Consider the following 72,089-nt stretch of genomic DNA (forward strand, 5'->3'; position numbering starts at 1 on the left):
GGGTAGGTAGGTCAGCCACAAAATCTTGGGCTTATTTGATCACAACCTAAATATTTATCTTACTTTACCAGCTTTTCCCTTCCAACAACTTTGTGTCATTTTGTCCCCATGTAACATTAGTAAACATTTTGGAGCTTACTATGCATCAGGCACTCTTTAAACTCTTGAGGTGTATCCATTCATTTCATATTTGCATTACTCTACAAGGCAGATACTATTATTATCTCTACTTCATTGATAAGGGAATGGGGCCCAGAGAGGTTACTTTACTTGCCCAAGGTCACAGAGCTAATAAATAGTAGAGCTGGGATTCAAACCCAGGCAGTCTGGCTCCAGGGTCTATATCTGTAACTACTATACATGCTGCCAGATGGCTTGGCAGTGACAAGACTGGTATTCCATGTAGGTACTCATCGTGCAACTTCAGGTTTTCTCCTGAGCCACACCACTCTTCGGAAATGTGCTCCTTAAAGATCCCTTATTCCTAGAAGCATTAGCAGCAACAATTTAAGTTTGGATTCTTTTCATCTGATAGCTCAGTCTTTCACTTACATTTCTTTGATTAGTCCCTCCTTAATTACTTGCTATGAAGTCAGAAGCATACCCATCTAATGGAGCTGTAATGCAGTAGGAAATTACTCCCAAATCAAGGCTTTGGGAAAATACAGGTGTCTAGGTGTTGGGAGTTGCTAAGGCTTGGCAGTCTAATGCCTGGAGCAGGTATTTTCTTGCCCTCTTTCCTAGGGCGGATGGGTGTGGTTCTCACAGTGCTGGCTGATTTTGTGCATGCGTACTCCAAAGTTTCACACGCCCAGAGAGTCTGCTCTCCCTTTGGGAAAAGGTAATTCCAGCCCTGACTTCCCTGACAATTGTGCACTTTGTTGCTGAGGCGTCTCCACAAGCCTGAGCTAAGTATGAACAAATGAAGTGGAAGGGAGGGAGCTGGTTTGAATGTGATAGTATCTCTAGTTCCCCGGGGCCAACTTTCTCACAAGAGAAAACCAGTAAAAGCTTTGCTCCAACATTCACTAGTGCCCCAAAGGAAATCTCTAGCTGAGTGCAGACTTTTATAAAATCTCCTAGCCAAAATCAAAACTAGAGGGCATTAGAATTTGTGATAATGGCCACAAAGCAGGAATATGACTCCCACTTTCAGTTCTGAATGGCAATTTTTTGTCCTCATTTGCAAACTGACTCTGTAAGCAGGCATTGGGTAACACAAAACAAGTAAAACAATGCTTCAGCTGAGAAACCGCAAAAGGAAGCTATTAGAAGGGGAAGAACAAAATGGTTTGGGTTATAGTAATCATTAGTCATATTTACTTAATTATTTGGCTACTGTCTATTTTCCTAGGTTGGATTTCTCCAGAAGCAGACCCCAAGGCAAGGAATTTGGGTGCAAATAGTTTATTGCGGAGATGATTCCAGGAAGAACCAGTAGGGAATGAAGAAGTGAGACAGGGAAGGGAAGGAAACCAGTTCAGAGTATCCAAAGATGTTGCTGCTTTGGGCAACTGAGGCTCAATCCTGCTGGGGACCTCAGGAAGATGGTGTGGATCATGCCTCAAAGTCCAATCTGAAGGACAAGGAAGCTGGGAGATTTATCCACCAACTCCTGTCAATCACTGGTTTAAGATTGATCCTCTGTTAATTATTTGGCATTGTGGCCTCTCCCACCTATGGGCTGATCATTCTCCTGAAGTCAGAGAAATTCCTCATGTAGAGAGTCTCATTTGCTTATGGTAAGAAGGCATCAGGCTACATGGTGACAGTGAGTGCCAAAGGGATATGAGAAGGGCACTGACATCATCTGCTACTGTCTACTCAAGAGCCAACCCAGTTTATGGAGGAGGAAGTTGTAAGGGAAAACAATAGATAGTAATTAGGATTGTTTCAGTTGCAAGTGACAAAATCGCAACTCAGCTTAAGCAAAAAAAAAAAAAAAGGAATTCATGTGAGTTATATCACTGAAATGTCCAGGGGTAAGTGGCCTCAGGCACAGCTAGCTCCAGGTGCTCAAACAATGCCACTGGGGCTCTGTGTTTTGTCCATATCTTGGTTCTGCACTCCTAAGTTGAGAGAGTGGAAAAGATGGAAGTTCTAAGCTTACCTGATCCTTTTTTTGCTCTTGATCTCAGAGGAGAAGAACATTTTTCTTAATAGCTCTGGTAAAAATTTTGGGGGAAGGCTTTGACTGGCCTATTGTGGGTCATGTGCCCATACCCTATACCAATTGTTGTGGCCAACACTATGACTGGCCAGAGGCAAGCCACGTATTGGGCTGGGAGGGTAGTGTTATCCCACCCAAACAGCAGGGGCCAAGCAGAATGGCTTGGACCTGGGGGAGGAGTGGTTCTGGTGGCGTGCTGATAAACCAGCTTTCAAACAAAGAAACAAACAAACAAACAAAAAAAGCCCTACTTTATAGTGTTTGCTGATTTCCATGGTATAGATACTCCCATGTGACTAATTTCAAGCTATCAACATGCCCTCACAGCACATGGAGTGAGCTGGTATCACAGAACATGGAGTGAGCTAGCGCTAGCACACCACTGCATGATTTCCCCATAAAGAGACCTCTTGGGCAGATGGTGTGGCCACTACAGCTGTAAAACAGAAGGTCAAGGCCTATCTTATAGAGTCCTGGTAGCCATGAAGGTCCACATTAAGAAAGAGCTGGCAGTTTAGCTTGCTTTGTTTGATGTGCATGATATTTGAGATAGACTGATAAATTAAAACAAGTGGACTTCTTCCTCTACCCTTCTCATCTTGCAAGCACCTCCAGGGAATACTACCTGGCAAGTTCAAGCAAATAAAACAATATTTAGCACCATTTATTCCACTACTGTGTAAGCTCCATGAGGACAGGGATCTTTACCCGGTTGGTTCAGTGAGTGCTCAGGAAAACACATAGACACTTAATATTTGCTGCACGAATGCATGATAGCATGCCAGTTCTATTCGCTAAGGTGATTAGAGACATTATTTGCACATTCTCCAGCTTATAGCTTCTTGCCTAACAGTTGTCACATAGACAACCGTGTCCCCAAAACAATCCATGGAGCTAGATGCATTCTTCAACACCACAAACCCATCTTGTGGTACCTATCCCTTTGCTTGTGATGCCAAAGATGTGCAGACCTTACCTTGCACCTCACGGCTGTCATATCAAGCCCCCCATCTCTCCTTCCTAACAGTGGGAAGGACCACAGTTGGTGGCTGATGCCTTCAATCCACCATGCCACATGACTTCCCAGCGTGAGGAAGATGCAGCTGTGGCCCTTTATCTTGTCACTGCCGCTTTGTTCTCCTTGCTCCTCAACTTCTCTAACCACGTATTGGTGGCTGTATTAGGTCAGGAAGGGCGGCTCTCCCTGCCTGCCTTGGAGCTCAGCCCTTCCCAGGCAGGGACAGACCACGATGGCGCCTCCTCATTAAGTCACCAGAGCCTGCTGGGGCTTGTCTGATTACAGTCTCCTTACACATCGGTACAGAGAAATTTCTGCCTTTGCGGTTCTTTTGTTTCAAAATAAAAAGCATAGCTAGGGAGCTGCAAGGCTGGAAAGTTGTTAAACACACAAACACATCACACCAAACCCGATTTGCTGATAACAGGAGAACGGGAAGGCCTGAAGCTGAGGGAGCTTTTCAAGGTCACAGGCAAGGAGGGGCCTGCGGTGGTGGTGATGGAAAAAGATGAATAGACAACAGTTGAATGCATTATTTAGTGTGTTCCACATTGCAAAGCCAAGAATGGTTCCCTCGCACCAGAAGATTTGATGTATCAGGCTGGCTGTCTCCTCAGAGGACCCCCCGGGTCTCCTCTTGAGTTCATGGAGACATGGTTGTCTAGGTGACAACTGTCAGGCAAAAAGCTGCAAGCTGAGGAATAAAATCGCCTTAGCTAATAGACCGGCGTGCTATTATGTACCTGAAGGTTTAACTGCTATATTACCCTGAAAGTATCATTTGGAGAAGAGGAAGGAGCTTGCTTTTCCCTGGGCTACAACAGTGAATTCAATTTTTATTGAAGAGAGACTAGCATTTTAAAAACCACTGTGTGTGGAGCTTCGAGTCCTTTTCTCCTTTTGGTGAGAAATGATTTAATAATGAATTTACAACTGCAGGGCCTCCATTCAGCCCCCTGGAGCCTTGGAAGAAGGAAGGGGTGGTGTGGAGGGGCCAGGGGCTGGCGGGCTCCATCCTGTTCTGTTCCCGCTCAGGCCCAGGTTCTGTGACTGAGGTTACCCCAGAGCAACTTGGTTCAGACGCACATAGTCTGAGTGATAATTTTCCTCCCTCACAAGATTGCCGGGTGCCTCTAATTAACGGTTGTGAATTCCTTAGATGGGGTTGTTATTAGATGGAAAGGGGCTAATTGTACTGGTCACAATAGTTAACCTCTTCCATAAGGAAGGGTGTGTGTGTGTGTGTGTGTGCGCACACACGCACGCATGTGTGCCTTGGTTCTTTTTGCAACTGAAGCAGAAAAGCCTGAGAATTATTGAAATTCTTTGGCATTGAGATGCAAGTAAATGAAAGATTGTTTTCACTGAGACTTTTTTCGCCAAGCAAAGAAGGACCAACATTTACTGGACTCTTTCTATGTGCCTGTGACAGTGCTACGTGCTTTACTAGCTTGATCATGTTTAACTCTCAACATTCTCAAGTCTTCACTGTGATAATTATCCTTAGTCTCCAGATGGTGAAACCAAGGTTTAGTGAGTTTAGGAGACTTGTCCAAGGCCCCACCCATGCCAACAACAAGTGAGGGCCTTTTACATTCAGAAGATCCCATCAGAGGCCCAGAGCTGAGCAGGAGAACTTGAGCTTCCCTGAGTATGAGGCAGGCAAGCAGAAACCCTCAGGCAAGGATCTGGCCAACTTTGCCAGGGCTGTTTCACCAGGCCTACAGCTCTGGGCATCTGGAAAACCTCTTGCTTTTCCTTCTGCTCCAGTCCTGGCTCGGCCCTGTGTTTTTTTTGTCCCCTTTCTTGGACTACAAACAATATCTCTGTTTTATCCCCCTGTAACTCAAGCACCTGGTCTTGAAATTGCCTACAACCCCTAGAGGCAACTCTGGTAAGACATATATGTCAGTCACCTGCCATGTGCTGGGTGACAATGGGCAGCTGAAGGGACAAAGATAAATGGCATCACAACCTGGAGAGGGAATGAGACATGAAACCCCAAAATCAATACAGCATGGTCAGAATAATGATAATAACAACAACTGCTTTGGATCTTGTGCCAGTTTGAATGTATTATGTCCCCCAAAATGCCATTATCTTTGATGCAATCTTGTGGGGCAGACTGATTAATCTTTTTGATTAGGTTCTGACCTTATGATTGGATGTTTCCATGGAGATGTGACCCACCCAACTGTAGGTGAGAACTCTGATTAGATAATTTCCATGGAGGTGTGGTCTCGCCCATTCAGCGTGGGCCTTGATTAGTTCACTGGAGCCCTATGAAACCTCAGATAGAAGGAGCGAGCTTGCTACAGCCAGGAGGGACACTTTGAAGAATACATGCAAGCTGAGAGAGGAGCTGAAGCTTACAGAGACATTTTGGAGGTGTCCTTTAAAAGCAGATTTTTGCTCCGGAGAAGCTAAGAGAGGACAAACCCCCCAAGAGCAACTGAGAGTGACATTTTGGAGAAAAGCTGAAGCCTAGAGAGGAACGTCCTGGGAGAAAGCCATTTTGAAACCAGAACTCCGGAGCAGAACCAGCCACATGCCTTCCCAGCTAACAGAGGTTTTCCGGACACCATTGGCCATCCTCCAGTGAAGGTACCCGATGCTGATTTGTTACCTTGGACACTTTATGGTCTTAAGACTGTAACTGTGTGACCAAATAAACCCTCTTTTATAAAAGCCAATCCATTTCTGGTGTTCTGCATTCCGGCAGCATTAGCAAACTAGAACAGATGGCTTCCTATGTGCCAGGCCTTGTGTTAAGCACTAGAAACAAGGCTATGAAGTAGATACTATTATTATTTCCACTTTTTAGGTGAGAAAATTAAGGCATATAGAGGTTAGATCACTTCCCCAAGGTCACAAAGGTAGTAAATGGCAGAGCAGGGATTTGAACTAAGGCTCTCAGTCTCCAGAGCTGATGCTATTAGCCACTATGCTGCATTGCACATATGTAGACCAGTATAGACGCATGTATACATTATAAAGGGAGCCCAGATGAAGGGACATTAATTCCTTCCTAGATAGAGTAGTTCACAGGAAGCAATAGAGAAAAGGGACTAATAAGAGAAAGGGAAAGATCATGTGTTCAGAACATTAAAGACACAGATCAAACACTGGGTCCCAGTTTTGGGCCTTATGCCCTCTATCTGAGGTTGCCTAACAAATCACTCCAGAGCTTAGTGGCTTAAAAGAACAATAAGTATTTACTATTGCTCATGGCTTCTGTGGGTCAGGAATTTAACAGTGGCTTGGTTGGGTGGTTTGTGGCTTAGGATCTCTAATGAAGTTGCACTTATATGTCAGCTGGGGCTGGGGTCCTCCAATATGGCTCACTTATATGGGCTGGTAAGTTGGTGCTGGCTGTTGGCTGTAGGCCTCAGTTCTTTTCCACATGGTTCTTTCCACAGGGATGCTTGGGTATCCTCACAACATGGTGGCTGGCTTCCCCCAGAGTGAGGATCCAAGAGACCAAGGTAAAAGTTCTAATGCCTTTTATGACTTTACATGGAACTTGCACAGTGTCACTTTTGTTGTATTCTATCAACCATACACACCAGCTCTGATTCAATGTGGGAGAGGACTACAAAATGACACCGATACCAGGAGGTACAAATCATCTTGTAGTTCACCACTTGAGTTTAAAGTTCCCATGTGTTAAATGCAAAAAACTATTCAGCCCCCCACCTACTTACCTTATGTTTGCTGTTCCAGGATAAGCCTTTTGGAGCAGGAAGCCAAGTATTTTATGAGAAGATGATATGTTTGATATCTTAGAAGCCCTATGGTCCTAGACAAAATGGTGGCTTTGATGAGGAAGGAGGAGGTGAAAACAAGGCTGATAGGGAAGCCAGGAAGGAGGGCTAGCAGTGAAGAGCAACTGAAGGTATCTTGATAACTAAACTAGGGTGACGAGCACCCTGAAGGTCTAACATCACTTAGATTGTCGGCCAGGCCCAAGTTCTGGGTACAGAACCTATTCAACCAGATTCTCATGCTTCCAGGTTGGATATCTGCTTACTGACCACATGCAGAAAGAAGCTACCTGCAAGAATTTGAATACTTTTTTATTCCTTCTACCTCAGTGATTTGCACATACCAAGGGTATTTGTATATAAGAGTAGCAAAGCCACTGATGAATAAATGGCTACCCAATGATAAGTCAAACTATGTTATTAGACACAAACATCATTTTAATATACTCAATAGTTTATGGCATCCTTCTGTGGACTGGGCCAGATACCGTGCTAGATCCTGGGGGAAAGCAGTAAGAATAAAAGACAAGGTCCCTGCTCTTATTGTGCTTGTGAGACACATATATTAACCAAATAACAATACAGATAAATATGTAATTACAAACCTAGGTAAGTACCATGAAGGAAAGGACATGGCATTGGGAGATTTAAAACAGAAAACACTGAGGAAATGGGGGGAAATGGGAATAGGGTGAATAGGGGAAAAATGGGAAGAATAGGTGGAAAATGGGAAGAAGGGAATTCCAGGCAGAGGGAACAGCATGCACAAAATGTGTTCACAGAACCAAAGGGACGCCTAGTGTGGCTGAAGCAGAGCGAGTAAGGGGAAGTATGGGGTAAGATGAGGGTGGAAAAGTCATCAGGGCCAGGTCATGCAGAACTTTCTAGCCGTGTTAGGGATGTTGGTCATTATCCTAAGCAGTGGGTAGCCGCTGTCATGTTTTAAGCAGTACAGTGCCATGACCAGATTTGGGCTTTGAAAATATCACTGTCTGCCATGTGGAGACTGGATTCAAGAGGGCAAGAATGGAGACAGGAAGACCAGTTAGGGCCTATGTCCACAAGAAAGATGTTGGTGGTTTGTGCCAGGATGTTGGTAGTGAAGTTAGTGGAGAGTGAAGAGAGAGTGGAATTGAACTAAATAATTGTGACCTGGAAGGCAAAAGCAAATAAGGCAAGGGCATAACGGGAGATTGGGAAGTCAGAATGGAGGTTTAAAAAGATAAGAGGAAGAGGGAGTTGCTCAGATGTGGCCCTCTCTCTCTAGCTAAGCCAACCTGGCAGGTGAAATCACTGCCCTCCCCGCTACATGGGATCAGACACCCAAGGGAGTGAATCTCCCTGGCAACGTGGAATATGACTCCCGGGGAGGAATGTAGACCTGGCATCGTGGGACGGAGAACATCTTCTTGACCAAAAGGGGGATGTGAAAGGAAATGAAATAAGCTTCAGTGGCAGAGAGATTCCAAAAGGAGCCGAGAGGTCACTCTGGTGGGCACTCTTACGCACAATATAGACAACCTTTTCAGGTTCTAATAACTTGGAATAGCTAGCAGTAAATACCTGAAACTATCAAACTACAACCCAGAACCCATGAATCTTGAAGACAATTGTATAAAAATGTAGCTTATGAGGGGTGACAAGGGGATTGGGAAAGCCATAAGGACCACACTCCACTTTGTCTAGTTTATGGATGGATGTGTAGAAAAGTAGGGGAAGGAGACAAACAGACAAAGGTACCCAGTGTTCTTTTTTACTTCAATTGCTCTTTTTCACTCTAATTATTATTCTTGTTATTTTTGTGTGTGTGCTAATGAAGGTGTCAGGGATTGATTTAGGTGATGAATGTACAACTATGTAATGGTACTGTGAACAATCGAATGTACGATTTGTTTTGTATGACTGCATGGTATGTGAATATATCTCAATAAAATGAATATTAAAAAAAGAGGAAGAGGGAGACATGTTAAAGACAGTTTGGTTACAGCAATTTAGGACTTAGTCTGCAGAAGGAGGGCTGTGTAGTTCCTGGGGTGTTTGAGCAGTGGACTTTGTTGCTAAGAGGCATTGGCCATTGCTATGTAGGGTTCTGGTGTGTAAGTGCCTGTGGAGCTGTAAGTGATAAATCTGTAATGATCAATATTACTATTCTATTAAGTGCTCCCTGAGGCCTTCATGGAGCAGGGCAATTCTTGCGGTTTTTTTTTATTGCATAGTTTGTAAAACAGGGTAGGGTGTGTCAAAGGTGCATTTTCAGGTGGTAGCTTTAAGAGTGGCCAGTCCTCAAGAGTGACTTTTAGACTGCACCTCTGAAATAATAACTGATTTTAATTTAAAAATATAGATAGGTACATAAATAGGAGGATCCAAGACCAGTGGTATGGATTGGAAAGTCTAGAGATAGAAACAAATGCACATAGGTATTTAGCATATAGTATATTATAAAGGCAGCATCTCAAACCAGTGTGGGAAAAGATGGACTGATAATAAACAGTGTTGGGACAACTGGATAGCCATCTGGAAAAAACAGAAATGAATCCAGCCCTCATAACACATACCAGGACAAATTCCAAATTTGATAAAAAAATTCAAATGCAAAAAAATGAAATCATAAAAAATTATTACAGGAAAATATGAGGGGATTCTTGTATAACCTTGGAGTAAGCAAGGCCTTTCTAACTACAAACTTAAATTCCAGAATCCAAAAACAAGGACAATAAATTTATGTTAAAATCAGACTAAAATCTCTGCATAGCAAAAAGTACAATAAACAAAATAAAAGAAAAATGATAAACTAGATGAAAAGTTGCCACCCATATTACAAAGTACAAATGTCCCTGGAAAAATCAATGAGGACAACAACCTAATAGAAAAATGGGCAAAGAATATAAACATATAGTTCACAGAAATGTAAATACAAATGGCTCTAAAAGTTATGAAAAGATGTTCAGCTGCAGTCATAATATGAGAAATATAGAATAAAATGTACTAAGAAGCTTTTTACCTATCATTTATATATGATATTTTTACCTATCATTTATATATAGGTATATATGATGTATCTATCTATCTATCTATACCTCTACCAACTACCTGTTGGCAAAGCTGTGAGGAACAGGTATACTCATATCTTGATTATGGGAGGATAAATTGATACAACCCTCTATGGCAAACAATTAAGCAATTTCCATCAAAATTACAAATGCCTATTCTATTTTACCCATTCTCTTTTACTGAGCTCTTCAATTTGGGGACTTTATCCCATAGAAATACTTGCCACCTTGTGAAATGAGGTACATGCAAGTCTATTCATTGCAGCATTATTTGAAATATACAAGATTGGACACAACTCCAACAATAGAGGACTGGCTAAATAAATTATATCACATTTATTTAATAGAACAGTATACAACTGGAAAAATAAATGGGGGATCTCTATGCACTGATAGAGTAAGATCTCCAAGATACACTTTAAAGTAAATAGGAACAGAACATTATATATTCTTTGTAATCATTACAGTGTAGGACTGATATCAATGCTCATATTTGCTTGCACATTCACAAAGAAATTAGGAAATATACACAGAAATAATGCCATAGTTTATTGAGTCTAAGGTACGCATTTTTTCACATTTCAACATCTGTGAAATGGGAATGTGTCTTCCCATTAAATGATAATTTAGAATAACAATCATATTATTTTCTTTCTTGGTGGTACATAAAATAATGGTGCATCTTAAAATTGATGGGGTCTTAGGTATGGTGAAAGGAGACTGGAGAAAGGGGTGAGGAAACATTCCATTTATCTGCTTTTTAATGGGTTTTATTTGAGCCGTGTGAATTTATCTCCTACTCAAAATTGAATATATAATAATAATAAAAATAGATAACTGGAACTTACATATGTGTCATATATATTAGTCATATATGTCATTGTTGTATTGATTAGTCATATATATTATGACATGTATATATGTATATATATGACATATATATGTTCTTGGGGTCTACATCCTTCTGTAGTGATGGTCTAAGTAAGAGACCTAGTTCTAAGGTATTAAAATTGGACACAAACCAACCCACTCCTTGGGGCATGCTTGGTGATGACAACAAAAGAGCTGTGTGCTGTGCTGACCTGCGTCTACCTGGAAAGCTATCAGCTCTTCAGCCTCACACCTGGTTTGGCCAGTAGACAGGGATTGATATTTTTCTAGGTAAGACTAATGCAACTTTAGTTTGATAGCCAGAAAGACATTGTCTCATCACAAAGCCCTGTGAGCGTTGGAGGAACACTGTTAAGAACTCTCAGAGAAAACACAGCCAACAGAACCAGGATCTTGCTTTTACTTTTTTCTCTCTGCAAAAGATTAGATATGCTCTGAATTAGATAGCTTTTTTCCTTCCCAGCATTTATTTTAGTGATGAGAGCAATTGCTTCTCTTCCCTGCCTCCCTACTCCCACCCACTGATATCAGCCTCTTCTGGGCACGTTGTCTCAGATACCCAGTGGGCTAAAGGAGTGTGTTTATAGGTTCAGCATGGCCTATCCCTTACGTTCTGGACCTGCTACGCAGAGATAGCTGTTTGAGGGAAGTTCAGTTTCTACAAGGGTTAAGGAGATGGGAAGCATTGTGAGAAAGCCTTTGTGGACATACGAAAGAAGAAGGAACGTGCTGTCTGCAATGGTGGATGTACAGCTCTTTCATAAAGGACTGGAACAGTAAACCTGGGTCAAAGCTAGTGGGCAACAGCCAGGACAAGAAGCCAAGGCAAGGGGGAAACATATCCCCAAAACATTACCAGGCTCCACACCCTTGAATATGGAATATTCCAGATCAGAATCAGAACCCAAAGTCAGGGTCACTAAGTATAAATAAGGACCACCCAGGAAAGGGTAGCAATTCCATTCCAAATACTGTGTCAGTGTGGACAGGCTGAGGTCATGGCAATGATCTAAGGCACATTGGATTAGAGATTCCATGCATTGGTAACATAATAACTGTCCTGTAAAAATGATTGTAGTGTGGGCTCACAGGAGTTCCAGAATGCCAGTGTTGTTATGTAGGTAATTCTGTAAAAGCGTAGGAAAAAAATGTGTGTAACCTTGGTCTACTTGGTAACCGCTATAGTTACGAATATGGGAAAGGATTGCCAATTGTAAACACAGAACTGCTTAGGAGCAGAGCTGATTGCATAATCAAGTGCCACATTCTGTTCAGCAAGAACCGAGTGCCCACAAACACACACAAGGGCAGGTCAGTAGAAGATAGCCGCATGGTGCAAGCTAAATAAGTGGACTAAGGAAGATCTTGATTAAATAGGGTTTGGAGGTAGCCCTCTGAAAGTGGAGCTCTAACCTCAGCTGTCCTCACCACAGGTCAATTTCATCATCTGGCTTCCCCTTGGGATGTGGGGCTCTGAGTAAAACAGAGAGAATGTGTGTGTGGTAAAATGAAATCCTGAATAAATTGCTATGCTGAAAATCAATCTACTTTGTCTTTGGCATTTGTCTAGGCCAGTTGGACATGATTGCATACCTGTGGGCGTTGTATTCTGTAATAAGCGCTGGGGGTAAAAAATGAATAAGCATAGCCACTTCCTTTTGGAGCCTTCTTGCCTAATGGAGGATACAAACCCATAAACAGATAAATTTGATATAATTTACTAAGGGCCAGAGTGCTAAAGGAGCACAGAGGAGAACCACATAGCTCAGCCCAGGATGCCATGGAAGCTTCTAGAAAGAGAGGATGCCTGACTTCCTAATGGGGTCAGTAATGGAATAGTCAGTGAGGCAGGAGGAGAACCAGGGGACATAGAGACAAAGGGAATGGAGAGATTCAAGAAGTAGTGAAAGGCAACTGTGTCGAATACAAAAGATACGGATAAAAAGTTTCCATGGAATTTGGAAACATGGCAGTCATTGGTGACCTTAAATATAGCATGTATCAGGGCAGTGAGGAGAGAGGGAGGCAAGAGCCAGTGTTGAGGAACGAATGGAATTGAGGAAGTGGAGACAGCCAGTACAAGACTGCTCTCTGAAGGGCTGTGACTTACAAGAGGAGATCAATGGAAGGTGGTTGGAGGATGTTAAAGGGAGGGGTGTGTGCATGCGTGTGTGTGTGTGTGTGTGTGTGTGTGTGTGTGTGTGTGTGTGTGTGTGTTGTTTTGGGTGAGTTTAAAAAAATTTGGACTGGAATGATTTTTTTCAAGTCTAGAGTCTGAGAAAGTGAGTAGAAAGGATTCAATAACAGAGGAAAGAAGAGGGACTGATAGGGCTCTGAGGGAGAGGCTCGCCTTGAACAAGAAGGCTAACCTGATCCTCTGAGAGGAGGAGTGGATATCATGGAGTTAAGTCAGTAGGTGGGAAATGGTGGTAGTGGTGGGGGAAGCCTCTGTAATCAGTTTTCTCAGTTTGTTAGAGGCATCATCATCCCCAAAGAGTCTGGGCCGTGGAGGCTGGGCAAGGAGCCTGAGGAAAGCACAGAGTCAGGCCTGAAGAGTGTCTGAGGGGAATGGGGGAGGTGCTGAGCAGGGACCAGCTACAGGGAGGTTAGAGCTTGCTGGGGTCCCACCCACCCATGGTGTGGAGTTGGCACTGCTTTGCGTTTTTCCCTCTCTGCCAAGGTCTCCGTTATGACAAATAGCTCTGCTGTTTTGGGCCATGAGTTTGACCTTTTACTGTCATAGGTCCTGAGTCTTCGTGTGGAAGGATAGCACCCCTGAGGCCTTGGGATAATCCGAGGCCAACTAGTTGGGCAGAAGGTAGCACTGGAGAAATATCCTGACTTCCTGTCACCAAGGGTTGGCACCTGAAGGCCCAGACTGATCCCTCCTGCCATTCCAGAGAATGACTCTGCCCTTCCCTTTATCCTTTAGGCCATGAGCCCAGGGCACAGAGTAGAGGCCTCTACTGCAGCCATTGTCCCCCACTGCGGCTCAAGCACACCTCTCCTCTCAGCTTTGCAGCCCACTTGAAACGAACCCCATCTTCTCTGCCCACCCTTGAATGCCGGGACACTGTCCATGCAAATTTCACATCCTGCCCCCCCATGACTTTAGGCCCGTTGACCTCTTGACCCCTCTACCCTTCCCCTCTGCCAAACCTCTAATGCACTTCAATTCAATATAATTACGACCACCTTCTGTTTTTACCTCTCTCTTGGCATTTATTATCAACTGCATTTTTGTTGCTAGTTTTTTCGTGTTAGTGTATCGTATTTCTCCCACCACAAAACAGTGAGTGACTTTCTTGAGGGCAGGCATGGAATCTTGCACATTCGGTTTTGGTGTCCCTCAGCACCAACCCATAATTACTGCTAAATAAATCCTGCTGGTGATTTCTTTGGCTGACTGGACTGATGGTTAAAGCAGGCATGTGCGCTCTGCCTTGGGGCAGGCTGAGTCTTTTCTGACCCATGGACTACCAGGGTTTTGAGGGCAGCTTCCCTCTCTGGTTGGAGCCAGGGAGAAAATTGCCCATCAACGTGACTTTTTCACTGAAAGTGTGTGGCTGGTGATTAACAGCTACCTGCTAGTGTCTGGAAGACAACGTTGCAGGACAGCAGGCATTTGGAGAAGAAGGGTGTGGAGCAGAAACCTGTACCCTCTGGGGCTCCCAGTTCCCTTGCAGCAACCCCAACCAACCCATCCTCCCCCATCCTGCCCTTGTTTCCAAACTTACTCATTTCGGCAGGCACCTGTCAAAGAAGTTGCCCCATCAAGCAGAGGGTGTGGTCACCCAGTACACTTCTGCTTGAAGGTGACTGGTCCTGCTGCAAAGGTGAAACAAGACTTTCTTTTGTCCATCTAATTTATGAACCCCAGTGATAACTACTATTTCTTCTTGGGCTTTTTTGGAGAGTTTTCAAGATTTGTGCATTGCAAATCTGGGCTTCACCTGCTGGGTCAGTTGCGGTTGGTAACAGGGCAGAACCATGGGGAACTGGGAGGCTAAATTCTCTTTAAATGTTGGTGTAACAAAAGCCCTTCCTGAGATTTTCAGAGGTGGAATATTATTGAATGAGTAATAGTTTTGAGCATCTGTATTAGATAAGATGTTTGGATTTGGTCTTAAAACTGGAACAAATCAAAAAGCCATTTCATTGCTGCTTGTGGCTAGATGTGAATTAAAATCATGGATTTTCTAATTCACTGAAGGCCAGAATATCCTTCACTTTAAGCCTTGATGTTTTTGCATTCATCTTGGGTTCTTGAGTTGTTTCTCACACTAAAAAAGAACAATGTAACACCTGGGCAGCGCAAAAATGGTTTCAAGGCATTTAATTATAAAACCTAAAATTCCCTTTGTTCTTCCTAGCTCCATTCCAGGCTACTTATGCCACCTCTTCTAAAATGCCGCCAAATGCCATCATTGTGGAGCAAAGGGTCACATATTTAAAACAAAAATAAAGGAACACATAAAGGTTAGGAGTAACAATGTGCTTATGTTAACCACCCTTATTGCTCAATCCTTGAACATTGAACTGATGGTTTCCGGAGTATTGGTTGACTCCTGTGATGTTTGATCCCAAGGAACAAACTGACTTCCCTGTCCTCTCACACCCCATCAGGTTCTGATTTGTAAGTTCTCTTTATTTCAGGCTAAACTCATCTTTCTGATTCAGCAAGGAATCTCTTGGATAGCAATTTTTGGCCTTTCTGTGACCACAGGAATGTATTTTACAGATAGGACAGTCTTAATGCCAAATATTCTGCCCTATTGTCCACATAAATTCATTCATACTTGTCAACCCATGTGTCCCATATTTGGATTGCAATATATGGCCACTGATAACATGACAGCAACAAGCAGCATTTTGTCAACTGTAATGTATAGCAGTGCTTCTCAAATTCTAACACACCTGTGAACCACCTGGGGATCTTATTAAAAGGCAAATTCTGATTCAGTAGGTCAGGGATAAGGCTTGAGATTCTGCATTTCTAACAAGAGCCCAGGTGATGGATGCCACACATAAATCCAATTGCCCTTAAGATAAGTACACATTTAAAACCAGAGACTCGAAATACGTATTTTAAATTTGGCAGAACCAAACCATCTGAAGACATTTGGCTTCTGATTTAGTCTCATAGGCCCTTCTCCTTCACTCTCAGTTCACCTGTTTCTGATCCTAGAAGATTTGAGATTTTCAATTCCAAGAGACGGGAACCTTTGGGATCCGCCTATTATTAGTGCTTTAGGAATGTTATTTGTTCTTCTTGAAACTGACTATGAGTGCCTTTTGACACTGTGAGTGTCTTTTGATTTAAGTTCTAAATCAGTCTTGCAAATATAGCAGCATCCCCTCCCCTCCCAAGAACTTTCATCAGTCCACACTGTTTACCTGGCTTTAGATATAGCTGGAATCCATATATGCTAAAGCCTCATTCTATAATTCAGAACAGTTTCCCCAATTAATCCAAGGTAGAATCATACCAATTCAAGACCAAAAGGGATTTCACAGGTCACAGCCGATATAGAACTCTTGTAGATCATTCTTGAGCTTCCTTTGTACTTCTTTGGGTGACTGAGAGTGCCCCTACCTCATAAAGCAGCCCATTCCATAGTTGTGCAGCTCTGATTGAGAGCTGATTCTTCAATATATCTCAACTACACTTTAGTGCTTGGTAATTTCTGCTGTGGTTTTGCCCTCTAAAACTAGCCCCTCTTCTACAATATGGGTCTTCGGCCAATCCAAAACAACTCTGTGGCTCCCTGATTCTTTTCTCCAGGCACAAATGTCCCATTTCTTTAACTATGTATTACATCTAAAGGTTGCCAGATCTCTCATCCTCCCAGTCATCAGGACTTGACATGTTGCAGTTTGGCATTGTCCTTCTCCAAGCCCTCTCTGATATGGCCTGACTAGGCCTGGTTCTGAACATTCTATGTAGGCAGCCACGTTTTGCCATTGACTCACGCCAAGAAAAATCCCCAGGGGGGTTTTAAAGGGAGCTGTTTTCCCTAACCTGTGCCACTGACTATTTGAATCCAGTGTGGATGTTTACATTTTATCTTTATTAGATTTCATCTTGTTTCTTTCCATCATTTCTCCCCTCCAGTTGAGATCTTGAGTCCTGATTCTATCATCTGCTGTATTAGGGCTTCCTCCTAGCTTTGGCCTCCACAGATTTGCTAGCTACAGTCCTTATCACTGGGGATAAACCTTGAAAAGGGCAACACTGAGTGCTGAGTCCTATGATCTTTTACTCAATCCATTTGCCCACTCATGTATTCATCCACTTGATCATCCTTCCAACAAACCTTGGCTAAGAGCTACTGTGTTCCAAGTACAGTGCTAGCTGCTAGAGACCCTAAAGCAAATAAAACATGGTTTCTATGCTTGAAGGGCTTGGCTTGCAGCATAATCTTCTTATCACCAAGATACCCACATCCTGCTGGACCTTTCTGATCCTATCTATCACCTGCCAGTCCTGAGTCCCATTTCCCTTAACTCCTGCTTTTCTTAGAAAGTGAGGACCAAGACCCTGGGATTTGGAGGCAAAGGGTCCAAGACTGAGAATATCAAATGCAGTGGTCTCTACGGTGAGGGGTAGGAAGGGAAGAGGAGAGAGATAAAGAGAAGTGGAAAGCGGAAGGAAAGCCCATGCAGGAGAGGCTGGGAGGAAAGGGGGCCCTTTGGCCTCTTGGCTGGTTAGAACTCCAGGAGGCCGTTGAATGTGGTTGAATGTAAGTGTGAGGTGAACGTGCATAAATCAGGGCATGCCTGTGTAAATAGTGGGCCAACCAAGTATGGCAGCTGATGTGAACAAAGTGGGACTTGATCGTTTGACTTTTTTCAGGGAGGGTAATCTTCCCCCAAACCCAAAAGCATTGTTAGGTAATAGATTGCTATTTATGGTCACTTCAAGTTATGATTGCACAATTAGAATGCCCCATCCGTGATGTAAAACGTCCAAACACCAAGCTTGACTTAGGATTAAATCTTTTCCCTGCCAGGCTTAGGTCTCTTTCAGCCTGAAAAGCTACAGTGGGGAAGAAGGGTGGGGATGTGGAACTTTTCTCTCCCTCCTCACCTCCTTCTCCATATGTCAGCTGCTATTTTGCTGTAGCCACAGTTGAAGCTGGGAGAAGGAGGGGAGGCCAGGGAGCAGACAGCTCTGATTTGACAGACTGGCATCACTCTTTCTGAGCCTTGTTTTTGGATGGTTAAACTGGGTCCCCAGCTAGCATCCCTGGATAGGCATGGAAAATGAATAAAGCCAACTCTTTCTCTCACAAGGTGTTCTTCTAGGCCTCTCAGATGTTCCCAAGCCTGGAGACCTTTCTCCTACAGTTCTCTTGACCTCTGGCCCATGTGTCTCCACAAAGGGTGGTGGCTTAGGATTGATCCTCAGTTTGATATCTGGCAGGACACTGCTGAGATTGCCTTGCACCACTGCTCAGGACCCATGCCAACTCCATACCAGCCCTCCTCCATGGCCACTTCTGATCTATGGGCAACCGTCTCGGGTCTCTTTCCCCAACACACTCTGGGAGTCCAGGCTCACCCCAAGGCGGCAGCCTCTCCTGACTTGGCCACCAGAGCAAATAACAGCCCTTCTTTCCCCCCTAGGTGGCCCCGAGTAGGAGGCAAGCCCTGACCCACAGTCTACTTTAGCTTTCATGGGTGGGAATGAGGTGTATTGCAAAGCTGGCTGTGTGGTCACCTTGAAAGCCCCCTCACTGCATTTGGGGTTAAAGGGTAACACCATCAATATCTGCCTTAAGAAGGGGAGAAGGAATTCACCACAAAGACACAGTTTTACACCAATCTCCTCATATACAATCATCTCTGACCCTTTTTTATAATCTCAAAGTGGAAGATGGGGATCAAGAGTCCTCGAGGGCGGTCACTTAGGAGAGTAGTTTGGCATTATCTACTAAAGTTGAGCATTCACACACCTATGTATGTGCCCAAAGGAAACCCTGGCATATCCAATAGGAGACATGTACAGGAATGTTCATAGCAGCTCTGTTCCCAACCTAAGTTTGCCAGATAAAATGCAGAATACTCAGTTAAATTTGAATTTCAGATGAAGAAGGAAATTTTTTTAGTATGTCTCCAAAATTTCATGGGACATACTTATACCAAAAAAAATTTACCTTCTTTATCTGAAATTCAAATTTAACTGGGTGCCCTTATTTTTGCTTGCTAAATCTGATAATCCTATCCCAATCAAAATGACCATCAAAGGGTGAGTGGAAGAATAAACTGTGGCATATACCCACAGTGAAAAATTACACACAAGTCAAAATGAATGGAAAACAGCAAAATATGGATGAATATTAGTGATATAAAATCTACCAAAAAAATAAGACTCCAAAAGATTACATACAGACTGATGCCCTTTTTTCATTTATACAACTATAAACAACTAAAAATAAAATGTGTATTTTAAAAGAAATGTATGTAGCTGCACTAAAACTATATAAAGAGTAAAGAAAGAGAATGGTGAACATGGGATTCAAGATGATGCTAAACCATCTCAGATGGAGAAGCAGAGGTGTAGGTTGATGAAGATAAGAGGTATAGGCCATGGTCAAGGTCCTGACTTTTGTCTTAGGTTGTGCCTTTGATAGTGCTTATGGGGTATGCATGGACCAGTGATGGGAGTATGTCATGAACTGGTAATTATGAGTAATTCAATAATATGCACCTGCTATCCAAAAATTAAATCAAATGAAATTTAAAGAGAAAGGAAAGGAAAAAAGCTGAGGTAGGCAGAGTTCCATTAAAGAAGCCTACAGTGTTTCCCCTGGTGAGAGGGGAAGAGACACTGGCTGGGAAAATCCCTCTGAGGAGGCAACAGCTGGAATGGGCCTTGAAGGATGAATAGATGGTCACCAGATGGTGGAGGGAAAAGCATTCCAGGTATGTGGAAAGCAGAGCAGCTCAACAGAGCTGGGTCTGCTCACAGAACAGTGGTGGAGCAGAGTGGTCACAACCAGAGTTGGGTGAAAGTGGCAAAAACAAAAACAGAAGTGGGAGAGGTGGGGAGGAGAGCCTGTTTTGGAAGACCTTATGACTTGCCAAGGGGTGTGGACCTTTCCCTTGGGCCTAGGGTGGGAAATGGCAGAGGGCTTACACAGAAATCTGTTATTATGAGCCCCTAGAAAACTCTTGTACCAGAATAGGGAGTCCCTCTGCTTCACAACTGCAAACTGTTGATAAGGCTGTTGTATATGGTGGGGGGTAGAGAGGGCTGGCAAGGCAAGTGCTAAAAAGACAAAATCTCATGGTGCCTCATGGGCTTTGTGGATGCTGAGTAAAAGTAGGCAAGTGGTGGATTATAATTCTGGTACAAAATCATAGATATAGGATGACTGACAACTCTGAGAATAGAGATAGTTATTGATTTGGTAGGAAATGGGGGTGTCTTCGTTTCCTATCTGCTAAAGCAAATACCACACAAGGGAATTTATTGGTTCACGGTTTTGAGGTTAGGAGAAGTCCAAAATCCATGGGTCTGCAAGGTGATCTTTTCTCCCTGAAAACATGATGTTCTGGGGCTGTCTGCTGGCGATCTTGGTTTGGCTTTTCCATCATATGGCAATGTCTTTGGTAGTGTCTTCTCCTTCTCTTCTAGGTTCTGTTGACTTCTGGCTTCTGGCTGTTCCCATGGCATCTCCTTCTGTCTCCAATTTCCTTTGCTTATAAGGACTTCCATCATATTGGATGAAGGCTCACCCTCATTCAGTTTGGCCACACCTTAACTAATGACATCTTCAAAGTTCCTATTTACAATGGGTTCACACCCACAGGACCAAGAAATGGGACCTGAACATGCCTTTTGTGGGAGACATGATTCAATCTCCAACAGGGAGATAGCAGTAAAGTTTGGATAATTCTCCAAAGGCGATCCCAAGAAAAGTAAAAAACCATTAACAAAGAAATATCAGTAGATCCCTTTGATGGTGCTTCTGGAGTTCTTATGTCTTGACTGCATCAGCTCCTCCTCTTCCTCTCCCCTCCACACCCATAGAATTTGTTCATCCAATTCACTCTTTTTTTAGCAAAATATACTGCACATCTGCTACCACATGTCAGGTAGTATGCTGGAGGTTGGAAACATCAAGCTGAATAAATAATAGCTCATGTCCTTATTGAGGTTACAGCCTAGCAGGAATGCATACCATCAGCAAACATCTGTAATAATGTGTAGCAAGTGCTGGAATAGAGTTATGTACAAGTTACTGCAAGAATATCGAAGAGGGGGCAATTGATACTGCCTGGAATGGGAGTGTCAGACATGGACTGGCGTTTGAGCTGGATCTTAAAGGTTGAGCAGAAACCGGACAAGCAGATGAAGAGGGGGAGGGCCTGCAAAGCCGAAGGAACACCAAGAGCACAGGCCTGAAGGTGAGGCTGCCAAGAGTTGGCTGGAGCTAGCTAGGTCAGGAAAAGCCTTCTGGATCTTTCTGAGGAGTTTGGACATTGTTTGGCAGGCCATGGTTTTTAAGAAGGGTGGTGCCAGGAGTAGATCTGGGTCTTTGGAACAAGCCTCCTGGCCACGTGTGAAGGATGGAATGGAGAAGGTCGAGGCTGAGGTCACAGAGAACAGCGAGGAGGCAGCTGCAAGACTTCCCATGTCTGTGGGTCTGGAGAGCCAGTGAAAAGGCTCGGGTTTTTCCTGAGGTAGATCCTTCCCCTCCCTGCGAGCTGCATGGGGTGGGATCTGTGTGTGAGGGACATCAGCTTGGGAGGAGGCTGGAGCCCAGGCCAAGAGCGGGACTGGATTTGGGAAGGGCTGCAGTAGCAGAAAGGGTGTTTTCACCCTACACCTGCCAAAAGAAACCAGTGACTCAGAGGATGGCATGTCTGATTACCCAGAAGTCTTTGCAGTCCCAAATTACCCTGGCTCCTATCTAATTCCATAATTCCATGCTGCCTCAGAGGTGGGACAGCAGCCAAGGGGTGGGGTCCATAGTGCCTTTTCTTGAATGTAAATAATGTCCATACCAGCCATAAACCTATTACAGTGAGCTCCTTTGTAGGAGGCACATACCACATGAAGATCGATAAAGAGCAGGAAAAACCTCTTTTTTAAGAACATCAATTCTCATACCCGATTAGAATGACCTTGCTTGTGCAAGAATTGAGTTCTATCCGTCATGTCTATCATCAGGGTATCTCTTGTTTAGAGAGCATCCACCATGTGCTGGGAGCTGAGTTAGCCTCTCTTCTACTCGACCTGATTTATTCTCTACAACAATGGCACAAGGTAAATATTATTAGCTCCATTTTGCAGGTGGGAAAGTAAGGTTGACAGAGTTCTAATGGGTTGCTCATCAGGTGGGGTCTAGAAATAGCCTCCCTATTTGAACTGCTGATGGCACTGCTTGCAACCTGACATATACATCATTTTCTTTGTTAATGTCCGGAACATGGACCTCCGTCACATTAGATTAAAGGCCCTACCCTCCCTCCCACACTACAAAGTACTTCTCTACAGCACAATCCTTCAGAGAGCCATGTTTAGTTGCAAGGTCTTTTAAAAAAAAAAAAAAAAAAACTGACACCATGGGAATTGCATTAGTGAAAGACCGGGGCCGCGGCGGCATTCAACTATGCCTGAGATTCTGTTGGCTTCATCTGATATGTAACAGTCCAACGGTTAGAAGATGGAAAATAATTATTCAGTCTAGCTGGGAGATGGGGTGATAAAAGGAAACTTTGGGCTGATGATTAAATTGTTTATTTAAGCCCCAGCTTAGATCCGTCTTCGGCATAACGCGCTGTAGGAAGAAGATAGGGATCTGTCCTCACCGAGGGATGGCGGCTGGGGCGGCGGTAATCCCAGCCCTGCTCACTCATGCAGCCGCTTCTCCGAAGCGGGCTGTGGCTTTGTTTCCTGCTTGGCTCGGGGTTTTAAGGTCTTGGTGAGGCTGAGATTGGACAGAAGGACAGAATGTTAGAGATGGAAGGCCCCCTTGGAGGGCTGCATTCTGCAGAAGAGGAAACCGACGTCTGGGAGGAGTTGTCACAGGGCTGGCCAGGGAGGAGAACAGCCCAGAAGCCGGGTCCTGGATTTCCAATCCCGTGTTCTCTCTATCGTTTTGTGCTCATCCAAGTGTGCGCTGCCTTTACAAGACAAGCTTTGCCTTCTCCTTCTCTGCACTCTTCTCCTTCTTGCTTATGAAATAAAAATCAGTTTTCTTTTTCTTCCTCCTGCTCGGTGTGAGAACATGCATAATTTGTATATAATACCAAATCTAAACCCTGAGTTTGCCCATATTTTGAGCACATGCAAAGACAACTTTCTAGAAAAGTGCTAGACCAGCTGTTAGCCAACTACAGCCCACAGACCAAATCCAACCTGTGCCTGTTTTTGTAAATAAAGTTTTATTGGAACACAGCTGCAGTCATTCATTTGAATATTGTTGAGGGCTGCTTTCACGCAATAACAGCAGAGTTGAATAGTTAAGACAGGGATGGGATGGCCAACTGATCCTAAAATACTTACTGTTTGACCCTTTACAGAAAATGTTTGTCAATCCCTGCACTAGATAAACATATTATAAACTAAATTCCAATTTAGGTGATCCCTGTTCCCGAAGAGGCATAGAACTAACTTTTGTGCCTGAATAATGGGAGACCTGAGCCGTGCTGATACTGAACCATTGAGGAGATGAGCATTCAGTAAGAATGTAGTGATCACTAACTAAATTAGGATGGAGTTTCTAAACTTTACTTTTTGCTATTCTGAACACAAAGGATTCTCTAATTCAGTTTCCAATCAAGATATACATATGCTCCAGCCATACCTCTCTCAAGGCCAAGGTCCAGAAGACATAATTTCAGGACCCCTGTCTTGTTCAGTGTTGTGCCAATTCTGTCCCACAATAAGTGAAAGTTCTTTCTTCCAAGAGGTACTCTGTGTTAAAGCATTCCTTCTGCCATTTTCCTTTCCTTCCTTTGGTTGTATCTCACATATGCTGATATGGGCTCCTCTAGCTGGGGTGAGATTTTGCTGATGCTCCCCTAAGCTCAAGGAATTTCAGAGAAGACATCAAGTTCAGTCTCCTTTCCACCATGGGAAGGTCAGACACTCTTTAACAACCATCTTCTTTTTAATCTTTATTTCCTTGGTCATGAATGAAGAGTCTTTTCTTTCTATACAGTTTACTTCTTTCCCACTTTCTTCTCTGCTATTTGCATTATTCTGTCTTTATTGTCTGTGGTCTTGGTTGGGGTCTGTTCCTCTCTCTTTCTTCCAGGGGATATAAGAGCAGAGCCTGCAAAGAAGATATTCTGCAGAAAGCTCTCCGCAGATTACAATGCTCACATTTATTTGCTCAGGAAGATTTTCGGTAGGTTGTATTTGAGTTTTCTGGAATCACCTGGAAGTTGGACTTCTGGTGAAAATGTTTGGGTCCAGATTGCTAATTGAACTGTGTGCAGCATAAAGGTCTTTCTGCAACCTCCTGGGGCTTCTTAGCCTCACTGCTGGAGCCAGAGCATGGACTTTTGCCACCTGCTGCCACCACCTCCCCAGGTGACTGGGGCCAGGTCAGCAGCATGCTGGGCCTGAGGTTTACTGCTTGAAAAAGATAGGTGATAATATCTTTCTCATATGGCCTCAGATAAGGGGGGAAATGGGGCAATGTGTGTACCCAGAGAACATGGAATTCCTCAGAAGATTAAAGCTAAGATGCTGGAATCATTTCAACAAGTGGAGACTCCCAGTGTTGCAACACCTGGTCTCTCTGACACCTCAGCACGCAGTGCAAGTTGACCTGAGGCCTTGTGCTGCCCTCACTGGTTGTCCAGGGATGGTGAAAAGAAACTGCTCCTGCCAGGTGGCCACTCCCACCAGTTTCCTTAGACCAAGCCCCAGATGTTACAGGTGAGGAAACTGAGGCCTGAGATCAAAGTCACTGCAGTGGCTTTGTACCATGACAGCTAAGCTGGAGCTACATTTCACAGAATGCCTTCCCCCCCTGAGTGAGGGTTGGCCAGGATGTGCATTTGGGCAAGATTTGGAAGGTAGACGTGAAGGAGCAGCCGTTTTTATGCTCTGACAATTGGTGTAGGGCAGGCACTGTTGCAGTTCACACATATTGTCCACTGAGTTGCTGGCTCACCTTGTTGGTGTGGGCAGAAGCTGAGCCCCCAGTTCCTCTAGCTCCTTCCAGATCTCCTCCCTTGGCTTCTCTGAGTCCTGGGGCTGGCATGTGTGTGGCCATGTGAAAAAGACACTGGCTTAGCCTGTAGGTCACCCACATCAGCAAAGCTGGAGGTGGTGAGACTGATGCAAGTCCAGTCTGTCTAGGTGGGCTCTAATTTATCCTCATCAGTTCCATTTTGTCCCTATTATCCCCTACTTCATGTCTATTTCTTCTTCCTCAATGTCACTCATGCTGTCTTTAGGTCAAACCCTAGACGCTGGGCAAGAGACTTACATAGACTGCTTAACCATCTTCTACCATCACATAGGGTCTAGTCCCTATGATAAATCCTTTATTCTTTAGTCTCATAGTGGGTTTCTGTCACTCTGGCTGAACTTTAACTGATACAGTCACACAGCCATGCAGCAGAACTCAAGTCCCTAGGCTTCCAGGACAACAATCTTCCTGCTTCCTGTGTCACCTCTGCTTCAGAGGCTGACTCCATGGCACAAAGCAAGTGTTAAAAAAAATGCCGGGAAACTAATGGGGAGGTTCTGGTCAAGGAAATCCTCAGGATGCTCAGCCAAAACCTAGTCATTAAGAAGCCTGTGTGACCCCCTGCCCTGGCTCATCTCACATGGTGCACTACTCATCCAGTCAGGGCATTTGAGTACCTGTGTATGACAGCTGCTGAACCAGTCCCGGGTTCTCGTGCAAGAGATTCTGAGTAAAATCAGATGAGTCTAGGATGCAGTTAATTCTTATCAGAAGTTTCTCCACTTTTTATGTGGGGAAAAAGTGGATGGAGAAGGTCAGCCAGGTTTTCATTTACTCTGGGCATGGGTGAGATAGGAGGAAGTAGAGAGAGTGTGTCCTTCGCAGTGGGGCTTGGAAGATTGGTGAAGGACCCTTTCAAGTCACCCTCCCACTTCCCACGCATCTCCATCCACAGGATGTGGAGTTGGGAATTCTGCTAAGATGATGTTGAGAGGGAGGGGTTAGTGTGGGTGACTTTATGGTCTCAGGTCCCCAGCACTTTGGAACAGGGAGAAATCAGCGTCTCCCAGTCCTCTTAAGGCTTGCTGTCTGAAGCCTCACCACTTTTTATAGCCACCCTTGAATTATTGAAATGTAGATGATCCAGCCAGTTGGGAGGAGGGTAGGGGTTCACCCCTACTCGGTTATTAATTAAACAGGACCATATCAAGGACCCATTGCTAGTTAATGGAGAACAAGGGAGTCCCATGGGCCCCAGGGAGAAGGCTATTGAGATTCCTGCAGGTGGGTGGGGGCACCTGCTTTAATGCTCTGTGATTCTCTACTGCTCTCAGGACCTGCGGAGACACCGCCATCTCTCCACTCCAGCTACATTGGCTCCCATGATGCACTTTGACTACTCCAGGCCACACTCTTACCTCAGGGCTTTTGAACTTGCTGTTCACTCTACCTGAGTCCCTCTTTCCCTAGAGAGCTTCTTAACAGGACTCACTCCACCATCCTTCATGCCATTGCTCAAAAGTTCCTTGATGTCAATGAGGCCTTCCATGACCAACTCCACCCCCCACTCTCCATCCGCCTGCCCCTGATGTGACTAATGCATTGCACACATCACCTTCTAACATACTCTGTAACTAATTAATTACACTTTGTTTGTCTCCTGTCTCGCCCCACTAGAATGTCAGCCTCACCAGGGCAGAGATTTGGTCTGTTTTGCATGCTGCCATGTCCCAAGTGGCGGCACATAGTGGGCGCTTGTGTATTATGTTGCCTCACGCCACGGGGCACCGTTAGCACTGTATTCACTACTGAATGACGCCTCCTGGGACACAGGTCCAGAGGACTCAGTGGGAAGAGTGCACCCTGGAGTTTTGCAATTCTGTGGCACAGAGGCGGATAGTGAAAGGAAGACAGAGGTGGCCTCCTGGTTCCGCCTATCTTCCTGATCCATTTACCTCTTGAAAATCCTTTCAACAGATTCTTATCCATCAGCTTTGTTTGTTTGGGGTTTCTGTTCAAACATTGACATCTTATTTTGGAGAAGATGTGCAAAAGGCACTTGAACTATCTGCAGCAGTTTCTCCTAAGGCAGCTGCCAAAAACTGTGTGAGATTTCAGGGTTGGGTTTTCTTTGCCTTCTTCAGGTGAGCTTGTTTATAAGGAGGAAACATTTGTGCCGCTCAGCAGGTTTGAGAGCCCCGGTGGGGAATGGCTGTTTATTTGTCTTTTGATCACAAAGCCTGGGGTTTGGCTCCAAGGCTGAAAGGTCTTGAGGCCTCTTTATCTCCTCCCCTTGAGACTTTAATCTCTCCTCTGACATTCCTTTGGCCCATGGGGTGGCTGGGGAGCTGGGGGGGGGGGTGCACTTGCAGGTGGACAAAGATTCCCCGGCCTCTTCAGGGTAGCTGTCCTCAGTCTGACCCCCACCAGGGACTGTGGTTCCTTTTGAGATTGGCTCAAGAGCCTAACCTCTCACTCCCCTTTGTCCTACAAACAACCAAAAGAAGGGAAAACAAAGCCGCCACCCCCTCCCCCCCCCCCCCCCCCCCCCCCGCACTCCAAGAAACCCCAGTAAACTTTTATTTGGGGGAGTGAATCTTTTAGGTTTTAAGCCACATCTTATCACTTGCCTTTCATAGAATCTGAGAACCAAAGTGAGGCGAAGGGTCGCAGTGTGCAAGTCACTCGTTTCATAGATGAGGACACTGCGGTCCACAGGGGTTCTGGGGCCTGCCCAGATCATGCAGCTTCTCTGTAAAGAAGGCCCCAGGTTGGGTGACACCCCCTGCCCAGGCAGGTTTCAGAGTGCCCCACAGCCTTGTGCAACGTGAGTTGCCCAGGACTAGCAGAGACAGTTTTCCTTGAATCAGCATGCAGCACCAGACAGCATTCCCCACAGGGGTCCATACTGAGAAAATGAAATTCGAGTCACCCCTCTTGTACACTTTCCTGATAACATGGGAGAGCAGCTGATTCTGTAGGTGAGCAGGTGGGCATTTACTGGACCAGGCAGTAGGGGCCTGCAGGCGGCCCCCCAGGCCCTGTCCTGTCCACAAATGTTTCTGAGGACACAGGGGGGCCTCAAGAATCTTGCTTCTTGACTCCGGGGCTTACTTTCCTAGGTAGCTGAATTGCCTCTGAGGGAATGTGGCGGCGCCCACGTCCCACCTCATCACTTGGCACTAGGCCTGGGTATTCAGTGACTTCCAGAGATTTTGAAACCGATTTTGAACTTGCCACCTCAAGTCAATTTGGTGTCACAACAGATTGTTTTAAGTCTTTTTTTAAAAAAAAAAATAAATAAATAAGTCCTTAGCTTAATGAAGTGATTTTACTCGTGCAGAGACATTTTAAGGCAGAAAAGCAAACCTTTGTGCTCGTTGGGTCTCCAGGAAAAAGAGGGCAGGCAAGGCTCGTGTGCATGAGTCAGGAGCTGCTTTGGCAGAAGTGGAAATACACTCCGCTGTCTTCCCTTGCACACTAAGTTGCTTCATTATATTTTCAGACGAGCAAGTCATGGGTTCCTGGTGCGCAGTGCTGTCTTTTTCAATTAATGCTTTTCACGGAAGTTCAGGTTTTAAACATCTCCCCCTCTCTTCCCAGGTCTGTTACATTTCCCAGAATGGTTCCCAGCCCTGGAGATAATTCCTTTTCGGAGAACCTACATTTCTCACCTGCTGATTGCAATTAGCCACTGCCAGCTGGGGCCTGGTGTGCAGCTGAAAAGCTAACAAGAAGTGGAGACCACGCGGAACCCAGACAGGGCATGGGATGTGAATAAATAAGGAACAGGGCCCGTGTTTATGAGATGCTCCTGTGAATTCAAGGTTTCCTGACTCTCTAGATGGCCCTCCGTCTTCTGGTCCTGTGCTCCCCACCCCTCCCATAACTATTTTTTTGTCTCTGGGTTTGTAGCCTACGCTTAACACCACAGTCATGAATTAACCACTAAGTACATTTTGTCAGGGAATAAACAGCCTCGGAAGAAAAATGAAATCTGACTAAGACTTCTGTTCCAATAATGTTTGTGAGCTGAAGTGGATTCAGGCAGGCTCTGTGTATAGGTCTTAGAGCTAACCTTGACCATGAGGGCTGGCAGGGCTTGGAGCGGCCCCCGTGTCCACCTAATGGGACCTGTCCATTTTATGGATGAGGATACTGAAGTTCAGAGACAGGCCATGGCTCCTCCAAAGTCTCAGAGGACGTCTACATCTCCTTAGTCCTAGTGCAGGGCTCTAACTACTGAACTGCCCTGCCCTTGACCATCGCGAACCACAGACTGTACTGCGTGTGAGAAGAGCACCAAGGAGATTGCCAAGGGCTGGAAGATAGTCTCTGCTGGGCAATGTGATGTCCTAATCCCAGGAGAGATTTCTTTCCTTTCTCAGGGGCCATGGCCCCTGTACCAATGGTACCCATGTTTCCATGGCTAACAGCTGGTGGCCTCAACTCCCTGCCTGTCCCCTAAGAGGCGTGTGCTCAGCCTTTGGGGCTGTCTTGGGTTTGTACTGCAGGCAACAGTAGGGAAGAGACAGAGCAACAACCAACCAGGGTAAAATCAGAGAACCAGCAGGTGTTTCTATCTCCAGAGAGTACATGGAGGGAGGCCGGCCTGGTGGTGGTGTCTGTGGCCTTGGGTGCAATCGTATCTGCTTGTTGGGTCTGTGATGAGCCCTTTCCAATCTTTTCCCATTTCCATTTACAGGGTCAGGCATTCTCTGCCCAACTCACCTTCGATACAAGGAGAGGCTGCCTTGCAGGGCTTGGGATCAGATAGATGGATGAGCAGGTAGTGAAACGTGCCTGGACTTTGAACTCTAACCCTTGCTCTGTTCCATAGAAGATGTGTCTCTCAGCCCGTTTCCTCATCTGTAACGTGGAAACCCATGGATACCTGGCTCACTGGGCTTGCTGAGAGGATGAAGGAAGGAGACATTGGTAAAAACAGGTTTTCTGTAAATGTTAAGTTTCTGTCCCTCTAGTACTAACTCTCCATTTTAGACATTAAGAAACTGAGGCCAAGGGAAGTAAAGTGGCTTTTCCATTGACCACAGCCACCCCCTTTGTCTCCTGTGAGGCACTCAGAGCAAAAACCACAAAAAAAACTTGACTGACACAAAGACCACTCTCCGAAGAGAATTAGTTCTGTGTGCTGGTAAATATTTAATGACTGGCTGCAGGTGGAGGGATTGGGGTGGGGTGGGAGGAGCCCCGGTTTGTAAGGTTGTTGATTTCTGGGGTATAAATACTGTAGTGTGGCTGATGCCAAGCCACCAACATGATGTCACAGAGTGGAAATTGGGGAGAAATGCTCACAGTTGACTCTCCGAAGCTGGCTCCAGATCATTACTGACTTTGACTATTGGGAAGCTCACAGCCCAATATTCAGCCCATTTCTTCTATTCAGATTGCCAGTGTAAATTTTTCTGGACCTTATTATTTCTTTCTTTTTTAAATTAGGAAATATGATATATGCACAAACATAATGTGATGTTTTTAAATTAAGCTTTATATTTTAAGATATTTGTAGATTCATATGCAGTTGTAAGAAACTATAGAGAGATCCCCTGTACCCTTAACCTAGTTCCCCAGAAGGGTAACATCTTGCAAACCTGTAGTACAATATCATGACCAGGATGTTGACATTGATAGAATCCACCAATCTTATTCAAGTTTCCCCAGTTTTACTTGTACTCATGTGTGTGTGTGAGTGTGTGTGTGTGTATGCATGTGTGTATTTAGTTCTATGCAATTTAATCAAATATGTAGGTGCATCATGATAAAAAAGACTTCCATCAACACAAGGGTTCTTCTGTTGCCCTTTTATCACCACACGCACTTCCCTTCCTCCTTAACCCCTGACAATCTCTACTCTATTCTCCATTTCTACAACTTTGTCATTTCAAAAATGTTATAGAAATGGAATTATACAGTATGTAACCCTATGGGATTGATTTTTTTTCACTCAGCACAATTCAGTCAAATTTCATCCAAGTTGTGTGTATCGATAGTTCATTCCTGGAAAGCAGTATGGAGGTGCTTCCACAAGTAAATATAGAATTATCATATGACCCAGCAACTCTGCTCCTGGGTATATAACCAACGAACTTGAAGACAGGGACTGAAGCAGATAACTGTACACCAGTGTTCATGGTAAGCAGTATTCAGAATGGCAAAAAGGTGGCAACAACTCAAACTCAAATGTCCATTGATGAATGGATATTCATGAATAGATAAACAATATGTGGTACATACAGACAATGGAATACCATTTGGCTGTAAGAAGGAATGAAGTTTTGGTACATGGATAAATCTTGAAAACATAATGAGTGAAATAAGCAGGCAATAAGGACAAATATTGTATGATTTTCCTTATAGGAAATACCTAGAAAGAGCAAATTTGTGGAGACAGAAAGTAGCCTACAGTTTACCGGGGATGGGGGATGAGGGAGGCAGAGCTATTGTTGGTAGGCTCAGTGTTTGTAAATTTCAGAAATTTTGAGATTAAAGGGAATAGTTCACTCCATTTCATTGATGATTAGTAGTCTATGGTATGGATGTGCCACAGTTTCATTCACCCACTGAGGGGCATCTGATGGTTTCCAGATTTGGGCTATTATGAACAAAGATACTATGAATATTCATGTACAGGTTTTTGTGTGGACATAAGTTTCCATTTCTTTGGGTTGAATGCCCAAGAGTGAAACTTTTGGTTTCAATGGTAGTTTTATAAGACCTGTTTTCCAGAGTGGCTGTACTGTTTTACAATTCTCACCAGCAATGAGTACATGATTCAATTTCTTCACATCCTTTTTAGCATTTGATATTGTCATTATTTTTTATTTTAGCCATTTTGATAGGCATCTAGTGATTTCTTATTGTGGTTTTAATTTGCATTTCCCTAATGGCTAATGATGTTGGACATCTTTTCCTGTATTTGCCATCTGTATATCCTCTTCAGTGAAATGTTTCTTCATGTCTTTTGCCCATTTGCTAATTGTACTGTTTGCTTTTTTACTGTTGTTTTGAGAGTTCTTTACATATTGTAGATACTAGTCCTTTGTGTCAGATATGTAGTTTGCAAATATTTTCTCCATGTCTGTAGCTTGTCTTTTTGTCCTCTTAACAAGGTGTTTCACAGAACAGAAATTTTTAATTTTGATGAGGTCCACTTATCAATTTTTCCTTTTATGGATTGTGTTTTTGATGTCAAATCTAAGAACTTTTTGCTTAGCCTTAAATCACAAAATTTTTCTCTTGCTTTTTTCTAAATATTTATTGTTTTATATTTTACATTTCAGTCCATAATCCATTTTGAGTTAATTTTTGTATAAGGGGTGAGGTTAAAGTTGAGGCTTATTTTTTATTTATTTTTGCCAATGGCTGTCCAGTTCTCCCAGTATCAATTGTCGAAACATTGTTCTTCCTCCACTGAATTAATTTTATGCCTTGTCAAAATTCGGTCAGGCACATTTATGTGGGTCTATTTCTGGGTTGTCTGTTCTGTTCAATTGATCTATGTGTCTATTCCTTCATAAATACCATATTGTCTTGATTGCTGTAGCTAAATAATAAACCTTGATATCAGGTAGAGTGATCCTTCCTACTTTATTCTTCTTTATCAAGATTGTTTTAGCTATTATAGGGCCTGTGCCTTTCCATATAAATTTCAGAATAAGCTTGTCTATGTCTACAGATAACCTTGCTAGTACTTTGATAAGAATTGCATTAAATCTATATATCAGTTTGGGGAGAATTGACATCTTTACCGTGTTGGGTCATCTAATCCATTTATTGGAATAACTCTCCATTTATTTAGGTCTTCTTTGATTTCTTTCATCAGCATTTTGTAATTTTCAGTATACAGATCCTGTACATATTTTGTAAAGTGATCACCTAAGTATTTCATTCAGAAAAAAAGTATTTTATTCTGTTTCCACATATTTATTTCAGAAATAAAGTATTTTATTCTGTTTCCACATATTCACTGCTGGTATATAAAATTCAATTAATTTTTGTGCATTGATCTTGTATCCTGCAAACTTGCTGAACTCATGTAACAGTTTCAGAATTTTTTTTAGATTCCTTGTTTTTTTTTCTATGTAAACAATCATGCCATCTGCAAATAGAATCAATTTTATTTCTTCCTTTCCAGTCTGTATGCCTTTTATTACTTTTTCTTGTCTATTACACTGGCTAGAACTTCCTGTACTATGTTAAATAAGAGTGATGAGTGTGGACTTTACTCTGTTTCCAATCTTAGGAGGACAGCATTCAGTCTTTCACCATTAACTATGGTGCTAAATGTAGGTTTCTTGTAAATGCTTTTTATCAAGCAGAGGCATTTCCTTTCTATTTCTAGCTTGCTGAGAGGTTTTTTTTTTTTTTTATCATGTATGCGTGTTGGATTTTGTCAATTGCCTTTTCTATGTCCATTGATATGATCATATGATTTTTCTTTTTTTAGCTTGTTGATATGATGGATTACATTTGTTGATTTTCAATAGTTGAACCAGCTTTACAGTCTTGGAACAAACTGCACTTGATCATTTGTATGCAATTATTTTTGTATGTTGTTGGATTAGATTTGCTAATAATTTGATGACGGTTTTTATGTCTAAGTTCATGAGGGATATTGGTCTGTAGTTTTCTTTATTTGTACTGTCTTTATCTGGTTGGTTATATAATATTGGCCTCATAAAATCAGTTGGGGAGTGTTGCCTCCTCTTCTGTTTCTTGGAAGGAATTGAGCAAGATTGATGTCATTTCTTTAAATGTTTGGTAAAATTCTCCAGTGAAGCCATCTGGGCCTGGAGATTTCTTTTTGGAAGGTTTTTAAATTACAAATTCAATTTCTTTAATGATTATATGAGTATTTAGGTCATCTGTTTCATCTTGATTGAGGTTTGCTGTTTCGTGATTTTTGAGGAATTGACCCATTTCTTCTAAGCTGTCAAGTTTATGAGTGTAGAGTTATTCATTGTAGGCCATTCTTATCCTTTTACTTGCTGTAGGAACTCTAGTGATATCCCCTATTTCATTCCTGATATTTGTGATTTGTGTTTCACTGTTTTTATATTTACCAGTTTTGCTAAAAGTTTATTAATTTTATTGATTTTTTCCAAAGAATCAGCTTTTCATTTTATTGATTGTCTTTGTTGTTTTTCTATTTTTGATTTCATTGATTTCTGTTCTTATTTTCATTATTTCCTTTCTTCTGCTCCTTTTGGCTTTATTTTGCTCTTCTGTTTCTAGCTTCTTGAGGTAGGAACTTAGCTTATTGATTTGAGACCTTTCCTCTTTTCTGATGTAATCATTTAGTGCTGCAAATTTCACTCTCAGCAATGCTTAGCTGCATCCCACAAATTTTGTTATGTTGTGACTTTATTTTCATTCAGCTATATGTATTTCTTATTTCCTTTGAGACTTCCCCTTTGACTCATGGATTGTTTAGAAACGTGTTATTTAATTTACAACTGTTTGAGGATTTTCTTCTTGTACTTCTATTATTGATTTCTACCTTGATTCCATTATGGTCTGAGAACACACTCTGTGTGATTTCAGTTCTTCTAAATGTGCTGAGATTTGTTTTATGGCCCGGAATATGGTCTGTCTTGGTGCAGTCTCCATGGGTGCTTGAAAAGAATGTGTATTCTGCTGTTTTTGGGTGGAGCATTCTATAAATGTCAATTAGATCCTATGGGTTGATGGTGGTGTTCAGTTCTTCTACATATTTGCTAATTTTCTGTCTAGTAGTTCTATCAATTGCTGATGTTGAAGCTCCCAACATTAATTATGGATTGCCTATTTCTCATTTCCGCTATATCAGTTTTTGTTTCATGTATTTTAAAGCTCTATTGTTTGGTGCATACATATTTAGGATTGCTATGTCTTCTTGGTTGCTTGATTCTTTTATAATTATCTAATGTCCCTGTTTGTTTCTAGTAATAAACTTTTCTCTGAAGTATACTTTAGCTGATATTAATATAGCTAGTCAAACTTTTTATAAAAATTAATATCACCATGACTTATCTTTTTCTATTCTTTTGCTTTTGACCTTCCTATGTTATTGGGTTTGATGTGAGTTTCTTTTAGATAGCATATAGTTGGGTCATGATATTTTGTCTACTCTGCCAATCTCTTTTAACTGTTGTATATAGATTGTTTGCCTTTAAAACTAATTATTGATATGTTAGCCTTAAGTCTACCATTTTACTTTGTTTTCTGTTTGTTTCCTCTGTTTCTTGTTTCTGTTTCTCATTTCATGCCTTCCTGTGTATTAGTTGAGCATTTTTTAAGGATTTCAACTTATTTTATTTATACTGTTGCTTAATACATAACTTTATATAGTTTTCTTAGTGGTTGCTCTAGATATTACAATATACATATGTAGCACATCACAAACTATTGGTATTGATGTTTTACCACTTTGAGTGAAGAATTGAAAGCTTACATTCTTTTAAGTCTTTTTACCCTCCTCACTTTTAAACATAAGTGTCTCAAGTATTTTCTCTGCAGTCATTAAGCAACAGAACAGTTGTTATAATTTTGTGTCAAGCATCTAATACTATTTTAAGAAACTTGAGAAGGAGAATACTCTATTTACCTCCATTTTTACTCATTCTGTTTTTTTCTCTCAAGTTCCATTCCTTCTTCTTTTAACTTTTCTTTCCATTTGGAGAGCTTCCTGTAGCCATTCTTTAAAGATAAGTTTGCTAGCAACACATTCTCTTAGTTTTCCTTTGTCTGAGAATGTCTTTTATTTTTCCTTCTTTTCTGAAGGATAGTTTCACTGGATATGGAATTTGTGGTTGACAGTTCTTTTCTTTCAGCACTTGGAAAAAGTGCCAGTTGCTTATGGCCTCCATGGTTTCTGATGAGACATAGTCTGTCATTGAATTACTTCTTCTTAGAAGCAATACAACTTTTCTCTCTGGTTGCTTTTATGATTTTTTCTTTGTCTTTAGTTTTCAGATGTTTAATCATGACACATCATGGCATGGGTGTCTTTGGGTTTTTCCTATTTGGGGTTCATTCCACTTCTTGATTAAGTAGGTTTAAGTATTCTGCAAAATTTGGGAATTTTTTAGCCATTATTTCTTCAAATACCTTTTCACCCCTAAATTCTTTCTTTTTTCCTTCTGGGAATCTGATGATACAAATGTTAGATTTTTTTTTTCATCCCACAGTCCTTGAGGCTCTGTTCTTCTTTCTTTCAGTCTATTTTCTCTCTGCTGTTCAGATTGAGTAAATTTTATTGCCCTTTCATCAAATTCACTGATTATTTCTTCTGTCATCTCCACTCTACTATGAACCCATCTAGCTATTTTTTCAATTTCAATTATTGTTTTTTCAGTTCTATAATTTCCATTTGGTACTTTTTTATAATATCTATTTTTTTGCGGAGGTTTTCTTTTTTTTTTTCTTTCATTTGTTTCAAGGGAATTCATAATTACTTGTTGAAGCAATTTTATGGTGGCTGCTTTAAAATCTTTGTCAAACATTCCAACATCTGACTCATCTTGCTATTGGCATCAGGTGATTATCTTTTCTAATTCAAGTTGTGATTTTCCTGGTTCTTAAGATGATGAATGAATTTTTAACAATCCTGTATATTTTGGATATTATTTAGGAGACTCTTGATTCTATTTACATTTTCTGCCTTAGCAGTCTTTTTGCTCACTTTAGATTTGGCATGTAGATTCTGTCCTACATCTGTGGGTTGCAAATCCAATGACTATTTAGTTTTCTGATCCCTTGCAATGATATTCTGGTCAGCTTTATTATTCTGGCTCTGCTCAAGCTCCTGTTAGACCCCTGTCAATGCCAGCTGCAGTGGTATAAGGTGCTTCTCTGGGCCTCCCAGTGTTATGTGGGGAGTGGGGGTGGGGTATCACCCTTATGGGACAGAGAGCACTTGCCCTGGCTTGTTTACTATTCACCCAGTGCCATTGGGCTTCCCACTCTATCTCTGCAGGTATATCTGGGAGAAAGAGGAGCCTACCAGTCTGCCTTCTGCCACTGGATGGAGGATCAGGAGTCACGGCGTCTGGGTGGCTCTCTGCCATTGAGTGAAGGGTCAGGAGATGCTAGCCTTTGGTCATCTTCTGCCACTGGGTGGATGGTTGGAAAACACCAGGCCTGCTATTGCCACTGATACCTGCATAAGGCCCTGCCTGTTTCTGGTTGGTGTGGGGCTTGGGGTGGGTTGGCCTTCTTAGGATCCTCTCTTGTCATTGCTGCAGATGGATCAGGCCCATTGATAATGGTGGGTGTAGGACAGGAGATGGATTGGTCTCCTGAGCTCTACTGGTACCACTGCTGACCCACCACTGCCACTAGGTATAGCTCTTCCTGCTAAATCCTTACTGAGCTTCCCTTTTCCTTTGATGTGTGTGTGTGTGTGTGTGTGTATGTGTGTGTGTGTGTGTGTATTTCAGGTTACAGGTCTCTCCAGCAACCAGTCAAGTATATATGGGAGACAAAAAATGAAAAGCCAGTGGGAACTCACCACAGTGTCATTCTTCAAGTTCTGACATCCCTAACCAGTTCACTTCTTCTCTCTAGCTTTCAGAGTCCTCCCTTTTATCACTGCCTGTTGAATTATTTCCAGAATATTTAGTTGTATTTAGAGGCAAGGAGCAGGGAAAATTGAGTATATAGCATTTTGTCCCAAAGGCAGAAGCCAATTTTTTTTTTTAATAAAACAAAGCAAAAGCAAAATTATTGCTCAGGAAAAGAGTCTTTCTGGGTGGTAGGTGTACATGTATTCATTTTATATTATTGTTTGTACATTTCTGTGAGTATAAAATACCAAAAAATAACTGAATATAAGGCTAATACCAGATACCCAGTAATCTCCTGCTGCCATCACACTGTTTCTCCCACTGTGGTTTTCTCTCTATTATATTTACTTTGCACAACAAAATACTCATTTGGGCAAGACACATTAGACAGAACTAATTTCAATCAATGCTACTTCTGGATGATCATCTGAAAAAAATAAATTTAAGAAGGAGGCAAAAACTAAAATGCAAATATAGTCATTATGCATGGGTGTACCACCTCCAAAGAGTGAGATGTTGGTACAAGCAAGCTTTTTAAGGATGACTTTTTAAAATGCAATGAAGTAATTGCATCTTGGGCAAGTGTAAGGTGTGACCTAGGAGGCTGCTGAGGTGATCTCCAAAGAGCTCAGTCCAATCCTGTTACCCAATTTTCTTTCCTCTTACACCAAGTTTTTGGCCAGTAGCAGCATTTGGGTTTCTGGTCAAGCTGGTGACTACTTCTGAGCCTTCTTTCTACCCCCATGAAGTCTTAATTCCTAGAAGGAAACATCTTTAACAAATCTTCAGTGAACTAATTAATGAATTCTAAGCGTTTGGGGACCTCAGGATACTGCTGCTCATTTTCTCCTCTGGGCCACATTTTATAAAAATGGAGTATTCGGTCTGGCCATAATCAATCACCTGGTTTTACTCTAAGACAGAGATTCACTCCCCAAGTGTAGTACCAAGACTGAAACAATTAGAAAATTAGGTATGATTAACCCCTCAGAGAAATCAAATGACCTCAGAAATTTCTTTTTGAGACCACTCATCCTGGGGATCTGTAGACATTGTCCTTGTCCTCTGCAAAATCTTTGGTTTTCTTCCCAATAAACATTCTTAAAAAAATGCAATGAAGTAAGTGTCTACCTTTGGGGATAGTCAATATAAACCTGTAAGATGAATTAAAAAATAAATCTGTCTTAATATTCTGCAGATTAGAACTTGAAGCTTCAGATATTTCTATTAACAGCATCATACACAGAGTAAAAGAGTGCTGTATCTCAACTTTGAGAGAAATGAAAATAACATGACCTGGAGACCTGTGTCAGATGACTCAAAAATATCCTTATGATTACTAAGAAAGGCACTGGTGTCAAAGATGTGTGATGAGTTTAAATATAATTGTTTCACAGAGAAAAAAGACAGTATTTCCAAATTGATATTTTATTCTAAATACAATGAGGATTAAAACATGTATATGTAACCTTACTAGAAAACTAAATATTGTAAGCAGGCCTTTCCCTATTCTATCTATATCTTTGAAAGTTTATGTCTTTGAGGTGACCAAAAAGTCTTTTAAAGTGTCCTTTCATTAGAAAAATTGGAGTTTACATTATATTTGATGTAGCCTTATGTGGTGGATTGAATTGCATATTACAGCTTGGACATGTTTTTGGTCTTGGTACACATTCTGGTAGTTGTGGATCCATTGTAAATAAGATCTCTTCATGATCTTACTTCAGTTAAGACGTGGCCCCACTGAATCAGGCTGGCATTAATTCAGCTCACTGGAGTCCTTTATAGAGTTAAAGTCAAATGGAAAGAAAAGCCAAGAGAGGACACGGTGTGCATTGCCATGTGGCAGAAAAGCTAAAGGCCAAGGATTCATGGCAGCCAGCCCCAGAATGTCACAGACTCCTGGAAGAAAGCATCACCTTGCTGATGGCTCGATTTTGGACTTCTCTTAGCCCCAAAACCATGAACCAATAAATTCCCATTGTTTATGCAAACTCATTGTATGGCATTTGTTTTAGCAGTTGGTAAAAGAAAACTCGTTGTATACAGATATTTCAAATGCCCAGAAAACTACAAATAATAGCATAATAGACACCTGTGAGCCATCACCCAGATTTATGAAATATTAACCTCATATTATATTTACTACAGAATTTTTAAAAGAGATAAATTGTGCAGTAAAAGTCCTCTGTACACCCCACTTCCATCCCATTCACCCATGTCTTCCCTCCAGAGGCGGTTACACTTCATTTCCTAATGCATGCATGCATTTCCTCATGCATAGTCTGATGCACATAGATTTATAGATATCCATATAGATATATATCTGAAAATAATAAATAGAATTGCTTTGTGGTTTTTCAAACATTACACAAATGTCACTGTGCTTCGTGTATCATTGAACTTATTTTTATCATTTTATTTTGTGTTTTTTGCTTATCACACTTTTGTTCTCCTTTCCAGACTTCTGACAGATTGGGGAAAAATAGTTCTCTTTTCCACTGCTACTCTGAAAGCTGTATGCTGTATTTTATTTTAGTAATTATTCTTAGACTTTCAATATGCATAATTAATTATAAATATTTAAAATTTTCAAAGTCTAAGGTTAGTCAATATCTCTATTTACCTCCCCAAACCTTTAACTACCCCCTGATAACATGCCCATTTTCTGCATTTTGTCTGGAAGTTTAGTTCCATTCTTTTGTAAAACACATAATTTATAGCTCTTACTTTTTCAATTGTTAAAGTTAATTACATTTAATATCCTGTATTATTGTTATATATTTCCTTGCTCTCCATTGTTTCTAGTACCCTACTCTTTCTCTCTGAAATCATTGTTCTACTTATTGAAGTATATCCTTTAATTATTTATTTAATGACTATCTATGAGTGTTCGATAATTGAAAATGTCTTTATTTGTCCCCGCCTTTAAATCATATTCTAGGTTTACAATTATTTTCCCTTAGTGTTTTGAAGACTCCATTGTCCTCTGGCATCTATTGCAGCAGATGAAAAGTCTACTTTAGATTGGATACTTTTCTTTTGAGGATAATTTGTCTTCTTTCTGGTAGCTTTAAAAATCTTTTCTTTGCCCTTGATGTTCTGAAGTTTCAATATAATATACCTAAGTTTGGATTTATTCTTGTTCATACTGCTTAGAATTTGGTGTGATTTTTAATGAGTGCATTCCAGCTTTCTTTAATTTCTATAACTTTGGAAAATTCTGTTCCCTTGTTCTGGAACACCAATTAGATGTTTATTGGAGCCTCTCAGCCTCATTCTTAACTGCTCTTTCATTTTATACTTTTATTTCTTTGTGCTGTGTGTCATAAATTAGGCAGCACTATGTTTCAATTCACTCCCTTTCTCTTTGGGTAAGTCTGGTATAGGATTGACTTCATTTATTTAAGCATTTATTGGTTTGTTTTCATAAGTATATATTTTTTATTTCCAGGATTGTTAAATGGCTCTTTTTCATATCTACTTGTTCCTGGTTCATTTTAGCCACTTTGCCTGCTTACATTTCATAATTTCTTGTTCTGTCTCCCACTTTCCCTTTCTAATGGATATTATTCCTTCTTTTATCCCTTTGAGGAGATAAATATACTAATATTGACGTTGTTTTAAGATCGTTATGTTAGTTTCATTTTATTTGGAGTAAATTTATCTCCCTATTGTTTATTTTGTCAACTGTCTTTCTTGGTGTTGTTTTCTTCATGAGCTTGGAATTTTGGTTTTCAGGCTTATCTTGAATGGGAAGTTGTTGTTAGCTGGTTTTTTACTCTCCTTATGGGGTACTTCACCCTGTATAGCAGTATTGGGTTTCCTCCACCTGACCCACTAGGACCCCAGTTCTTACATTGGTTGCTCAAAACTCCCATCTCATGATGACATTAGGATGTCATCAATCCAGCCACAGAACCGTGAGTAGCTTCAATTAAGTCTTAACTATAAGATTGTGCTTGTGTTCTCCTGCCTCCTCAGCCCTAATTCAAATTCGGATCCAGTCTCCAGCTTTGTGTAGGGCACTATTGCTCCCATTTTTACCTATAGTTGATAAACTCCAGCCCTCCTGCCACCACATTAAACCTGATCCCTGATTCTGGTCTGTTGCTAAGAAAACCCATAGCTTTTGATCCATTACTGCCTTGAGTTTCTGCTTTATTTTCCCCGCCAGAGATGTTTTAGTTATTATTATTATTTTTTTTTTACCATGGCTGGGTTTCTTTAAATTTCTCTTAAATTTTTTATCTATTGTCCCTATGGGTTTGGAAAAGAAAGAGGTGCAACTGTGCCCTTTGCTTTTGTTCTCCCTTGCCCTGATTTCTGTATCTATTTGGTTTAGCCTATTGTTTCATATGTTTTTATGTAAGCCACCTGCAATATTCCTGGCTTGATGAGTAATATAAATAAATAAGTACGTAGAGAGATATATAAATAAAACTATATTCAGCCTACAGATTGTTGGGCTTGTAAGGCATCAAATCTCCCTCAATTCAACCCTGTATGTTTGCTTGCCAGACCAGATCTTCAGATCACCATCCAGAAGTGGATCTAGATTGCCTCTACCTCCTAGATCTAGTCCTGAGGTTTGCTGCTGGCTGTGGAACTCTAGTCTTTCCCTCCACTCCCTAGTTATCCTTGTGTCCCCAAGATACCAACACACCCCTTAAAGCTTTTCTTCTTACCATTTTGACTGTATCAAAGGGGAGAAAAGATGGTCAATCATTCAACAAAATTTGTTGGTTTTTTTTTTTTATGTGTCAGGCGCTACAGCAGATACTACACTTATAGAGTTGAGTGAGAAGATACCTGGCCTTGATGAACCACAAGTCTAGTCAGGAAGAGAAGCAAGTTAACAAGCAATTGCACAGAGTACCTTAAGTATTAAGACAAAAGCACGGTGTTCTTAAGTATTGAGGATTGGCTACCTGAAAATCAGAAAAGGCGACCCTAGGTAAATGCTACCTGAGCTGAAACTTGCAGGCTAGGGAGAATTTTTTTTTCAAGTGAAAACAGAGGTAGAAGTACATCCCTGATGAAGAGAAAAGTTATGCAAAGTGGAGCAGGAACCTACTGTGTCTGTCAGTAGCTGGACACGAGGCATAAGGAGATCTAAGGGGAGAGGTGAAAGATGAGATGAGATGAAATTAGAGAGATAGGAAGGGATACGGTTATAAAGGGTCTTGTGCACTTTGTTCCTGAGTGTGACTTTTTATCCTGAAAGTAGTAGGGAGTCATTTTGAAATTTTAAGTGGAGGAGTGATGTAATTAGATTTGGATTTTAAGATTATCATCCAAATTACAGGAGCTTGGGGATAGAGATAAGAAATGATGAGGATTTAGATTCTGGCAGCAATTAGAAGGGTTGGAGAAGATGAAATTGGCAGGAGATGTTACTGAGGTTAGTAATGGAGAGGCTGAGGGGTCTGAGGAAGGGCAGGAAACAAGCATGACTCACAAATTTGTCGATTTTGTAACTGGGTGGACAGGAGGTTATCATTTATCAAGATTGGAAACAAGGGGGAGCATTTTGTGGGCAAGATATGGGAGTGGTAATAAATAGGGGTTGGGGCATGTTAAATTTTGGTCGCTTGTGGGAATTCCAGGTAGAGATGTGCTTCAAGCAGTTCTGCAAGAACCCAGACAGACAGTGGCTCTGCTCTCTTCAATATGTGGCTTGCAAGGTCCCTCTAGTCTAGTGCTGTCCAATAGAATATTCAATGATGGTGGAGATGTTTTCACCTGTGCTGTTCAATATGGTATCCACCAGTCACACATAGCTATTGAACACTTGAATTGTGGCTAGTACAACTAAATGTTAAACTTTAATTAAAACTTAAATTGAGACAGCCATACATGTCTATCTAGTGGCTACTGTATTGCAGAGTGTCATCTCCCAGGGGGATGGGAGAAACAGTGGAATTCTGGGGCCCATAATCTCCTCTTAAGCAAGTGAGATCAAAGTTGCACCCACAGCTTTTGCTCACATTCCATTGGTCAGTACTTTGTCACATGGACACGCTGTGCTACAAGAGAGGCTGAGAAATGTAGTCTAATCTTATGCCTAGAACAAAATAGAGGAAAGAATTTTGAAGGAGAGTGAGCAGTCTTTACCTTATTGGCTAAAATATATAGTCCTAATGGTGACAAATGCTAAGATGTAGATTAAAATGGTTCTAGTGAGAAGCAATAAGGAGCAATAGAGTGGAACTTTCTTAGGGGGGATGGTCATGTTTGGCCTCTCTAAGGAGGTGACATTAAAGCTGTGACCTGAAGGTTGAGGTAATAAACAACTATGGGAAAGGTAGTGCTCCAGAGTGAAGGAACTACGGATGCAGAGAAGCACCCCATACCTCCCTTTTCATAGTACATTGCAAATGCTGATTTATCTGTGCTCTTCAAAGACTGCAAGCTCCATGAAGATCAGATACAGTGTTAGTCTTGTTTATTCCTGTTTACTTACTGCCCAGCACAGTTCTTGGCACAAGTAGGTATTTAAAATTATTTTTGATCACACATGACAGGTTTTACTGCCTGCCAGATCTAAGTCTCCATTACAAGACTCTGGCCTCACCTGTAACCTCAGTTTCCCTAAATATGTCTTGTGTCATGTGACCCTACTCCCTGGCACCCAGGCTCAGGAACATCTGAATGATCGAGGATGGGCACCTGACCCAAACCATCCAAACCACTGATTGTCCAACAACCAAATAGATTATATTCCTTGAAAATTTGAGCAATCTTGTTTCACTGCATTTAAATTGCCATCAATTATATGATGAACCATGATTTGATGCACCACTAAAAAAGAAAGGAAAAAATACTGTCAATTAAACTGTGATAATGCTTTCTTAATCACATAATAATTTATTTTGTACATATTGAAAGAGGCTTTTGGATGCCCTAGGCATATATACATGAAAAAGAATATATGTGAAACAGGAATAAATTGAATAAAAGGAATAAAGTGAAATAAATTCCTAAAATTTTTTGCATTGAGTTTGAATCTTCTGAGTTACTTTTTGACTTGGAATTGTTAGTGTCTGTAGTTTTCTACACAAGATCTTTCTCCATGCCATCCAGAGCATGGGTGAGGCAGAATTTCTTTAGAGTGCTCTACTATTGTCTCCAGGATTTTCTTCCAAGATACTGACACTCATTTGGCAAGTTTTGGTGCTGTTGCTTTACCATTTGACCAAATTAATACTAACAGTATTATTTTTCTCTCGATTGAAACAAATGTTGCTAGAAGTTGAGTAGTTTAAGATAAACAGATGTTTGCTGTCTTCACATTGGTCCTGCTCAACACAGGAATTGGTCACATCAGTCTCTGGTGGCTTTGACAGTTTTTGTCTGCTCTGAAGGATTTGGCAATTCCTCCTTTCGATTGCATTGTTTGGCATGAGATAGACAATCCTTTTGCTCATTTCTCAGAAGCAAAATATAGCACAGCTTTATCTACTTGTACATGACTTCCTTTCTTAGGTCTTATAAAGCACTTGGTTGATGCTTTGCAAGAAAATATGAAATGACTGTCATTCCTCCAATTATGAATATTTGCTCTGGTAATATCAAATTTATGCCCCATTGCTCCATTTACATGCCTTTCTGTGTACACGATACCTTTTCATTTCAATGCTAAATCAAAGTATCATCTTTCTGAGGACATTTTAAACAACAATTCAATTTAGCATGTGTCGCACCAGCAATGCACAGATCACAAATGATGACAGTACGAATAGCTATGACCAAGTTTGCATATTCCAGGCCAATGACAACCATTTCATGACTGCCATCTAGCTTATAGCAATGGTAAGATGCCATGAATTGGGGGACAGGAGTCAATGCTAGGAAAACCCATACCCAAGCCAAGCCAGTTATGGGCAAGCTAAGAGGAATCTGGCCTGTGGAGAAAGAGAAAGAAAACCCACATGAGTAGAGAGAGGCAAAAATGATAGCCCTTTCTAGTGGTGAGAGGGAGGAAAGGGGGATGGAGGAAGAGAGAGAAAGTTGTTTTCTGAAGACCTCTCAGTTCTAAGCCATTGTGATACACCGATACCTATATACAGATACACCTGTACCTGTCTGTACCTGTACCCATACACATACACGCACGTTTACATATAGACACATGTCATACACGTACACATACATACATGAATACACATATGCATATGTACATGAGTGTGTTTTAATCAACCAGTTCTTACTTGAGCCAGTTCAAATGGATTTCTGTACTTGCAAACAAATAAAGGCAAGAACGCTAGCCTTTTAAGATCTTTTTTTAGTTCAAGGGCAACCTTCAGAAAAGGTCCAAAGAAGCTCATCTGAACCACAAAAGGAACTGCATCTGTTGGGTCAGTTTGAGGGATTCTGACTAAAGGAGAAACCTGAATTTCATGCAGCTTAATATGAGCTGGCACTCGAGCACATACCCTCTATAGGATTTTACCCATGACTAACAAGCCTTTTAATCATGGCAAGAAGACACGGATATTTTGCAAACACGCTTTTGCAGCACCCACATTTGGTGTTCCTGACCCTGTTTCCTTGCCAGATTGTGAGAAGCACCTGCTCCTTTTCAGGCAGTTGTCAGATCAATATTTAATCAATTGCCTTTTGATATTTGGTAGCGCTGAATAAATGGGATGCCAATATTTCTGCTCTGAGCCATTCCTCTGGTGTGCCTCATTTTGTTTCTGCAGATGCCTTCAGGAACCTCTGAACACTAAGCAGCATGTCCTCAGCATTCTGTGTTATTCCCTGTCTGCTGCAGAGGGACTGTATGGCTTGAGGAAACCTGGGATTCTGGTGCCAGTGCCATTCTTATTAAAGCGATGTCCAAACCAAGTCATGAAAACGGGAGAGCAGCGCTGCATTCAGGACACTGGGGTGCTTTGCCAGGTGAGAGCTGTTTAATAGACCAGCCACATTAAAGAAAGGCAATGATGTAGTGAAAGGAGCCTAATGAGCAGAAGTGAGGCTACCGTATCTAAAGAGAAAAAATAATGAGCTGCGAAATATCCCCCAAGGCGAGATTGCCAGCCTTCTGCAAGGAGGTCTCAGCCTATACCTAAAAAAAAAAAAAAAAAAGAAAGAAAGAAAGGCTTATGTGGTCCCTTATCCTTGCATGGTAAACAGAAGTTCTGTGGGCAATTAGAGGCTGAGGTGAATGCAAGATGGAAATCTAAGAGTCATGTCGCCGACTCTTTGGAGATTTCTACACCCAAGACCCCAGCTTTAATTCCCAAAGGAAACAGGAAATATACTCAACCTGCAAATAGAAATTAGGAACATCACATAATCAAAAACAATCCTCTCGGTTTCTGTGCAGCAGATGGACATACAGATATTAGTTCTAAAAATCTCAGAGACTCACATAGCAGACTCTATAAAACTGTCCTTATGGGCCATGCCATGGGGCTGCCTTGAGGGCAAAACCGCCATCTAATGAGACCCTCTTGGTCTTTCAGTAATGACCCCTCTACAATCAGATCTAAGCTGGATGCCCCCTACCTGTGATCCTATTTGTTTTCTAGTTTGTGTGGGAATGCCAGGCCAGAATTTGGTACATCTGGATGAGGAAAGTAAATATTAAGCACAAAGCACTGGCATCTCCAATGTAAAGGAAATAAAAGAATGAGAAGACTTGGCCCCTGCTCTCAAGAAATACACAAACGTACACCACAGAGACAATGGATCATTTACAGAGAAACTTTTGAGTTCAAGTTCACATAGTAGGAAAGAGGATGACACCTGTGCTTACCAGACAAGGAAGGAGAGAGGGCAGTGAGATACACACAATGAAACAGTAAAAATGATACCTCTTTATGATATAAATCCTTATCATTCACAAAAACACTTTCTTTAGCATTTGCCAAATCAGTGCTCAGAGCCATATCCAAATTGAGAAGAAATTCAAATTTCTACGGTAAGTGAATAACATTACAAACTTTATTGGGCAGGGGTGGGGTGGGGGATCTGAAACAGGGAGAGGCATTTTATTTATTAAAATGTTATAAATAATTGAAGAATGAAATCAACCATTAAAAACCTCAAAATATTTTCAGGAGAAAAGAAGAAACATCAGGGCTCATAAGTGATCATTGTATTATTTTAAATCAATCAATCAATGGAGCCATTCATGGACCATTGATGACAGTGTATATTCCAGTTACTATCGCCGTGTAACAAAATCACCCCAAAACTTAGTAGCTTGATGCAGTTACAGCAATTTATCCTCTCTCATTCTTTCTGTGGGGGATTCTCTCTTGGGATCTCTCGTGCAGATGCAATTAGATGGTGGTTGGGGCCAGAACAGCTTGGGGCTGGCACGGCATCTCTCTCTTCGGGTTGTCTCTCCTGTGTCCCTCCTTCGTGGGACAGTTTGGGCTTCCTTCCAGCATGGAGGCTCAGGATATCAGCCTGAGGGTTCCAGCAAGCAAGGCAGAAGCTACATCATCTTTTCTGATCAACTCTCAGAAGTCACACAGTGTCATTCCCTGTCAAATTCTGTTGGCCACAGGTGAGTCACAGTCCTGTCCAGTTTCAAGGGGAGGGGACAGATATCTCACTTCTCAATGGGAGGAGTGTCCAGGTCACGTTGTTGATGACCATGTGGAAGGTAGATACTGTTGTAGCCATCTTTGGACAACAGAATCTGCCAGAATACATCATGAATGAAGGATTATGATTTTTGTGCCTCTGAGATCTGTAATTGGAAAAACTATGGTCAGCCAGATTTTCTTAAATGGAACTTATTTGTGGGAAAATGATTCTTGAATTTTCCCAGACTTCCATTCCATAGGCTAATTTAATAAGGCAGTAAGTATGCAAATTGAAGGAAAATACAAACGAATCATACTCTATTGTTTAAAATCACAAAAGATAGGATTTATAGAGCATTCACATCTTATTATGAGAATGAAAAGCATTTTACAATTTCACTTCTATTACCACTTTGGCTTTTATTTGGAAATTGTTGACTTTTGAGTCATAGAAAGAATGCTCCTAATACTGTTTTCACTTGTGTGAAATATAAAAGCCCATGTTCCACTTCTGCTTCCCCTGTCTTTCCTTGCAGTCTTTCTTATTAAAAAAATTATTGTTGTGTGAAATTTAAAGGAAAATAGGAGCAATTGCATAATCATAACTCATGGACACTGTAATAATCCATAATCATTACAGCTGGTAATGCTAGAGCGATAGCTGTTTGGTTTGGGTGGGCTATGGTTTAGGAGTTTCACAAACTTTTCCACCTTGGGACCCATACCAGCCAAAGAGAAAGAATACATAATCCTGAGCCCTTGGAGACATAGTCCTAAGGAGCCCCAATTCTATGAGTGATCTTGAAAATTCATGTACATTTTACTTTCTTTTCCAGAAGGCATCTGTGTCACTGGTTTAATATAAAAAAGCATGTTTTAGATACCATCATTTAACATTGAATGCCCATGTCTGTTACATGGTTTCAAACTCCCCTGCCCATCCCCTCATACCAGTTCAGAAAGCAGTGGATAAGTCATGCTCAGTTCCCATTATACTGACTATAATTTCCTAACCTGTTCTCTTCTTTTTGAAAAAACACATCAGTATGCAGGCAAATCAGAATGATGAAACTATTGGCATTACTTTGAATTCACTCTAATTTATGTATTTTAAATTGCTTCAAACTTCAGTGCTTTGATTACTATTGTTAACTAATTACTTGGGGGCACACTACACAGTGATTATGGCACCCTCGATTGTTCTAGGCACCTCCGCTAAGAAGTGCTGGGTGTAGGGACTAACCCAAGGTCATGTGGTTAATTAATAACAGTGCCAGTATTCAAACTCTATCTTTAAACTCCTTATCTTGTGTTTGCTCGCTACATTATAGAGTCGTAAAAACTACTAACAGAAATCCACATTCCTAAAGAAGGCTGGGGGCCCAAGGTAAGCATGAACTAACATTTTGCAAAGAAAGTACGTTTAGTAACTTATGCTACATTATTAATACATTTAACTACTTATTGAGTTCAGAAAGGGCTAGAGGATCAACATATGCATTGAAGAGTACCAGCTTTTTAAGACCACGACCAATTGGCCAAGCTAGAATCTGCAATCTCTGCCCCCTACGCAAGTCTTCCAGCAGTGCCACTCCCTTCTGGCCCCTGCACCCCATGTCCAAGGGACTGTGTGGGCACTGATGACACTGGGACTCTACCAAGCCTTAATACAATGAAGCAGAAATGCCATGTTATGGCTCTTGCAAAGTGAAGGCAGCAATGAGTTGGGGGGGTGGGGTAAAGGGCAAGACTGCTTGGGCCATAGAGTGTACAAAATGGTGTAGAGTTTAGCATTATGGTTGCTTAAGTTCTCCTTGGGGGCACGCACATCCATGGGGTGGCTGGATCCTAACTGCTGTTTGCCACCCTGTTGTACCCAGAAGCCACCATTTGCTTTGGAGGCTTGTGCCCTGTTGTTGAACGTGCTTCATTTCTTTCCTTATAAAGAATTCCCTCTCAGGGACCCTGTTTCCCTCCATGAGGTCTTGCTTCTACCAAAGACCTTCCAGATGAGTATAATATATATTTGCATGTCTCGATACCAAGGTTTTTGCACAGGAAACTTCTTAGCTCCAATTAAAACAACAGATGCAAACAGATGCGTAGCAGGTATACTCCACTATACTCATCATAAGTATCCAATTGCCAGCTTCGTATCTTCTAATAAAGCTTCTCACACTGATAAATGTGAAGCTTTATGGAACATCCTTGGTGAAGGGTCCAAGAGAGACAGACACTGGTGCTAGGATAGATTTGCTAATCTAGCTCGCTCCATGCACTTGAATACACCAAAAAATATTGAACAAAAAGTGTAGAATATAAGCTATCTGGCTGTCATTTTTCTTGCTGTTCAATTTCTTTTTTCATTTAATGTCAGCAAAGCGGCTTGAAATGATAGAAAAATCCTAGAATCCAGCAGTTCTGGGTTTTGGTCCTTATTCTCCTTAACCCACCTGGCTAATCCCTCTACCCTGTTGAGCCTTTGTCACTCATGTTTCCTGAAGGGTTAGACAAGATGGTCTCTGAGAGACTTCCCAGTGCTATGGTTCCATGAGTGTGTGTGTGCTACAAAGTGATCACAGTTGCTGTGAGGTTCCAGCATAATTCCCCCAGCAAAGTTTCTTGTGAACTCCAAGGGAATCAGCAAATTGACTCATGTGGAAAGTGCACTGGCCCTGAGTCTCTAATGGGAGGCCTCTGCAGAAGCCTGGAAGTTAGATTCATTGATTGCATGCCCCCTCTTAAGTCTTAATAGATTAAAAAAAAAAACATACAAATAGCCAAGCTTCTGCTATCTTAAGCATTATATATCTGAAGCAAAGAAAATGCAGGCAACCTATAATAAGGAACGAAGAACTATGTTCTAGAAACAAAAACCTCTGCGAGTAAGTGTGAGTAAAAGAGCTGTTGTTTTGCGTTCCTTGCAAAGCACTGACAATAGAGTGAGTCAAATGCCTTCATAGCACAGATTTCATTGAAATTGTCAACAGGGCAATGGAGTTATGCAGTGAGTTGCTCAGAAAAGCTAAATGAGGCAAGTGGCCCCTCATCTTGCTCCTGGGTCCCCAGTCCCCTAGAGGCTGCCAGTTCAACCCCAGCTCTGTGCTGGGGCTCTAGCAGGTGAGGATCAGCAGGTGAAAGGGAGGGGAAAAGGGTTCACTTTGGTCTTGAGTGATCCAATTCTGGCTTCAGGGATAACTCATTGATGACAATCCAGGAATCAGCTCCTTCTTTGGGAAGTACAGGCTTTTACATTAGGAAAGGGATTTTCAGTCTCTCCCAAGAAAAGATCCCAATTCGCTAACAAGCACCAAAACCAGCTGGGTCTTCCAGGTCCTACATAAAAAGGTTGTTATACTTTAAAGCCCTTTCTCCATTCTTCAACTTGATCACTTCCTATTTAGCCATTAAGACCCAGCTCAGTATCTCATCTCCCTGGAATTCCCAATTCCCAAGATAGGAATAGGAATTCTCTTCTATTCTCTTCTCCCAAAGCACCAAGATCTTACCAAAACCCACCTCTGTGTTACAGGATGGATGCCATTATATCAAAACTATTTTATTTTTGGATCAGTTAGGATATTTTTATTGCAAGTGACCAAACAAAAACATAGAAAAAAGATTGGCTTAAGCCAAAGTTAGCATTTATTAGTTCATGTCATTGGGAAGTCCACCTTCAGTTGCAACTTCATTCAGCAGTGTCTCCAGGATCTATCTGGGTGGGCTCTGTTCTCAGGTTTCCTGTGCTCTCTGGCTTTATATGTTTTTCCCTCAGGAGCTTCAAGCTTAAATCATTTTAGAACTCCTGCTAAGAAGAGAAAAAGACTCCTTTTCCCTGAAGCTAGAGTAAAAATCCTGCACAAGTTTTCTTGATCCTGATTGGCCTGGCTAGCATCATATACCCATCTGTAACCAATCACTGTGGTCTGGAGGATGTAAGTGTCTTATTAGCTTAATAGAGGTCACATGTCTCACACTTGGCATCTGGAAGTGGAGGCCAATTGCCTAAGCCTTCTGGGCTGAAAAGAGGCAGAGGGGTGGTTCTTTGAAAGTAAAATTGGGGATGCTGTTATGCAAAAGAAGGAAGTGGATACTGGACCACAAAAATAGCAAATGTCCATCCCTGCACTGTGAGCTCCTCAGGGCATAGCACTGTGTCTGGCACACAGTAGGTACTTAATAAATGCTGACTGAGTTAATGAATAAAGAAAAGAATGACTATATCCTGACCCTACTTTCTTTTCTCCTTCCCATTTCCACCTATTGTCCACCCATGGCCAACAGAAGCCGTCAGCCTTTCTGGGATTGGGGCTTAAACAGCTGACCAACTTCTACACTTTTCTGCCTCCTACTGATGCAGTTTTGAAGGCCTTCACTGAATTGATCATTTTTTTTCAGAATCCATCAAAAGAAATGATTTTTTGTTATTCTTGAAGGATTTTTCCACATAGTGATTAGATTATTGCTAATCTAAAAAGATTCCATATTGGTCGTGATAGTAATATAATATTAATTATGTGATTTTTCCAGCAAGCACATTGCTTACTCACCTTTTCAGAAGTTTTGGATGACCAAGATATATAGTTAGCTGTGTTGCCCTATAGCCACCTTGTAGCACATTCATAAAAACAAGCAAACAAACAAATAGAAATTTTAAATTCCTACCAGCATAGTAGGATTATGAGTGTTTTCTTTCTTTCTTCATGCTCGCCTACATTTTCACTTTCTCTATAATGAGCATTCATCAGTTCATACTTTGGATACTTAAACTTTTTTGGTTGAGAGGGGAAACATTATAGGAGATTCCATTCTCGTCTACTTAATTTTCACTTCAGGGCAGATTCCCTTCAGACTAGTTCTGGTGGATTGGATTTGGGGGATCTTTAGCAAGTTCCAGAAACACAGTCTCCAGGCCCAGACCTGCGCCTAACATTTGTAAGAATCAGAGCAAGAGTACAAATGGAGGCCTGCAGGCTATATCCAACTATTTACAAGATATAACTAAACTTGTAAATTTTTAACTAAAATATGTTCATCTTCTTACACTGATCAGCACAGCTTCACGGTGATCTGGAAGCTCGGGTTTGATTTTAGAATTCCTGGACTTCTCAGAGTTGAGTTTCTGCATGGGAGAGTATGCCCCTGGCCCTTGGTCTGCTTCCCTTATCTTCCCATCCCTGGTTCCAACTCACATTGCAAGAGGTCCCACAGGTCCATCCATTCTACCTTGCCAACAGCCATCGCTTGACTACCTCTTGGGGCTAAGGATGCACATCAGCTGGATGGTCCATCCTCAGGAGAAGGGACCTGGGAAGAGGCCTGCACAAGCCCGAGGTATATTCCCTTGCCCTTTATGTGTTGAATTGTGTCCCCCAAAAAGATATGTTGAATTTGCATTCCCCAATGTCTCAAAATGTGGCCTTATTTGGAAATAGGGTTATTGCAGATGGAATTAGTCAAATTAAAATGATGTCATACTGGAGTAGGGTGGGCCCTTAACCCAATATGACTGGTGTCCTTATAAGAAGGGGAGAAGAGACACAGACAGAGATAGAGAGAGAAGACAGCCATGTGAAGATGGAGGCACAGACTAGAGTTAGGTATCTGTAAACCAAGGCTTCTCAGGGAACACCAGAAGCTAGAAGAGGCAAGAAAGAACTCTTTCCTATAGGTTCTGGGAGGAGCATGGCCCTGCTGACAACTTGATTTCAAATTTCCAGCCTCCAGAACTGTGAGACAGTAAATTTCTGTTGTTTTAAGCCACCTAGTTTGTGGTCCTTGGTTACGACTGCCCTAGGACACTATAACATTGCCCCTCTGAGATCCTCACCCCATGGGAAGGGTGCAGTGGGAGGAAGGCCAGAGTGGAATCCTCTAAAGCACAGGGTCCAAATCAAAGGCATCTCTTGTCTGGGGCCAGGGATGGAACTGCCCATTAACTGAGAGGGCTAGGTCACGGCTAAGCTGGGGTGGCCCTGACCTTACGACTGCTGATCCAGACACACCCCTCTGCACCACACACACACGTGTGCCCAAACACACACCCCATGGGCTGGGTCTTGGGCTTCCCTCAAAAATGATTTCTCCAGTTAAAAGTAACCTGTCATGCTAACATGACCACAGACATGGGGGACTGGTGGTTTGATGGGTTGAGCCCTCTACCATAAGTTTTACCCTTGGGAAGACGGTTGCTGCAAAGGAGAGGCTAGGCCTCCCTGTATTTGTGCCTAAGAGTCTCCTCCTGAATGCCTCTTTGTTGCTCAGATGTGGCCCTCTCTCTCTGGCTAAGCCAACTTGAAAGGTGAAATCACTGCCCTCCCCGCTACGTGGGATCAGACACCCAGGGAAGTGAATCTCCCTGGCAACGTGGAATATGACTCCCGGGGAGGAATGTAGACCCGGCATCGTGGGACGGAGAACATCTTCTTGACCAAAAGGGGGATGTGAAAGGAAATGAAATAAGCTTCAGTGGCAGAGAGATTCCAAAAGGAGCCGAGAGGTCACTCTGGTGGGCACTCTTACGCACACTTTAGACAACCCTTTTTAGGTTCTAAAGAATTGGGGTAGCTGGCGGTGGATACCTGAAACTATTAAACTACAACCCAGAACCCATGAATCTCGAAGACAGTTGTATAAAAATGTAGCTTATGAGGGGTGACAGTGGGATTGGGAATGCCATAAGGACCAAACTCCACTTTGTCTAGTTTATGGATGGATGAGTAGAAAAGTAGGGGAAGGAAACAAACAGACAAAGGTACCCAGTGTTCTTTTTTACTTCAATTGCTCTTTTTCACTCTAATTATTATTCTTGTTATTTTTGCGTGTGTGCTAATGAAGGTGTCAGGGATTGATTTAGGTGATGAATGTACAACTATGTAATGGTACTGTAAACAATCAAAAGTACAATTTGTTTTGTATGACTGCGTGGTATGTGAATATATCTCAATAAAATGATGATTAAAAAAAAAAAAAAACCCCAAAAAAAAAAAAAAAAAAAGTAACCTGTCAATTCAGATGGGACCAGAGCTGAATGTGGAAGCAGCTTGTCGGGAAACCACGTGGAGGTGGGGGCTCTCTGGTCTTGGGTCCCTGGGTCCTGAAGGGCTCCAAGCAGGGGCCAGCCCACCATGACCAAGACAAGCATCAGCTGAGCCCTAAAAGTGGCCATACATCTTGATCAAAAGGGGGGAAAGAAATGAAACAAAATAAAGCTTCAGTGGCTGAGAGATCTCAAGTAGAGTTGAGATGTCAATCTGGAGGGTGTTCTTACACATTATATAGATATTCCTTTTCAGTTTCTAGTGTATTACAATAACTAGAAGGAAATACCTGAGTCTGTTGAACAGTAATCCAGAAGACTTGATTCTTGATAATAATCATATAGCTATATAGCTTTTATTGTGTGACTGTGATAGTGAAAACCTGGTGACTGACACTCCCTTTAACCAGTGTATAGGCAGATGAGTACTAAAATAAAGACAAAAATATATAAATAATAGGGGGGATAAGGGGATGGTTTGGGTTTTCTTTCTTATTTCTTTTTTTATATATTTTTTCTTTATTTTGGAATAATGAAAATGTTTGAAAATTGATTGTGGCAATGAATGCACAACTATATGAGGACACTGTGAACCACTGATTGTATACTTTGGATGGATTATATGGTGTGTGAGTATATCTCAATAAAATTGCATTTTTAAAAAAGTGACTATAGCGGGTGTTGTCCCTACCCTGCTCATATCCCCTCAACACATGGTATTCCAGTGTTTGCCAATGACATCATTTTATAATGTCAAATAAAAATCAAATCTGGATTTGGTAAGAAGAGTCTTTATTTGAAAGGATTATTGCAAGGGAGAAAAGGGACTATTGCAATAGATGGTGAGGACCATTGCAACAGGGAGAACACGGTGACCCTAAGGGCTGCAAATGTCTCAAGTGTTAAGCAAAAAGGGTTTTTCATTTATAGAGAAGAATGAACCAGTTACAGGGAAGTGGGATGAGAGGTTGGTGTGATCAGATAGTAAATCTGAGAATATTTTATGCAGAAGCAGCCTATTTTCTGGGAGGGGCCTGGAAGAAGCAGAGATACAACCAAAATTTGGTTCACTAGCATTTTGTTCCAATTGACCAGTGGGAAGAAGCATGTCAGCCAAATAATTTATTTATTTATGAGCCATAAATTTATTTAATTTATATATAAATAAATAAATTTATTTATTTATGAGCCAAAGAATAGGAGTGCAGAAGTTCTGTGCCCAGCCTCATCATAAAAAAACAAGGGGGCATTTGTGAGTCTTATCTAAATCATATGGGGAGGGGTAGTTCTTTGCAGTAAGCTGTTTTGAGGAGAGCAAAGGGTGGGGGGAGTCCTTAACTGTCACTGTTTTCCAGAAACACAGGGCTTGGGTGATATTAAACATTGTCAGTAGGCACCCCTAACTCTCCACCTAATGGATTCTCTTTGCTGGAGCCTGGGCAAGCCAGAAAGGCCAAAGGGTTGATGCCTCCCAGAGCAAGGCTCAGCCAATGATGGGTGGAGCTGGAGGGTGACTGCTCCCTCATCCCTCGGGAGGCATAATTCTGACACCTATGTCCTACACCATCTGCCAGAGATAGCCACTCAGATTGAGTCTTGGTTGCCCACAGCAGTAACCTGATCATTCAGGCACCCTTTATCACTTTCCTTCCCTTCCCTGTCAAGCTTCTGCACTCCTTTACCAGTATTTCCTAGAATATTTTCCTTGGATATTTCCCTAATGGACCCTTTGCATGCAATTCCTTCTCCCAGGGTCTGTTCTAGGAGACACAACCTAAGACAATTCTCTATTGCTATCCCATTGATTTTGCTTGCATACGGCTTGTCAGGCACTGCTCTCTGCATTTCACTATTATCATCTCAATTTTACCAATGAGGAAACCACGGTTCAGGGAAATCAAATAACCTGGCTGACTTCTCACAGCTAGAAAGCAGCAGAAACAGGAATTGAACCAGGCAGTCGGACTCTGGAACCCAAGTGACTGTTCATTGAACTCCAATTGCATCATATGTCACCACGCGTAGCTTGGGCTTAAATTCAAACAGAAAAGCAGTACAGTGGGTTTGAGATCAGGTTTGAGCCCCTGAGCTACCATTTTCTAGCTGCCTGACCCTCTGCGTGCTTCCTTGTGCATTGGCAATAAGAATAGTAACTATCTTCCCGAGTTGTTGGAGAAGTTAAACGCATGATACATTCAAAGTGCTTCGCACTGTGCCCAGCGTGCGGGAGCTGCCTTGTGCATGTGTTTATTGGCTTTCCACCTCCTTCTCTTCCCCTTCACCAGTCCCCTTCCCTTGGCTGACAAGAGCACGCACTATGGCGCAACAGAATGCAGCCGCAAAAGCCTGTTGTTTCCAGCAAGTATCTGGTTAATTTATTTCAAAAGGCTTTGCTTCTGTGAAGTTTAATAGAGTTGATGAGTATTAAAAGAGTCATTTAATCTTCATTTGAATGTGAGCAGTAAATGTGTTTTGGAGATTATATTCATTCCCCAGTGACTCCAAGTACTTGCCTATTCCAAAGCTGATTTTTATCCATCAGAGCTAAGATTTTTCAGCTCCCTGGAGTTGCCTGGATGAAAGCAGGAGTTCTAAACAGAGGATGCTGCTCAGCCTCATCTCCAGCAAGGTGGCAGAGAGAGTTTCCTTCTGGGGATAGGGACACCCCACTGGAGGCCAGAGAGAAGACATTTGGTCCCTTCCCGACCCATCTAGTCTTGTTCTAAGTGGTTCCACTGACATATACGAGACTTTGTGTCTCTGTAAAACAGGCTTCAGAAGCACAGAACTTGGAGACAGGGTCTACCTCCCCTCTTGCAGCCTGCTAGTTCTTCCATTTTGCTGCACCTAAGGGAAGGTCAGCCGTATCTGCTAAAGGTGAAGCAGCTAAGATCTACCTGGGGAGGCATTTCACCAAATGAATTTTAATATCTTGGAATCAAGTTAAACTCCTGGAGAAGGAAAGGAAGACTTACTTGGTGCTAGATGTGTGACACTACATTTATACATCGTATAAGCACTTGGGATGTGCATGTTGCTTCAGGGCCATGAAGAATATGTGCTTCTTGCCAAGAGCAACTCAGTCGTCAGCAAGGCCTGGCAGCATCTGAGGAAGGGCTTGGAGTTTAGGGTTGCTTCTCTGGGCGAGTAAAACATCCCCACATCAGGGCAAAACACTGGTGGTCTAGTTATTTGCTAAGTATTCATTGAGTTCAATGGTGGGCTGTGATGAGAACGTGATTAAGAAGGAAGGGTAGATGGCAGCCGAGGTTTTCCAAGGGTCTTTTGAGGGCCTTGTGTCCTCCCACCCTGGCTCTCTAATCCTCAGTGGTGCCCTCTAAAGTGTGCACTGAGCCTAATTGAGATTGAAACCCAAACCTTTCTGTGGCCAAAGCCCGTGCTCTTTCTCTAACTGTGCACCACCCCTTGACGAGGAGTGAGAAGACCTGAATTCTAGGGTCAACTCCAGCACTCATGTGGCCTTGGCCAAGTCACTTACTCTGTTGAGTACCCAGGTCCATCTGTAAAATGGGAATGCTCATGCCACTTTACATACATTATAAGATTGTCATGAGGAGCAACTGAGTTGATACACGTGAAAGTGCTTTGAAGGCCATTAAGTGGTATTCAAATATAATGCATTGTCGTTAATTGGCAATGGTGATAATGATGTAACGATGACAGCAATGGTGGCAATCATCGTATCACCAGAGACACCCCAATAGGAGAGTGTTTCAAGAAGTACACTCAGTAGCATGAGGCTCTTTGTGGAGAAAGCCCTGGGAAGTGGTATTGGGGAGGCCACTGATGAACAAGCAGAAAGATGAAGCCGGATGATCGAAGGCAGTGTAAATTATGAGGAAATGCTTGTTTGTTTGCGTGTTCTGGTGGTGAACTGACACGAGAGGTGAGAAACTGGGGAGTAGCTGAGGGGTCAGCCGAGTCAGAGGCCAGCAAGGCAGCAAAGGAGGGGGCGAGGGAGAAGCTGGGTGCCGAGCAGCAGTGAGATCTGAGCGTCTTTGTTAGCTGTCAGTTTTAGATCATATTTTTGAACAGCGAGCAAGCTGCCTTCTGCCAAAACCATCTGGGCCTGCTCTGGGACAAGCTCCCAGCTGCCAGAGTACATGGAGGTGGAGTCTTACAATATTTATGGAATTCAGATGCATGCCCTCTGGAGCTCCAGGAGACGAAAACACATTGCAGATGCAGGAAGGTTGAGTGTCAGTGTGTGGAACGCCACAGGAGGCTCTGCTTAAGATGGTCCCAGGGTGAAGCTGACTTGCTACAGATGGAGGCAAGGAGTACAGGAGCCTCAGGGCAAGCAGATCTCAGGGCAGACAGGCTCTGGGTGACTCCTCAGGTGGCTTTTTGCAGAGATACTGCCCAAAGACTCTTATTCGGGGGCTTTATTTAAGGTAGCTGCTTCAGCGTTCTCCTCTGGGAGTATGATCACAGCTATCTATTGGCTCCTTCTCCTCCATTAAAAGGTCAACTCCTCAGGGTGAGAGAACTAGGTTACCCTTGTTTCCGAAGGTGCTAGAACTCTTTTCAGCACTTCACCAGTGTTCAATACATAACAAGCGGCTTGTTCCCAGTGGCTGGGATGGCTGCACTACCTTTGGCCCCAGACCTTGTTCTCAAGCCTTTGGGAAGTGAGAAAGATTTTTTACAAAGGAGCCTTTGTAAGAAAGCATAAAAGGCCACAGTCTGCTGAAGGCGAAGGGGGAAAGGAAGGGAATTTTTGTCTTTTCTGGCCCAGGAGGAACCACTTGGGGCTTCTCTGGTATGAACTTGATCTGTCCATGACTCTGATAAGGTGTCCGCTCTGCAGATACATTATCACCCTCTCACACCAGCCCCTTCACCAGCTAGAAGGGCAGCAGGGGCCCTGTGGAGGCTGTGAGAGGAACCCCAGGGGTACAGAAATCGGGCATTTTGTGATTGGTAATTTTGGCTTCTGGTGGGTAGAATGGAGCTGAAGCACGGCCGGTGGGGGTCACTGTGAATGAGCTTCCTCTTCACCTCAGAGAAGGAAGAAACACCCCAGGCAGCCCTTCTCGGTGAAGAGGAAGGCATGGGATGGCTCCCAGAAAGTGTGCGGACAGCCTTTTCCCATAAACTCGAGTGATTTGAAGTTCTCAATGGCAGGTCTCTAATGCAGCCAGGAGCAGAGAAGGCTCCACAAAGAAGTGATACTTTGAAACCTTGACACTGGAGACATTTTGCTGCAACCACAGAACCAAACAATGGTGATCTCAATGGGCCCTTAACAGTCATTGAAGTCAACATTTGGAATGTTGAGGTCAACCAACCTGGAAAGTGGGGAGCAGAGACCCCAGTTCTCAGCTGGTTCTTCTGGAACCCAGGCCATCTTTCCACTGCTCCCTTGCATCTGCCCTAATCTACAGGGTGCTACATAGAAAACTAAAAAGCAGCCATAAGTTCAAATGTGTAATAACTGGTATTAGTTGATTCATCTAATGGCAGTGACCTTGAGAAAATCTTAATGGGGTTCTACTGCTGAGGCTCACAGTCTGTGCACACTTCTCCCTCCAAAGGTCTGGTTCTCAGCTTTTATATATAATATGGAGGAGCCTTCTGGAAAATTCCTCTTTCTGTTTAGATTAGCCAGAGTTGATTTCTGTTCCTTCTGATTGAAGAACCCTAACTGATATACCCATTCATTTTGCCTTCATTTATCCAATAATCATTTATCAGCACCACCATCTGCAAGGCAGAGATATAATTACAGATAAAGCATAGCCCCTCTCTTCAAGAACCTTAGAGTACAATGGGGGAAGAGATACAAGTAAGAAGGAGGGCCATGATGGAGTTCTTAAGAGGGTGCCAGGGATGTACAGATGTGGAAATAGCTTAGATTTGGCAGAGAAAGGGACGGCTTCTGGAGAAAAGGATGTGTGAGTTAAGTTTCAATGGCTGGGCAGAAGCAGCCCAAGCAGAGTTAAGGGGGGAAAGATGCATTCTTTCTAGACAGGAAGGCCCAAAGGTGTACGGAATTAGGGCACATTTGAGGCACTGCTAGCAGAGCAGCTGGGACATAGGACAGGCATGGGAGTGTGGCAGAAGGGAAAGCTCAGAGAGTTTGGCAGGCAGACACCAGACCAGTATGTGTCCTGGTCATTAGCCAAAGAGTCTGAACACCCCTTGGGTGATCAGAGGAATCACTGAAAAAGTTTAAACAGAGAATGCATTAGTCAGGCTTGCATTTCAGAAAGGTCATTCTGGCTTCAACTGCAGAGTGATATGGGAAAGGCTGTAGTGAAGGAAGGGGGCCCAGTGGTCCAGATGGCAAGGGTGAGGGTCTGAACCAAGTCACTTGTCATGAGAATCAGAGTGCTAAGGTTCAGACTGAGGAGAGAGACAATTAGGAGGTAGAATATTCAGAATATAGTCATCTAGATGGGGAGATGAGAGTGAAGAAACCAGAAGTTGGAGTCACGCTGTGCTCTATCTTCTCTCTTACCTCCTACATTTAACCTGATCGTGGCCTTTTACTGGTTAATATCTTTCCATGATTCTCCTTAACTTTCAGAAAAAGTTCAACCTCTTCAGCTAATCAAATAAAGCTTTTCCTAATCAGGTCCCTGATAATCTCTGTTAGCAGGAGCAGGGGCAAGATTTGTTTGCTTGTTTCTCCATGTTTTACTTTGAAATTTTTCAAATCTACAAAAAATTGATAGAATTGTACAATGAATAACTCTATATTCTTCAACTAGATACACAAGTTGTTAGCATTTTGCCACATCTGCTTTCTCTGTGTCTATGTCTCCATCTCTCGCTCTCTCTCTCTCATTTGCTATATATGCACATTACATATATATGCGTATACACTTTTTAACTGAACCATTTGTAAGTTGCAGACATCATGACATTTCACCTCTAGATACATCAATGTGTATCTCCTAAAAGTGAAGTCATTCTCTTACAAAGCCACAATACCTAAGTAATTTAACATTGATTCAATAAAATTATCTAATATGCAGTCTGCTTTTAAACGTCCCCAGCTGTCCCCAGATATGTGTTTTATAACTTCTTCTTCTTTTTCTTCTTTTCAAAATCTAGAACCCAGGGACCATGAATTGCATCTCATAGTCATGTCTCTTTCATCTCCTTTAATTTACAAGCCTTTTTCTGTCTTTCACGACATGACATTTTCTAAGACTCTAGGCCAGTTGCCTTGTTGAATGAGCCACAGTCTGGGTATGGCTGATTGTTTCTTCATGATTAGATTCAGGTTGTAACTTTTGAGTGAGATTTCCACATAGGTGATGTGTCCTGCCCGATGTGTCACCTCAAGAGATATGTAATAGCTATTTGTCCCATTGTTAATGATGCTACATTTGATCTCTCCACCATAAAGGGGACTTTCCTTCTTTGTAATGAATCAGAAATTTGGGGGGTTATATGATGAGACTGTGTAAATATCAAGTTCTGAACAATCTTTCACCCATTCTTGCATTAATGACCCTCACCTGTATCAATTATTCTACTGTTGGTTGCAAACTAGTCATTTCCTAAATCGATCATTCCTTATACATTTATTAGCTGGCATTCATCTGTAAAGAAGAGCTTCCCCTCTCCCACTTTTCCACCTTCCTCACCTTTTTAGTTAAAGTAATACTCTGGAATTCTGGATTTTTTTATACAATGTATTGTTTTCCATTACTGTTGCTATTCTTTTGCTGTTCTAATTTTCCCCAATTTGGCCAGCAGGAGCCCCTTTAAACCAATTCTTGTGTCCTTTTGGCATGTCCCAAGTAGCCTTTAAATGCTTCCTTGCTTTCTGATATAATATTGCTTTCCAGCATCATCTGGTACTTCCTCAGGGACAGAGTTTGGGAGAAAAATGATGAATTTAGTTTTGCTCATGCTCATGATAGATACCTCTACGATATTTGGTATCCAGTAGGTGGTTTCACATGCACAAGCATGTGCACAGCACAGCACACACACACACACACACACACACACATCTTCAGCTTTGTTTCCAATGTGTTTGAATGGTAGGCTTTTTAATTGACAGGCTTGGCAGACCCCTTCCAGCCTGGTTGCAACTAAGGAAGGGTAATCATGGATATTTGGTGGACTGCTGGCTATCTCTGCCATAAAGAGTAATCAGTTCACCAAGCAGTAATCTCCAAGAAGGATATGGGCAAGGTGATTCACTGGGATGGGAGAAGAAATGATTACAGCTTCTGTATATTTATATTTTTCTCATTTTTTCAAATTTATCTTATATGCAGGTTTTATAATGTACAAAGTAAATACATATAGTAATGCATATATGTAAACCATAAATAAATAACTATACATACAGAGTGTGTGCTCAATTTTCAAAATGATAGCGTAGCAAAAATATTTGGAGAACCCTAGTGTAATTGTAGTTGAAGCTATGGGTTGAAATGAATCATCGGGAAGATGTTTATAGAATAAGAGCAGAGGATCTAGAATGGAACCACAGGGAAACTCCAATCTTTAGGACGTGAGTGAAGTACTAGGCTAGACACCAAGAAAGGAGACAAAGAGAAAGCCACTTGAGAAACAAGGGCAAACCTGGGAGAGTGATATCACCAAAGCACACAAAAATGGCCAGCAGTTTCAAATGCTGAAGAGAGACCAAGGAAGAGAGAACAGAAATGTGTTCACTGGATTTGACAATATGGAGGTAATCATATTGTTGACTCCTTGCAGTGGCCTAAGGAATGAATGTCAGGAGGCATAGATGGTGAGGACAACTCAAGAAGTGTGGCTGTGAAGGAAAGGAGAGATCCTGCAATAGTGTATGGAATCAGCTAGCACGAAGTAACATTAGCTGCTACAACAAATGAATCCCAGCTGTGACATGGCAAGAAGTGATCAGATTTGAGGTGTTCTAAAGTTAGACCTGAGAGCATTTGCTGATGAATTGAGAGTGGAAAAGGAAAGAGAGGAATCAAGGATGACATCAATGCCTTTGGCCTGAGCAACTAGGCAAATAGTAGTATCACTTTTTTATATGAAGAATATTAGGTATCATTAGCATTATAATCAGCATCATTACCATCATCGTTGTCATCTTGACTTTCAACCCTATTTTATGGCTATCTAGGACACTGTCTTGAGAAGATAAGGGTTCCAAGGCCATGACCAAGGTTGGTAGGAAAGTGTGCATTGACTAGTTAGCTCTTTCTGCCATGGACACAGAAGCAGGAAAAGATATCTTATATACTAAACAGTTCCCAACCTGGGCTTGGACCAGTAGTTCTCAAAGTGTGGTACCTAGGGCACATCAGTATCACCTGGGAACTTTTAAGGAATGTGAATTCTCAGGCCCCACTACAGACCTACTGAACCACATTCTCTGGAGTTGGACCCAACAAGCCCTGTAGGTGATTTGGGTGCAGGCTGAAGTTCGAGAAGCCCTGGCCTAGACTATTTCTACACTGATGAGCACCTGGAGAAGGGGGCAATGCTTCCCCAGGGATGAGTCATCATGCTTGTATATCCAGAAGGTCTGTGTGACAAGAGACATCTACTTGGAAAGGGAAAAGCAAGGAAAGAAGGTGGGAAATGGGCCTAGGAATCTAAAAATGGTATTATTGTTTTGGGTGTTGGGACCTGAGAGCTGGGTGAAGAATCAAGCTAGGGTAGAATCAGAACTCTTTACTTGGCAAACATGGCTTGCTTCATACTTGGGTGTGCATATGTTTCTTCATTCTCCTTTGTTTGCTCTTAGAATTTTATATTTTATATTTTATATTGTAAATTCATAACCTTCTCAGCAGTCTGGATGGTAAAAGGAAAAGACCTTTTATCCATGTTAGGACCAGAGTTTTAAAGGGAGAACCCCCAAGACTAGCCTGGGAGGTAATGGTGGTTGAGGGAGCATGAGAACTCTATGGGGGAGATGGAACTTAAAGTAAGAGCTCTTCCCCACCCTGCAACCTATTCTAAAGATGTTCTTCCTGGAGGTTGACTGACCTCAAACTTTGGATGGATTGAGGCTTTGTTTTTATAAAGGAGGTCTCATGTCCTCCCCCAAAATAAAACAAGCAAAAAAAGACACCTCTTTTTTAAAAAGGCCCTAGAGGTGGGAATTTTAAGGCCTGCCAAGAGATATTTCTGGTTCAACGTTTTCCTTCCCCTCATTCCAACTGGCATGTGCCACGAGCAGTCCCCTCCGCCTGTGGGTGAGGCTGACACTGATCCCCCAGCCCCCCAGCAGTCAGCTGCAGGAGTTCTGATTGGCTGCCCCTTTAGTCTAGTGCCTTTCAGGGATCATGTGATGCTTGCGCACCTGTGCCTCTCCCCATGCTGAGGAACACCTGGGGGGAGTATGAGGTCTGTGTTGTCTCTTGAACAGGAGTTGAGTCCAGTGCCAAAGAAAACTGCCTCCCTATGTAAAGCTCCAAGCATGCATTGCAGCAGGCTGGGGAGCAAAGGGAAACCTCAGCCATTGCCTTTTTGTGTCATGGCCAGGGCCTCTGAGACTGACTTGGTGGCCTTGAAATGACCCTACTTCTCTTAGAAAGGTTGGGAAATTCCTCCTTCACCTTTGTGGTCTGCCTCATGCCATTGACATGGCTTTTGTCATGGGCGCTTACCCAGTCCTTGGCCCTTGTGATTTCCCAGCAGCATTTGGCACTGATGACCACCCTCCTTCTTGTACCTCTCTTTCCCCTTTGGTGTCTGTGACCACCGCCACCCCCCCCACCCCGCCCCCCCATACACATCACTTTCAACCTCTCTGGCTGTTAGCAGGCTCTTCCCCACCCCCTGGCCCCCAACCATCTCTTAAGGGTTGTTCCTCAGGATTCTGTCCTGGGCCCTCTTTCCTTGACCTCTGGAGGCCTCATCCATTCCTGGAGTTTCAACCATCACCTGCCTATGTTCTCATGTGTCCCAATCTCCGCCTCCAACTCAGATCGCTCTCCTGAGCTTCAGACCCTATGTCCAGCTAGAGTCCCACAGCCATCTCAAATGCAGCATGTTGAAAACATGCTCACATCTGCTGCTTGAAACTTGCTCCCATTCTTTGTCCTGGATGACAGTGCTCCACCATCCATCCTGTCCTTCAAGCCTGACATCTGTGCACTGACCTCATTTTCTCCTCTTTCACTCGCCATGTCCAATCACTCACCGAGTTGAGTCCTTCTAGAAATGTCTCCTGTATCCATGCACCTCTCTCCAACTGCATCCTCCCCAGTTCTGACCCACATAATCCCCATTCCCCCTTCTCATTCTCTTAACTCCAGCTATGCTGAGGCTCTCCTTCTCCTCCTGGTCTGAAATTATTCATTGTGCTACTTCCGATCTCTCTCTCTCTCTGCTACTTTTATCTTCTATATTCCCCCCACCCCCCTTTGGTGGATAACTCCTCATTCCTCAAGTCTCAGCTTAGATGTCATCTCTTCTTGAAAGCTGTTCCAGTTTGCTAAAGCTGCCATTATGCAAAATACCAGAAATGGGATGGCTTTTATAAAGGGGGATTTATTATGTTACAAATTTACAGTTCTGAGGCCCTGAAAGTGTCCAAACTAAGGCATCAACAAGATGATACCTTCACTGAAGAATGGCTGATGGCATCTAGAACAACTCTGTCAGCTGGGGAGGCACATGGTTGGCGTCTGCTGTTCCTTTGCTCCCAGGTTGTGTTTCAAAATGGCTTTCTCCAAAATGTCTTTGGATCTCTCTGAGCTTCTTCAGCTCCCGTGCATCTAAGTTTCGGGGTCCTCTCTTAGCTTCTCTGGAGCAAACTGATCTCCCCACCCCCAACCCAAGACTGGATGGGGTGCCCTGTTCCAAGCTGCCCGAGTTCATCTTGCTGTACTGTTAACTGCCCATTTACATGCCTCCATCCCACTCCAGCCATAGGGTTGGCTCTATCTTATTCACCATACTAATCCCTGCATTTAGCAGAGTTTCTCACATATCAAGACACTTGAATGACCAAGCCAGAGAAGCTATTTCCCAGGAGACCTTTAAACCAAGTCTGGGACTGGTCTGGGGCTTTGAGCGAGGTGGAGTCATATCATGACCATTGGTGTGGAGTGAGCAGCAGTTCTTTCGTGAGCTTTTGCTCTGTGCTTTGTCTGGCATCAGTACAGGGAGGGCAGAAGACCCAGAATGAACTCCAGGCACACTTACCAGTTCCTTTCATCTGGGTAGACATCCCTTGCAGTCTGGTAGACTCCAAATCAACCACTACTACCTGACATATTGTAAATGAACATGTGTTGATGAAAAATGGTCCTATTTGGCTCAGTAATCTCTGGCTCACGAGGAAAAAAAAAAAAAAAAAGGAAAATGGCACCTATTTCCAGACTCTTATCTCCGGAATGTGGAACCTCCTCCCTCCCTTAGCCAGCCAGTCACAAACACCTAATATGACATTTGTCATACTGTTTTGTAATTATGTCTTTATGTCTCTGTCACTTTGGGAGCTCTGAGGGCTGGGACCAGATTTGACTCATCTCTCAGGCCTCGGCTGGTGGCACGGAGCCTGGCAAAGACTAGGGGGCCACAAGGGTTTGCTGAAAGAAAACCCCAGGTAGGTACCATTTTGCCACTAGATATGAGCCCAGAGGGGTAATGACGTATTATTGCTGGAGTCCCTTTCTGATTCTAGGAGCCCTATCCTGCATTCTCTCAGCACTGTTCGTAGGAGAGATTCCACAAGATCTTTTCACAAGGAGCTGGTGCCACCGATTAGGTAATAACAGCCGGTGATGCAACGTTACTGGGTCAAAGTGTGATGCAAGGGACTGCAACATCCAACCAGGAGGAAACGATGTGAAAGGAGAGAGGGTAGACTGTCCTGGACCAGGCCCAGGACTTTAAGAGTTTGCACTTCAGATCATCTAGCCAGGTATTGCTGCCTCTGTGAATTGCACAAACCTGTGTGTCCTGTCAGGAAAGGAACGTAAATCCTAGGCCTTCTACCTGCTTTTTGGTATTGGGGCAGATGTAAAGCTGGCCACAAAGGTTTGCCCTTTCACTTTGCCAGAGGTTAACTGCCTAAGTTGTGTGAATTCAGGAAGGAAACTGCTCCCACATAGGACTCCACCCACTGAGTCAATTTTCCTTTACTCTGGAACGCAGCCCTTCTTTCTTCCCAAAAGAAATGTGGGTCCTAGATTGAGTCATCTGGGAAACGCACTTTGAGTCAGAGATTTGCATGCAGTCAGTTTACTGGGAGTGTCCTAGGGAGCGACAGCTCTTGGGGAGGGAGGGAAGCTGGATTGGGCAGAGGGAGAAGTTGAGCTGGGATTCTGTTGCAACAGAGATCTCAACTGATCCCTCATGGGGCTCTAGAGCTGGGGTGGCCTTTCAGAGTTGCCCCCAATTGATGCGGGCTGCTCCTCCACCCCAGGAAGGGGTTTTCTCCTGGGGCAAAGAAGCTCCCATCCCCTGAGAGAAGTTCCCAGAGGGGACCACGACAACTGTCTTAGTAGCTGGAGGAGGGAGTGCCCCCTCAGGGATCTGGACATCACAGCACTCACCATTTGAGGATGAAAATGCAAATACACCTGGGAAAGGCAACAAATGGTTTAAAATTGATACCCAGAAGTAGGTGACTGACACCAGAGCCTTTTGTGATAAGGCTCATGGGAGAAGAGGATTTGAGGTCAAGATGGACCGGACTCAGGGAGGGGAGGAAAAGAAGAGGATGTGAAGAGTGGGGAAGAGGGGAATCTGGATTCAAACCATGTAGTTGTGCCCTGGGGCCTCTGTGTTGTAGAGTTCTGCTAGCTGTACCTCCAAGTGTCAAAGAATTAAAAAGTAAGAGCTGCACCCTGCCCTCAGAGAGACTGCAGGCAGAAACTAATTTCTCTGATTCATCTGTCCCACTTGGAAAATGAGGACTGGTGGTGCCAGTCCAACCCTTGGACTTCAGCCTGTAGGGGAAAAATGGCAAAATGCTCCACATATATGTTTGCTGCTGGGGACACGCAGATACAAATGAGCCCTCTGTGAATTTGAAGTGAGATATAAATCATTATCAGAATCACAGAGGCTCAGAGCCAAAGGGGTCTTGGGAATCATTTGGTAAGCTCAACTCAGTCATTTTACAGAGGAGGGGATGGACTGGACTCAGGGAGAGGAAGTGACCTGCCCAAGGTCACCCAGCTCATTAGTGTCACAGTCAAGAATTGGCCCAATGTCCCTGAATCCTGGTTCCAGGATCGTTTTCCTAATACCCAGCTTCTATAAATCTTCACAGGGTTGCCCGTTTTCTTAAAAGCAACCCCGGACTCGGGCAGACTCCTAATTTTCCCAGTCAATTTTGTTTAATGCTCCCCTTCTCTGTTGGAAACTCCTCTTCTTTGAGAGTTCTGCCACTGCTCCTCCGGCCAGCCCCGGCAGAAGGCCCCGCCAGCCAGAAAGGCCTTGAAGACATTTGCATTTGGGCGAAAGGGGCTGACGGTCTTGGACTCGCAGCTGAAGGTTTTCTGGGGTGGAAATTAAAGTGGCAGCAGGAAGCAGGACGCGACCTAATTAGCAGTTTGGTCTCAAGGCTGACCTCCTTTCCGGAAAGCTGGCACTCATAGGAGCGCAAAGCAGCTGTCGCCTCTTCCCTGCCTAGCCAGGTGGGCTCAGAGTGGTGCCAGCCTAGCTGTATCCCCACGCTAGATACCCTCCTGGAAAGGGGTCTCACCTCGCCTCATGGAGCGCCCCAACTGTGGCTCCACGTGATTGTGAAAACAAGCAGCACTCCCAGCATGAAACCTCTTAAAAAGGAGGGAAGGAAGAGAGAAGACAAAAGCCTTTCATGTCTCTTGGGGAAGGGGGAGGGGCTTGATGACTTGAACTGAACTCAGGAGACGGGGCGGGTGGAGGGGAGCAGAGGGCGGTGCTGTGGGCAGTTGCCGTTCACCTGTTGTTGTCTGCTGTGACCACACGTGCAGGCGACCCTGGGAGCTCCAGCTAAACAGGCGAGGAGTGTAATTAATCCATTGTTGAGCATTATTGGAGCTCACTGCTGCGCGGATTCCTCCTGGCAGTTCTCCCAGGCAAACAAGGGAGGTTCGTCAGCCTGATGGTGAGCTGGAAGGGGATTGGATGGATTGAGACGTCCGGTCCTGGGAAGGGCAAGTACTTATTAAATGATGCTCATGCCTGGAGGGTGAGGGGAGGACAGTGTCCAGCTCTCCTCCCTAGTGGGGCGCCTCCCACTGCTTGGAAATAATGTCTCTTTGGCTCCTGCTGAGAAAGTGTGTTTTTCCACCTCGGTCTTCAGAGGCTAGCTAAGCTGGGAGCACAGTGTGGATGATGTTAGCCCAGAGGCCAAGGTCTAGCCTCGATGTCAGACTGGCCTGCCCTCTCTTGTCTGGCTTCTCATCTGGTGTGTGGTTAGTGGCTTTCACCTGACAAAAATCAGTCAGCATCAGAGGTGGCAGGGATCTTAGCAGCCTCCCCGGGGATAAAAGCCAACACTTACACAGCGCTTGTAAGTGCCAGGCACAGTTCTAAGCATTGGATATGTCTAATGGCATTGAGTCTTCACAGCAACACTACAATATATGTGCTGTTATTCTCACTTTACAAATGGGGCAAGGGAGGCACAGAGAGGCTAAGTAACTTGCCCAAAGCCACACAGCTATATGAGGTAGAGGTGAGATCCAAACACAGAGAGTCACACACACAGACTCCAGAGCCTATGTGCCCAACAGTTGCATTGTACAGTCTCTTCCTAATGCTTCAGTTCTTGGCTCACACACACAGCACTGGCAGGGCATGAAGAACTCACTGGTCCTTTCTAGCTCAGTCCTGGTATCCACATACTGGGGAAGGGGGGGCATTTTCTTTTATGACCTTTGGATTCAGATTATCCAGTGGAGGGGCCTGGAAGTCTGAATTCTTAACAAGCATGCTGCATACTTTTCATGAGCTGGTCTGTTTGGGAAATTCTAGAGCTAGGGCACACAGTAGTTTGAATCATGCCCCCCCCCCAAATTCATGTCCACCCAGAACCTCAGAAAGTGACCTTATTTGAAAATAAGAGGCTTTGTAGATGTAAATAAGGTAAGGATCTATATGAGATCATACTGGAATTGGGTGGACCTAAATCCAGTGAAATGTGTCCTTAGAAGAAAAGAGAAGGGGAGAAGACAGAGGCAGACACTGGAGTGATGATCCATCTACAAGCCAAGGAATGCCCAGGATTGTTGGCAACCACCAAAAGCCAGGAGAGAGGCACAGAACCAATTCTCCCACAGAGCCTCCAGAAGGAAGCAACCCTGCCAATACCTTGATTTTGGATTTCTGGCTTCCTGAACCATGAGAGAATGAATTTCTGTTGTTAGAAGCCAGTTGAGGGTAATAGGAAATTTAATACAGGGGTGAGTTAGGTGCATTGATTCTTAAGTTTTGGGGTGAAGAACAAACACCATGGAGGTTATTAACAGGACCTTTTACTGGAGTCCCCCTCCCCCAATTTGTTGGTTTTAAACCCATTGGTTGGGTTTCAGCACTTCCTCTCTTTAGTACATAAAATAAGACTAAGTCCAAGGGCATCTTTGCTCCATGTTACAGAGCAGCCCTGTCCACTGTGGTTGCACAACCCTGGGACAAGGCAGCCCACAAACACTTGCCGATTCTCAGAAGTATGGAACAAAAAGAAGGCAGACTGAAAGGACTGGCTAAGGGATCCTGAAGCAGCCCCAGTGATTGCTACTACTTAATTGGATGGTTCTTGGATTGCCAGGGCTGGGCCTTGCTGGCTCCTTCCTGAACAGCAGGCAGCAGCCCAGTTCAACACAGCGAGTGAGACTTTTTGCTTCACTGGACCCACGTGGACAGTGAACAGTGCTTTCTTTCTTTCCCAATCTGTTCTAGTTTGCTGATGCTGCCGGAATGCAAAACACCAGAGATG

Source organism: Choloepus didactylus, chromosome X (assembly GCF_015220235.1).
Source record: "Choloepus didactylus isolate mChoDid1 chromosome X, mChoDid1.pri, whole genome shotgun sequence".
NCBI lineage: Eukaryota > Metazoa > Chordata > Mammalia > Pilosa > Megalonychidae > Choloepus > Choloepus didactylus.